Below are 69,347 nucleotides of genomic sequence, written 5' to 3'. Positions count from 1 at the left end.
GGATAGTAATCCGAGGGGCGGACCAGGGTAGGGAGATTTTTCTTTATATCCTTAATGCTGGCCCCAGGGAGGCAGCAGACTTCTCTGTGGGAAGGATCCGGTCTGCAAATGGGGCCTTCTGTTCCCCGCAAAAGAGAGTCACCCACCACAATTACCTTCCTCTTTTTTTTGTTGCTGAAGTCCTAAGGCGTGGGGGTGGCTGGCTCTGGGCAGCTCACTGTCTAAATCCTTGTCCCTATCCTCATATGCCTGGCCCTCGATTTCCAAAGCACCGTACCTATTTTGTAAGTGCAACTGGGAAGGTGAGGGGGGCTGGCAGGAGTTTTGCTTGCCCTTCCGAGGAGGAACCTGCCTCCATTCCTCATTGTCCCTTAGGTTCCTTTCTTCTGCCTGGTGACAAGCAGAAGGGAGATCATCCACATCCTGCAGAGCCTCTGCCCCACTCCTATCCCTCAGGGTACGGCTCCACCAATCTATTTCGCTTTCACTGTCTCTAATACTTCTAAGTCTATCCACCTCTTCCTTCAGTTCAACCACCTGCCTGAGCAGATGGTTTATTTGATCACACCGCACACACGCGGTGTCTCTGGCTCCATTAGGAACACATGCCAGGCTGAGGCATTCACTGCAGCCGGAGACCTGCACAGACACGTGTTTTTGAGGAAGCTCCGTCTGAGTTTCCACATTCTCATACACACGAATAGAGCTGCTTACGTTCACATATGAGTATTGCTTCATTTGGGGCTTGTTTTAAATGCATTTTTGGGGCTGAGCATTATTGCATTATTGTGGCATATCGCCACAGATATTTTGTTTAAACTAAGGAATCATTTTGCTCTACATAAAAAGTGTTGAAAAAGATAAAATGTGTGAAAGAAACCAGTGACACATATGTGATACTCGGTAGCTCAGACACTCATACCAGCTTTCTCATACAGAAAGACATGGAAGTTCCCTTTCTTAATTGATCTTTTAATCTTCAAACATTCAACTGAGCACAGTCAAGGGGATAAGCCTCAAGCCTCAAAAGTGAAGGAGAAAAACCAGAGAATTTTGAAGCACATCTTACAGCCTACAGCTTCAGACCCAGTCCTAAGATTACTTCTTGTATTTCTACTGCTCGATTCCACATAACTGGCCACATGTGGTGCATAGAATCAGGACTGCACCTTAATCAAGTTAAAGGCAGTTGCTTCCGTGAGTCCATTAATCAACATAATATTTCTAAAAACCCCCCAAAATTATCTATAAAGTGGAGTTTTTTTTCACTCACAATCATGTCAACGTGTTATGAGATAGAATTTTACTGACTCCTTTGAAAATGTCATGGTGAATGAATTTAATGCGATGTGCTGCCATTAGAATAGTGAAGTGGTTCCAAAGTGCTAATTACTATCCAAAGACAGCAAAAGATAATTCTCTTCATGGCAGAATATTACTAACTGCAGAGGGTGCATAATAGCCCCCTTCTGTTGATTACGATTCACACCTTGAGGTTTTTGTTAGTTTCTTTAGTAAAGAGATGCATAATTTAAAAATAGTTTTGTGGAAGTACAAGATGACTATTTCACAGGAGAGAAGAAACAGGTCAGATGCAGAAGCCTCAGCCTTACTCCTGTGTAACTGCTTATTGCTGGGTACCGATTTGGTTGTTCAGAGACCTGTCTGGGAGCAACAAAACCTCCTGAATCCTTTAAATGTTTGCATAATGACACACCTAAGTGTGGGCTGTATTTTTGCAAAGTGTTGCTGTTGCCCAAATTTCACTTCCGTAAGAAATACGCTATGTTGTATTAAAAATAAAAAGTACTCAGTTTGGGTTTTTTTGTTTCCACTTCAGTCTTGTCTGATAATTATTTTTATTGCTGTTTTTTGTTTGAAATTAGGGGTCAACTAAGCAGGAATGTAAATCACATACAGACGAAAGGTTAGAAGTTTTTAAAAGGTCCCTAGTTCTAAAAGAAATCAACGAAATCGTTGTTTTCCTTGAGAACGAAAAGCCTTTATACAAAGCCAATAAACATCCCCTGTTACAGTCCATGAGCACAGCCCCAAAAGACGCTTCCGTTCCTATTGCTGGCACCATCTTCTTGTCATTGGTTCAGTGACTAATCCCTCCTCCTCCTAAACACCCCTGTTCTGCTGCTCTCCCAAATACCTACTCATTTCACCATCAAAACAGGGAGGGACCTTTGTTGCTCCTGGCTTCCACAGGAACAGGCACAAGATTCATTTTGGTGTCGTACCAAGTTGCACACGCCGATCTCTTCCCAGAATTTGGCCGGCAAAGGGTTTTTTCCCAAAGCAAGGAGCTCTTTCGTTGCACTGGTGCAGAGTCTGGGAACCCGAACCAGTCAAACCCTGAACGATGCAAAACAACGAGGCATTGGGTTGGGAAATACACCTCCCTGGAAACCCCAGCACAATTTCTTTTGAATTTTGACATGTCAGGGCCTGGTACAGCTTCTTTTATTCATAAAAATGAGTTGACTGAAATTTTGGCATGCACGTGTTCCAGACGCTATGGATTTTGGTAGCTTATGGAATTGGGTGTGCTTTTCGTGAGAATTCTGCTTCAGATGGTTCTTTCCTGTCATTAGCGATTTGCACAGACCCAGCAAGGCATCTGGAGAACGCCTCATTATTTAATAAAATAACACTATGAAAAAGAATAACATTCGAGCCTAGCCCTTTTCAAGGGCTTTTCTTGGCTCCTTTTCAAGTCAGTAACAAAGTGCTCACTGAGTTCAGCGTACCAGGACAACACTCACTCAGTGAGGCAGAACGGCACTAAAAAAGTCTGTCTGTGAAACATTTGTAAAAGGAAGAGAGAGAAAAACCCATCAAAAAGTTATAAGCACTTTAAAAAAGTCAGAGTGGAAAATTTCTTAACAAAACGTTCCAATGTTTAACAAGTCTGCGTAACGAGAATAAGGACGGTCTCGCAGCCAGAGCACGAACTCGGATCTGGGAAAATCTCCGCTTTGTTCTGAGCCCCCCCAGGGCCGGCCCAAACGAGTGGAGGCGAGCGGGACCGAGCCGAGCCGAGCGACGCCGAGCCGAGCCGAGCCGAGCGGAGACGAGAGAGGCCGGGCCGAGCGAAGCCGAGCCGAGCCGAGCCCAGACGAGCGAGGCCGAGCCCAGACGAGCCGAGCCCAACGGGAGCCGGCAGCTCTCGCGAGAGCCGCTGGCGAGGCCTGGGCGTCGCCCGGGCAACGGCGGGAGGCTCAAACGCGCGGTACCGGCGAGAGCGGCCGGTGGCCGAGGGAGCCGCTCCGGGGCCGGCGAGTCTCGGCCACCCCCGCCCCTCTCCAAAGCAGCCCGGGGAGCGCCGCCAGCGGAGCGGGCACACGGAGCGTGGCGTGGCGGGTGGCCTGGCGGGGCGTCGCCACCCGGGCGGCTCCAGAGGTGAGTCCGGCCGGTGGCCGCCGCCCTCGCCGGAGGAGCTCAGCTGTGGCACCCGCCCGGCAGAAAGCCGCGTCCTCCGCGATCGGCGGGACGGAGGCGGCGACCCGGACTGAGCTCCCACGAAGACACGCAGCCGCCCAGGCCCCGGGCGAGGCAGAGCCTGTCCCCGGAGAGGGATGGCAGCAGGGACAGCAGCCGTGCCGGTGTGAGCAGGGGCACGATGGGCTCAGCCTGGTGGCAGAGCTGCAGGAGGAAGGTTGAGGAGCACCCCGGAGCCTGGGAGAGGCCTGTGGAGCCCTGCTCTGCCCTCCCTGAGACAGGAATGGGAACAGCCACCAGGGAAACCCCAAGATCGAGGGGCTCCTGTGTCCTTCCCCCCCCAGGCTGAAGGCAGTAGCTTAAAGGAAAGGACTGAATGGAGGCAAGTTCACACTGGGGGTGGCAGGGGAACCCCCTCCCTGCCCACCTCCCCTTCCCGGGTGCCTCTGCACAACAGGGATGCCTCTGCTCGGGATGTGGAAGGCCAGTCCGTGGATGATGGGCCACCTACACCAGAGGTGTTGCCGAGGTCAGAAAGGCCCACCCCGGTACGGTGACCACCCCCAGGAAGAAGAAAAGACAGGTTACGGTCACAGGCAAATCCCTCCTGAGGGGAAGAGAGGGACCAATATGCCGGACAGACCCTCCTCTCAGGGAAGTCAGCTGCCTCCCTGGGGCCTGACCTCAGGACATCACTAGGAAACTTCCCAGCCTCGTCCGGCCCTGGGACCAGTGCCTATTGCTGCTCTGCCATGGGGGTGGTGATGAAGCCACAATGCATAGTCCAAGGGCGATGGGAAGAGGCTCCAGGGCCTTCGAGCTGTTGGTAAGGGACTCCGGAGCACAGGTTATTTTTTTCCTCTCTCCCTCCCGTTGCGTGCAGCAACACTGGAAGAAACAGACGGACCCAGTCTATTAATACGTGGCTCCGTGGCTGATGTCGCCGCCACAGTTTTGTTTTTTTCACAAATGGGATGGCCTCCGTAACGCCAGGCTTGCTGGTGTCAGATGGGATTCCCCTTCCTGCAAGGGGGAAGAGGGTCTTTGCTCACGAGCTGGTGGGGCTCGTTGCCAGAGCTTTAAACTAGGCTTGAAGCAGGAGGGCGATAACATCAGGCTTGCCCGTGACAAGCTGTGGGAATGTGCCAAGGTTGGAGGGACAGAGTGCCAGCAAGGGCCCTCAGCCTCTTGCTCTGAGACGTGCTGGGCACGACACGCTTGGAGTCATATGGAGATGAGCCCAGGGGCTGCTGGTGGAATAGGAGCCACCAGGGAAACGTCAGTGAAAGCACAGGATAGTTTGGGTTGGAAGGGACCTTTGAAGGTCATCTAGTCCCACCCCCCTGCAATGAGCAGGGATGGAGCACCTGGGAAGATTTTTATTTTTTTTTATGATGAGGGTGGTGAGACCCTGGCCCAGGTTGCCCAGAGAGGTTTAAGATGGAAACGTGCCCTGGAAACTTTCCAGGTCAGTTTGGACGGGGCTGTGAGCACCCTGATCTAGTTGAAGATGTCCCAGCTCGTAATTCCATGATTAATTACTGCATGGAAGAAACATACAAAGGAAAACTGTCGGAGTGGGAGACGGACCCGGAGTAACGATGAGTCTCAATATGAGTATGGTCGTTCTCCCTTTATTCAAGTTCACACAGAGTATATAAAGACAGACAAGCGGAGCACGCGCTAGCAACAATTATACGATTGGCTTACAGTCTCTGTTCACGCGCCTAGAGCGCTCACACAATTAGTGCGGACCTCTTGTCCACGCGCAGCAGATGTTTCTCTATCTCCCGGAGGCAGTACCGCTTATCACTTACTTATCATGTAGCTACTTCTTCATACTTCTGTTTCTCAAGGACAGTTCACAGCCTCCTCCGGGCTCTCATCCCTATCAAAGACTGGGTTGCTCATTGTAATCAAGTCATGCCCTTTTTCACTCAGCCATTCCTCCACAGAAAACTGAGTTAGAATCAGCTCAGATGGATTCACACAGAGACCCGTGACGCAAGGAGTGAGGAAGAACCTCCCATTGAGTCATGATGTTCAGAGGGGGTGCCCTTGCTTTCTCTCTTGCATTTTGGGGTTTTGAAACCACCTTTAGTTCTTAAAGCAAGCAAATAAATAAACACTTCCTGTGCAATACAATTTTACGTTGCGTAACAGTTCTTTGGTTCCTTTTCCTTTCAGAATTCCTCCAGAGAAAAGGCGTGTGAGTTTAGTCCAGCATCCCTTAGCGTGGGCTGTAACCAAGTGAGTTTCTGTAAGTAAGGAATTCCTGCATCGTTCCATTCAAATTGGTCCTATTAAATTGCTTGCCTTCGCTATCCCTTGGCAGCGCTTCCACAGCCCCACCGACACTGAGGAGCTGCGCTTGTAACGGTCCCAAAGCTCTCCATCCCTCTACCCACAGCTGAGCTCAAAAATTGAAAACGTCCAGGGACTGCTCCTCCACTAAAGGTGCCGGGACTCAAAGCCTTCGTGCTGCTGCAGCTCATGGCAGCTTGGGCTGGGGCTGAGGTCCCCAGCACCATGGTGGCCCAGATGAGAAAGGTGTGGAGGGAGCGCAGTTGGTGAAATAGAGCGCTTCCCCTGGCATGCCTTTTTCTAGCCTGAGGGTCCCTGGGGCTGTGCGTTTGTGAAGTCACAGAACAGAACTCAAACCCTGACCTAACCCTGATGGGAGGGGTGGATCCTGAGGCAGAGAACTTTCTGCAAAAGAGAAGGAAGCTTCTCTGCAAGAGTTAGGGGTGCGAGAGATGCCTTGGAGGAGTCAAGAGTGGATCTCTGAGCAGAGAGTTTTTTCTTGAAAGGACAAAAAAAAAACCTCAGGTAGGTTCCTTGAAGCAGTCTAGGGCTGCTACCCAGGATTTTAGCTCCCAAAAGTACAGGTCAAAAGACTCTGGGAGATGCCCGGGAGGAGTTATCGGGTGGATCCCAGAGAACAGACAATTCCCTAAGGAGAAAAATCATCTCGGGAACCCTTCTTGGAAGACTACGAGGCCGCCACCCAGGATCTCAGATCTCTAAATTACAGGTCAAAAGACACTGGGAGATGCCCGGGAAGAGTCGGGTAGATCTGGGAGAACAGGTATTTCCTTCACAGGAGAAAAAAAGTCCTGTTCATATCTCTGGAGAATTCTGGGGCTGCTACTCGGCACCTCAGGTAACAAAAGGGAAGCCACAGAAGACTCCAGGAGATGCTTGGGAGGAGTTTCATTTGGGTCTGGAGGAAAGATCTTTACCTAAAAATAAAAAAAACTTCTGGGTATGTTCCTTGGATGAATCTGGGACTGCTACCCGGGATTTTAGGTAACAAAAAGACCTACAGGTGAAAAGACACTGGGAGATGCCTGGGAGGAGTTATCGGGTGGATCCCAGAGAAGAGACAAGTTCCTAAAGAGAGAAATCATCTCAGGTACCTTCCTTGGAGGAGTCTGAGGATGCTGTCTGGGATTTTAGGACCCAGAACTACACAAGACTCTGGGAGATTCCTGGGAGGAGTCTTGAGTGGGTCTCAGAGAACAGAGCGTTGCCTAAGAAGAGAAATCATCTCAGGTACCTTCCTTGGAGGAGTCTGGGGATGGTTCCTGGGATTTTAGGTTCCAGAACTACAGGACAGAAGACTCTGGGAGATGCCTGGGAGCAGTCGCGAGTGGATTCCAGAGAACAGACAACTCCCTAAAGCGACAAATCATGTCAGGTACCTTCCTTGGAGGAGTCTGGGGATGGTTCCTTGGATTTTAGGTCCCAAAACTACAGGACAGAAGACACTGGGAGATGCCTGGGAGAAGTCTTGGGTAGAACCTGGAAGACAGAGCTTTCCTCCAAAGAAGAAGAAATATCCTTGGGTATCTTCCTTGGAGGAGTCTGGGGCTGATACCCAGGAATTTAGGTCCCAGAATTACACAAGACTCTGGGAGATTCCTAGGAGGAGTCTCGAGTGGATCCCAGGGAACAGACAACTCCCAAAAGCGACAAGTCATCTCAGGTACCTTCCTTGGAGGAGTCTGGGGATGGTTCCTGGGATTTTAGGTCCCAGAACTACAGAAGACTCTGGGAGATGCCTGGGAGGAGTCTCGAGTGGGTCCCAGAGAACAGACCGTTGCCTAAAAAGAGAAATCATCTCAGGTACCTTCCTTGGAGGAGTCTGGGGATGGTTCCTGGGATTTTAGGTTCCAGAACTACAGGACAGAAGACACTGGGAGATGCCTGGGAGCAGTCGCGAGAGGATTCCAGAGAAAAGACCATTCCCTAAAAAGAGAAATCATCTCGGGTACCTTCCTTAGAGGAGTCTGGGGATGGTTCCTGGGATTTTAGGTGCCAAAAGTACAGGACAGAAGACACAGGGAGATGCCTGGGAGAAGTCTCGAGTAGATCCCAGAGAACAGACAACTCCCAAAAGCGACAAGTCATCTCAGGTACCTTCCTTGGAGGAGTCTGGGGCTGCTACCCGGGATTTTAGGTCCCAAAAGTACAGGTGAAAAGACTCTGGGAGATGCCTGGGAGGAGTCTCGAGTGGATCCCAGGGAACAGACAACTCCCAAAAGCGACAAGTCATCTCAGGTACCTTCCTTGGAGGAGTCTGGGGATGGTTCCTGGGATTTTAGGTCCCAGAACTACAGAAGACTCTGGGAGATACCTGGGAGGAGTCTCGAGTGGGTCCCAGAGAACAGACCGTTGCCTAAAAAGAGAAATCATCTCAGGTACCTTCCTTGGAGGAGTCTGGGGATGGTTCCTGGGATTTTAGGTTCCAGAACTACAGGACAGAAGACACTGGGAGATGCCTGGGAGCAGTCGCGAGAGGATTCCAGAGAACAGACCATTCCCTAAAAAGAGAAATCATCTCAGGTACCTTCCTTAGAGGAGTCTGGGGATGGTTCCTGGGATTTTAGGTTCCAGAACCACAGGACAGAAGACTCTGGGAGATGCCTGGGAGCAGTCGCGAGTGGATCCCAGAGAACAGACCATTCCCTAAAAAGAGATATCATCTCGGGTACCTTCCTTGGAGGAGTCTGAGGATGCTACCTGGGATTATAGATGCCAAAAGTACAGGACAGAAGACTCTGGGAGAAGTCTTGGGTAGAACCTGGAAGACAGAGCTTTCCTCCAAAGAAGAAGAAACATCCTTGGGTATCTTCCTTGGAGGAGTCTGGGGCTGATACCCAGGAATTTAGGTCCCAGAACTACACAAGACTCTGGGAGATTCCTAGGAGGAGTCTCGAGTGGATCCCAGGGAACAGACAACTCCCAAAAGCGACAAGTCATCTCAGGTACCTTCCTTGGAGGAGTCTGGGGCTGCTACCCGGGATTTTAGGTCCCAAAAGTACAGGTGAAAAGACTCTGGGAGATGCCTGGGAGGAGACTCGAGTGGGTCCCAGAGAACAGACCGTTGCCTAAAAAGAGAAATCATCTCAGGTACCTTCCTTGGAGGAGTCTGGGGCTGCTACCCGGGATTTTAGGTTCCAGAACTACAGGACAGAAGACTGGGAGATGCCTGGGAGCAGTCGCGACTGGATCCCAGAGAACAGACAACTCCCTAAAGCGACAAATCATCTCAGGTACCTTCCTTAGAGGAGTCTGGGGATGGTTCCTGGGATTTTAGGTTCCAGAACTACAGGACAGAAGACTCTGGGAAATGCCTGGGAGGAGTCTCGAGTGGGTCCCAGAGAACAGACCGTTGCCTAAAAAGAGAAATCATCTCAGGTACCTTCCTTGGAGGAGTCTGGGGATGGTTCCTGGGATTTTAGGTTCCAGAACTACAGGACAGAAGACTCTGGGAAATGCCTGGGAGGAGTCTCGAGTGGGTCCCAGAGAACAGACCGTTGCCTAAAAAGAGAAATCATCTCAGGTACCTTCCTTGGAGGAGTCTGGGGATGGTTCCTGGGATTTTAGGTTCCAGAACTACAGGACAGAAGACTCTGGGAAATGCCTGGGAGGAGTCTCGAGTGGGTCCCAGAGAACAGACTGTTGCCTAAAAAGAGAAATCATCTCAGGTACCTTGGAGGAGTCTGGGGATGCTATCTGGGATTTTAGGTCCCAAAACTACAGGACAGAAGACACTGGGAGCTGCCTGGGAGCAGTCGCGACTGGATCCCAGAGAACAGACAACTCCCTAAAGCGACAAATCATCTCAGGTACCTTCCTTGGAGGAGTCTGGGGCTGCTACCCGGGATTTTAGGTCCCAAAAGTACAGGTGAAAAGACTCTGGGAGATGCCTGGGAGGAGTCTCGAGTGGATCCCAGGGAACAGACAACTCCCAAAAGCGACAAGTCATCTCAGGTACCTTCCTTGGAGGAGTCTGGGGATGGTTCCTGGGATTTTAGGTCCCAGAACTACAGAAGACTCTGGGAGATGCCTGGGAGGAGTCTCGAGTGGGTCCCAGAGAACAGACCGTTGCCTAAAAAGAGAAATCATCTCAGGTACCTTCCTTGGAGGAGTCTGGGGATGCTACCTGGGATTTTAGGTTCCAGAACTACAGGACAGAAGACACTGGGAGATGCCTGGGAGCAGTCGCGAGAGGATTCCAGAGAACAGACCATTCCCTAAAAAGAGAAATCATCTCGGGTACCTTCCTTAGAGGAGTCTGGGGATGGTTCCTGGGATTTTAGGTGCCAAAAGTACAGGACAGAAGACTCTGGGAGATGCCTGGGAGAAGTCTCGAGTAGATCCCAGAGAACAGACAACTCCCAAAAGCGACAAGTCATCTCAGGTACCTTCCTTGGAGGAGTCTGGGGCTGCTACCCGGGATTTTAGGTCCCAAAAGTACAGGTGAAAAGACTCTGGGAGATGCCTGGGAGGAGTCTCGAGTGGATCCCAGGGAACAGACAACTCCCAAAAGCGACAAGTCATCTCAGGTACCTTCCTTGGAGGAGTCTGGGGATGGTTCCTGGGATTTTAGGTCCCAGAACTACAGAAGACTCTGGGATACCTGGGAGGAGTCTCGAGTGGGTCCCAGAGAACAGACCGTTGCCTAAAAAGAGAAATCATCTCAGGTACCTTCCTTGGAGGAGTCTGGGAATGGTTCCTGGGATTTTAGGTTCCAGAACTACAGGACAGAAGACACTGGGAGATGCCTGGGAGCAGTCGCGAGAGGATTCCAGAGAAAAGACCATTCCCTAAAAAGAGAAATCATCTCAGGTACCTTCCTTAGAGGAGTCTGGGGATGGTTCCTGGGATTTTAGGTTCCAGAACCACAGGACAGAAGACTCTGGGAGATGCCTGGGAGCAGTCGCGAGTGGATCCCAGAGAACAGACCATTCCCTAAAAAGAGATATCATCTCGGGTACCTTCCTTGGAGGAGTCTGAGGATGCTACCTGGGATTATAGATGCCAAAAGTACAGGACAGAAGACTCTGGGAGATGCCTGGGAGAAGTCTTGGGTAGAACCTGGAAGACAGAGCTTTCCTCCAAAGAAGAAGAAACATCCTTGGGTATCTTCCTTGGAGGAGTCTGGGGCTGATACCCAGGAATTTAGGTCCCAGAACTACACAAGACTCTGGGAGATTCCTAGGAGGAGTCTCGAGTGGATCCCAGGGAACAGACAACTCCCAAAAGCGACAAGTCATCTCAGGTACCTTCCTTGGAGGAGTCTGGGGCTGCTACCCGGGATTTTAGGTCCCAAAAGTACAGGTGAAAAGACTCTGGGAGATGCCTGGGAGGAGACTCGAGTGGGTCCCAGAGAACAGACCGTTGCCTAAAAAGAGAAATCATCTCAGGTACCTTCCTTGGAGGAGTCTGGGGCTGCTACCCGGGATTTTAGGTTCCAGAACTACAGGACAGAAGACTCTGGGAGATGCCTGGGAGCAGTCGCGACTGGATCCCAGAGAACAGACAACTCCCTAAAGCGACAAATCATCTCAGGTACCTTCCTTAGAGGAGTCTGGGGATGGTTCCTGGGATTTTAGGTTCCAGAACTACAGGACAGAAGACTCTGGGAAATGCCTGGGAGGAGTCTCGAGTGGGTCCCAGAGAACAGACCGTTGCCTAAAAAGAGAAATCATCTCAGGTACCTTGGAGGAGTCTGGGGATGCTGTCTGGGATTTTAGGTCCCAAAACTACAGGACAGAAGACACTGGGAGCTGCCTGGGAGCAGTCGCGACTGGATCCCAGAGAACAGACAACTCCCTAAAGCGACAAATCATCTCAGGTACCTTCCTTGGAGGAGTCTGGGGCTGCTACCCGGGATTTTAGGTCCCAAAAGTACAGGTGAAAAGACTCTGGGAGATGCCTGGGAGGAGTCTCGAGTGGATCCCAGGGAACAGACAACTCCCAAAAGCGACAAGTCATCTCAGGTACCTTCCTTGGAGGAGTCTGGGGATGGTTCCTGGGATTTTAGGTCCCAGAACTACAGAAGACTCTGGGAGATGCCTGGGAGGAGTCTCGAGTGGGTCCCAGAGAACAGACCGTTGCCTAAAAAGAGAAATCATCTCAGGTACCTTCCTTGGAGGAGTCTGGGGATGCTACCTGGGATTTTAGGTTCCAGAACTACAGGACAGAAGACACTGGGAGATGCCTGGGAGCAGTCGCGAGAGGATTCCAGAGAACAGACCATTCCCTAAAAAGAGAAATCATCTCGGGTACCTTCCTTAGAGGAGTCTGGGGATGGTTCCTGGGATTTTAGGTGCCAAAAGTACAGGACAGAAGACTCTGGGAGATGCCTGGGAGAAGTCTCGAGTAGATCCCAGAGAACAGACAACTCCCAAAAGCGACAAGTCATCTCAGGTACCTTCCTTGGAGGAGTCTGGGGCTGCTACCCGGGATTTTAGGTCCCAAAAGTACAGGTGAAAAGACTCTGGGAGATGCCTGGGAGGAGACTCGAGTGGGTCCCAGAGAACAGACCGTTGCCTAAAAAGAGAAATCATCTCAGGTACCTTCCTTGGAGGAGTCTGGGGCTGCTACCCGGGATTTTAGGTTCCAGAACTACAGGACAGAAGACTCTGGGAGATGCCTGGGAGCAGTCGCGACTGGATCCCAGAGAACAGACAACTCCCTAAAGCGACAAATCATCTCAGGTACCTTCCTTAGAGGAGTCTGGGGATGGTTCCTGGGATTTTAGGTTCCAGAACTACAGGACAGAAGACTCTGGGAAATGCCTGGGAGGAGTCTCGAGTGGGTCCCAGAGAACAGACCGTTGCCTAAAAAGAGAAATCATCTCAGGTACCTTGGAGGAGTCTGGGGATGCTGTCTGGGATTTTAGGTCCCAAAACTACAGGACAGAAGACACTGGGAGCTGCCTGGGAGCAGTCGCGACTGGATCCCAGAGAACAGACAACTCCCTAAAGCGACAAATCATCTCAGGTACCTTCCTTGGAGGAGTCTGGGGCTGCTACCCGGGATTTTAGGTCCCAAAAGTACAGGTGAAAAGACTCTGGGAGATGCCTGGGAGGAGTCTCGAGTGGATCCCAGGGAACAGACAACTCCCAAAAGCGACAAGTCATCTCAGGTACCTTCCTTGGAGGAGTCTGGGGATGGTTCCTGGGATTTTAGGTCCCAGAACTATAGAAGACTCTGGGATACCTGGGAGGAGTCTCGAGTGGGTCCCAGAGAACAGACCGTTGCCTAAAAAGAGAAATCATCTCAGGTACCTTCCTTGGAGGAGTCTGGGGATGGTTCCTGGGATTTTAGGTCCCAGAACTACAGAAGACTCTGGGATACCTGGGAGGAGTCTCGAGTGGGTCCCAGAGAACAGACCGTTGCCTAAAAAGAGAAATCATCTCAGGTACCTTCCTTGGAGGAGTCTGGGGATGGTTCCTGGGATTTTAGGTCCCAGAACTACAGGACAGAAGACACTGGGAGATGCCTGGGAGCAGTCGCGAGAGGATTCCAGAGAACAGACCATTCCCTAAAAAGAGAAATCATCTCAGGTACCTTCCTTAGACGAGTCTGGGGATGGTTCCTGGGATTTTAGGTTCCAGAACCACAGGACAGAAGACTCTGGGAGATGCCTGGGAGCAGTCGCGAGTGGATTCCAGAGAACAGACCATTCCCTAAAAAGAGATATCATCTCGGGTACCTTCCTTGGAGGAGTCTGAGGATGCTACCTGGGATTATAGATGCCAAAAGTACAGGACAGAAGACTCTGGGAGATGCCTGGGAGAAGCCTTGGGTAGAACCTGGAAGACAGAGCTTTCCTCCAAAGAAGAAGAAACATCCTTGGGTATCTTCCTTGGAGGAGTCTGGGGCCGATACCCAGAAACTTAGGTCCCAGAACTACAGAAGACTCTGGGAGATGCCTGGGAGGAGTCTCGAGTGGATCCCAGAGAACAGACAACTCCCTCAAGCGACAAATCATCTCAGGTACCTTCCTTAGAGGAGTCTGGGGATGGTTCCTGGGATTTTAGGTTCCAGAACTACAGGACAGAAGACTCTGGGAAATGCCTGGGAGGAGTCTCGAGTGGGTCCCAGAGAACAGACCGTTGCCTAAAAAGAGAAATCATCTCAGGTACCTTCCTTGGAGGAGTCTGGGGATGGTTCCTGGGATTTTAGGTTCCAGAACTACAGGACAGAAGACTCTGGGAAATGCCTGGGAGGAGTCTCAAGTGGGTCCCAGAGAACAGACAACTCCCTAAAAAGAGAAATCATCTCAGGTACCTTCCTTGGAGGAGTCTGGGGATGGTTCCTGGGATTTTAGGTTCCAGAACTAAAGGACAGAAGACACTGGGAGATGCCTGGGAGGAGTCGCGACTGGATCCCAGAGAACAGACAACTCCCTGAAGAGACAAATCATCTCAGGTACCTTCCTTGGAGGAGTCTGGGGATGCTGTCTGGGATTTCAGGTGCCAAAACTACAGGACAGAAGACTCTGGGAAATGCCTGGGAGCAGTCTCGAGTGGATCCCAGAGAACAGACCATTCCCTAAAAAGAGAAATCATCTCAGGTACCTTCCTTGGAGGAGTCTGGGGATGGTTCCTGGGATTTTAGGTTCCAGAACCACAGGACAGAAGACTCTGGGAGATGCCTGGGAGTAGTCTTGAGTGGATCCCAGAGAACAGACCATTCCCTAAAAAGAGAAATCATCTCAGGTACCTTCCTTGGAGGAGTCTGGGGATGGTTCCTGGGATTTTAGGTTCCAGAACTACAGGACAGACGACTCTGCGAGATGCCTGGGAGCAGTCTCGAGTGGATCCCAGAGAACAGACCGTTGCCTAAAAAGAGAAATCATCTCAGGTACCTTCCTTGGAGGAGTCTGGGGATGGTTCCTGGGATTTTAGATTCCAGAACTACAGGACAGAAGACACTGGGCAATGCCTGGGAGGAGTCTTGGGTAGAACCTGGAGGACAGATCTTTCCTCCAAAGAAGAAGAAACATCCTTGGGTATCTTCCTTGGAGGAGTCTGGGGCTGATACCCAGGAATTTAGGTCCCAGAACTACAGAAGACTCTGGGAGATTCCTGGGAGGACTCTCGAGTAGATCCCAGAGAACAGAGAGTTGCCTAAAAAGAGAAATCATCTCAGGTACCTTCCTTGGAGGAGTCTGGGGATGGTTCCTGGGATTTTAGGTTCCAGAACTACAGGACAGAAGACTCTGGGAGATGCCTGGGAGGAGTCTCGAATGGATTCCAGAGAACAGACCATTCCCTAAAAAGAGAAGTCATCTCAGGTACCTTCCTTGGAGAAGTCTGCGGATGGTTCCTGGGATTTTAGGTTCCAGAACTACAGAACAGACGACTCTGGGAGATGCCTGGGAGCAGTCTCGAGTGGATCCCAGAGAATAGACAACTCCCTAAAGCGACAAGTCATCTCAGATAGCTTCCTTGGAGGAGTCTAGGGCTGCTACCTGGGATTTTAGATGCCAAAAGTACAGGACAGACGACTCTGGGAGATGCCTGGGAGCAGTCTCGAGTGGATCCCAGAGAACAGACCGTTGCCTAAAAAGAGAAATCATCTCAGGTACCTTCCTTGGAGGAGTCTGGGGATGGTTCCTGGGATTTTAGGTTCCAGAACTACAGGACAGAAGACTCTGGGAGATGCCTGGGAGCAGTCGTGAGAGGATTCCAGAGAACAGACCATTCCCTAAAAAGAGGAATCATCTCAGGTACCTTCCTTGGAGGAGTCTGGGGATGGTTCCTGGGACTTCAATTCCAGAACTACAGGACAGAAAACTCTGGGAAATGCCTGGGAGGAGTCTTGGGTAGAGCCTGGAAGACAGAGCTTTCCTCCAAAGAAGAAGAAACATCCTTGGGTATCTTCCTTGGAGGAGTCTGGGGCTGATACCCAGGAATTTAGGTCCCAGAACTACACAAGACTCTGGGAGATTCCTAGGAGGAGTCTCGAGTGGATCCCAGGGAACAGACAACTCCCAAAAGCGACAAGTCATCTCAGGTACCTTCCTTGGAGGAGTCTGGGGCTGCTACCCGGGATTTTAGGTCCCAAAAGTACAGGTGAAAAGACTCTGGGAGATGCCTGGGAGGAGACTCGAGTGGGTCCCAGAGAACAGACAACTCCCTAAAAAGAGAAATCATCTCAGGTACCTTCCTTGGAGGAGTCTGGGGATGGTTCCTGGGATTTTAGGTTCCAGAACCACAGGACAGAAGACACTGGGAGATGCCTGGGAGGAGTCTCGAGTGGATCCCAGAGAACAGACAACTCCCTGAAGAGACAAATCATCTCAGGTACCTTCCTTGGAGGAGTCTGGGGATGCTGTCTGGGATTTCAGGTGCCAAAACTACAGGACAGAAGACTCTGGGAAATGCCTGGGAGCAGTCTCGAGTGGATCCCAGAGAACAGACCATTCCCTAAAAAGAGAAATCATCTCAGGTACCTTCCTTGGAGGAGTCTGGGGATGGTTCCTGGGATTTTAGGTTCCAGAACCACAGGACAGAAGACTCTGGGAGATGCCTGGGAGTAGTCTTGAGTGGATCCCAGAGAACAGACCATTCCCTAAAAAGAGAAATCATCTCAGGTACCTTCCTTGGAGGAGTCTGGGGATGGTTCCTGGGATTTTAGGTTCCAGAACTACAGAACAGAAGACACTGGGAGATGCCTGGGAGCAGTCGTGAGAGGATTCCAGAGAACAGACAACTCCCTAAAAAGAGAAATCATCTCAGGTACCTTCCTTGGAGGAGTCTGGGGATGGTTCCTGGGATTTTAGATTCCAGAACTACAGGACAGACGACTCTGCGAGATGCCTGGGAGCAGTCTCGAGTGGATCCCAGAGAACAGACCGTTGCCTAAAAAGAGAAATCATCTCAGGTACCTTCCTTGGAGGAGTCTGGGGATGGTTCCTGGGATTTTAGATTCCAGAACTACAGGACAGAAGACACTGGGCAATGCCTGGGAGGAGTCTTGGGTAGAACCTGGAGGACAGATCTTTCCTCCAAAGAAGAAGAAACATCCTTGGGTATCTTCCTTGGAGGAGTCTGGGGCTGATACCCAGGAATTTAGGTCCCAGAACTACAGAAGACTCTGGGAGATTCCTGGGAGGACTCTCGAGTAGATCCCAGAGAACAGAGAGTTGCCTAAAAAGAGAAATCATCTCAGGTACCTTCCTTGGAGGAGTCTGGGGATGGTTCCTGGGATTTTAGGTTCCAGAACTACAGGACAGAAGACTCTGGGAGATGCCTGGGAGGAGTCTCGAATGGATTCCAGAGAACAGACCATTCCCTAAAAAGAGAAGTCATCTCAGGTACCTTCCTTGGAGAAGTCTGCGGATGGTTCCTGGGATTTTAGGTTCCAGAACTACAGAACAGACGACTCTGGGAGATGCCTGGGAGCAGTCTCGAGTGGATCCCAGAGAATAGACAACTCCCTAAAGCGACAAGTCATCTCAGATAGCTTCCTTGGAGGAGTCTAGGGCTGCTACCTGGGATTTTAGATGCCAAAAGTACAGGACAGACGACTCTGGGAGATGCCTGGGAGCAGTCTCGAGTGGATCCCAGAGAACAGACCGTTGCCTAAAAAGAGAAATCATCTCAGGTACCTTCCTTGGAGGAGTCTGGGGATGGTTCCTGGGATTTTAGGTTCCAGAACTACAGGACAGAAGACTCTGGGAGATGCCTGGGAGCAGTCGTGAGAGGATTCCAGAGAACAGACCATTCCCTAAAAAGAGGAATCATCTCAGGTACCTTCCTTGGAGGAGTCTGGGGATGGTTCCTGGGACTTCAATTCCAGAACTACAGGACAGAAAACTCTGGGAAATGCCTGGGAGGAGTCTTGGGTAGAGCCTGGAAGACAGAGCTTTCCTCCAAAGAAGAAGAAACATCCTTGGGTATCTTCCTTGGAGGAGTCTGGGGCTGATACCCAGGAATTTAGGTCCCAGAACTACACAAGACTCTGGGAGATTCCTAGGAGGAGTCTCGAGTGGATCCCAGGGAACAGACAACTCCCAAAAGCGACAAGTCATCTCAGGTACCTTCCTTGGAGGAGTCTGGGGCTGCTACCCGGGATTTTAGGTCCCAAAAGTACAGGTGAAAAGACTCTGGGAGATGCCTGGGAGGAGACTCGAGTGGGTCCCAGAGAACAGACCGTTGCCTAAAAAGAGAAATCATCTCAGGTACCTTCCTTGGAGGAGTCTGGGGATGGTTCCTGGGATTTTAGGTTCCAGAACTACAGGACAGAAGACTCTGGGAGATGCCTGGGAGCAGTCGCGAGTGGATTCCAGAGAACAGACAACTCCCTAAAGCGACAAATCATCTCAGGTACCTTCCTTAGAGGAGTCTGGGGATGGTTCCTGGGATTTTAGGTTCCAGAACTACAGGACAGAAGACTCTGGGAAATGCCTGGGAGGAGTCTCGAGTGGGTCCCAGAGAACAGACCGTTGCCTAAAAAGAGAAATCATCTCAGGTACCTTCCTTGGAGTTGTCTGGGGATGGTTCCTGGGATTTTAGGTTCCAGAACTACAGGACAGAAGACACTGGGAGATTCCTGGGAGCAGTCGCGAGAGGATTCCAGAGAACAGACCATTCCCTAAATAGAGAAATCATCTCGGGTACCTTCCTTGGAGGAGTCTGAGGATGCTACCTGGGATTATAGATGCCAAAAGTACAGGACAGAAGACTCTGGGAGATGCCTCTGAGAAGCCTTGGGTAGAACCTGGAAGACAGAGCTTTCCTCCAAAGAAGAAGAAACATCCTTGGGTATCTTCCTTGGAGGAGTCTGGGGATGCTACCTGGGATTTTAGGTTCCAGAACTACACAAGACTCTGGGAGATTCCTGGGAGGAGTCTTGAGTGGATCCCAGAGAACAGACGACTCCTTAAAGCGACAAATCGTCTCAGGCACCTTCCTTAGAGGAGTCTGGGGATGGTTCCTGGGATTTTAGGTCCCAAAACTACAGGACAGAAGACTCTGGGAGATGCCTGGGAGAAGTCTTGGTTAGAACCTGGAAGACAGAGCTTTCCTCCAAAGAAGAAGAAACATCCTTGGGTATCTTCCTTGGAGGAGTCTGGGGCTGATACCCAGGAATTTAGGTCCCAGAACTACACAAGACTCTAGGACATTCCTGGGAGGAGTCTCGAGTGGATCCCAGGGAACAGAAAACTCCCAAAAGCGACAAGTCATCTCAGGTACCTTCCTTAGAGAAGTCTGGGGATGGTTCCTGGGATTTTAGGTCCCAGAACTACAGGACAGAAGACACTGGGAGATGCCTGGGAACAGTCGCAAGTGGATTCCAGAGAACAGACCATTTCCTAAAAAGAGAAATCATCTCAGGTACCTTCCTTGGAGGAGTCTGGGGATGCTACCTGGAATTTAGGTCCCAAAACTACAGGACAGAAGACACTGGGAGATGCCTGGGAGGAGTCGCGAGTGAATTCCAGAGAACAGACCATTCCCGAAAAAGAGAAATCATCTCGGGTACCTTCCTTGGAGAAGTCTGAGGCTGCTACCCATGATCTCAGGTACCTCTAGGAACGTCCCAGAAGACTCCAGGAGATGCTTGGGAGGAGTTTCATTTGGGTCCGGAGGAAAGATCTTTACCTAAAAAGAAAAAACCTTCTGAGTAACTTCCTTGGAGGAGTCTGGGGCTGATACCCAGGATCTCATGTCCCTAAAGAACAGGTCTAACGGCACTGGGAGATGCTTGGGGGGAACGTTGGGTCGATCCTAGGGCAAAGATCATTACGGAAAATTAAAAAAAAATTCTGGGTATCTTGGTTGGAGAAGTCTGGGTTTCCTACACGGAATCTCAGGTCCCTAAAGCAGTGGTCAGAAGCCTCTGGGACATGCCTGGGATGGATCTCGGAGAAGAGGACTCTCTTCCAAAGTAGGAAAAACAGACTGGGTACCTTCCCTTGAGGAGTTTGGGGCTGATGCTTGGGATCCCTAAAGGGCAGGTCAACGTACTCTAGGACTTGCCTGCGAGGAGTGTCAGGTGCATCCTTGAGCACAGATTTTTCTTGAAAAGACGGCCAGCAGCTCACACCGCTGCCTGACAGGAGGAACTGGTAGAAATGTCGGATAACAGAGACCTGGCAGAGGAAGCAACCTGTCCCACGTGTCCATGCTGGGAAGCCCCTGAGATCCCTCCAGTGGAAGGTGGTGGGTGGTGTCGCTGGAGCCAGGGCAGCCCCGGGGCGCAGGTCTTGCTCACACGCTCAGGGAACAGCCGATCGCCGGCTCTGGGGTCGGGAAGGAATTTTTTTCCCCTGGGCAGATTGGCACAGGTCCCCGGGGGGTTTTCGCCTTCCTCTGCAGCGCTGAGCATGGCCCCTTGCCAGGCTCCTCGGAGCCATTTCTGGCCAGCGACTCCCTGCTCTTACAGGACCGGGAGTCCAGCTGCGCCCTCCATCCCTCCGCCTCTCCTCCTGGCGCCAGCTTGGCAGGGGAACCTCCACACATGAGGTCACCTGGGGGTCTTCTGCCCTGCGCTAATCACGGGCTGCTCGGAAAGGCTGCAGGCACGATGCTCCATCAGATGGAAGGAGCCACCGCTTGCTGCAATAAAAGCGGAGCCTTGGCCTCCTCTGCCCGAGTCGCTGTTTGTGTCCCGTCTGTCCTGCTCGCAGCCCCGGAGCATCTCCCCCGGCCCGGGCCCGACCCTGTGCCCGGGGCCCAGGGCTGCGCCCGCACACCCTGCCCACGCCGGGGGAGCCCAGCAGCCTCTGCCCCGCCGGCAGCCTGGCTTTCCCCGGGCCTGTCCCCGCGGGCAGGGAGGGCGCGGGAGCCTGTGGCCACGGCCCGGCCCCTCTCCGCACCCCCCCTTCCCAGCGGGCAGCCCGCTGCCTGCCGCCCTGCCGGAGCCCAGCCCCAGCAGCAGCGGGCAGGGCCGTGCCCGGGGCTCCGCAGGGGCTGCGGGGAGGGGGGAAAGGAGGGGCGCACCGCTGCCCCCGGCCTGGCCGGCACCCAGCCCTTTCCCGCGGGCAGCGGCAGGCTCTGCCGTGGCCGTGCCCGGGCCCAGCCGGCAGGGCCGCTCGGCGCCGGCAGCGGCAGGAGGAGCTGCTCTCCGGGAGAGCGCTCGGGCCCGGCCCCGCACCCGGTCCCGGGGGCACCCGCCGGCTCGGCCTGGGGATGCCCGAGGGCTGCGCCTCCGCCCGCTCCCGCGGGGACCCGCTCCCCGGCCTCTTGGCCCGACGCTTCTGCCCTCGGGCCCTGCCGCTGCCCCCCGCGGCCTCCGCCGAGCCAGGCCCACTCGCCCGCTGCCCGCAGCTTGGGGCCCTGCCCGCGGCCCCCGCCTGCACCCACCGGGACCCCCGGCCCCCTCCGCGCCCAGACCTGCCCCGCCGCTCCCCGGGCCTCCTCCCGCACGGGCTGCCCGGCTCCGCAGGGCTCGCACCTCAGTGGAGCCGAGCCGAGCCGAACCTAGCCGAGCGCAGCCGAACCCACCCGAGCCGAGCCGAACCCAGCCCACCGCGCGGTTCCTCCCGCCGCGGGCGATGGCGGGCGGGAAGCGGCTCCCGGGCACCGGGCGCTGCAGCTCCTCGTCCTGCTCCACGAGGGCAGGTGCTGGGTCGGGAGGTCTCCGAGCCCGCCCTCGTGCCAGTGGCGTCCCTGGCAAGGGCCTGTGGCCCAACACCGATGTGCTGGCGACCCCGGGAGCCGGGCCGGGGTTATGTGAGGGGTCCCGGGTGGCAGGCGTGGCTGGAACGGGCAGTGCCACCTCCCAGGGACGGGTGACGGCTGGCCGAGGAGAGAAGTACCCCCTGAGAGCTCTGCCTGTCCTCTGCACCTGCCGGAGCAGGTAGGTTCCACCCAGGAGAGAACGCGGTGCTGCTCCATCCTTCCCCGGCTTCTGCACCTCTTGCCCAGCCCCAGCGTCTCCTGCTCCTTTGGGATCCTCTGGCTCTGGAGGTGCCCCTTGGTGCCCAGCCAGCTCGTCTGGGACACCCGTTCCTGGGGCAGAGCAGCTGGAACTGCCGCCTGAACCTGTCTGCAAGTGCAACCCTTGCTACTCCTTCCACTGCCTCCACCCCAAAAGGACTTTGGCTTCCCCCAGCTACAACTACAGGTGATGGCCCTATCCCTGCCCTGGCCCCATGGCCCTGTCATCCTTCTCTAGCTCTGTCCCACAATCACCACAGTGCGCATTGGTCTCCTCTGAGGATGCGCCTCAGTGGGAGGCTATCTCCCTGGGGTGCTCCAGCCTCAGGCCAGCCCATCCTGTCCCTCCCGAGGTACCGCCAGAGCTGGAAAGGGCGGTAGTGGCAGGGTGGGATAACACTCACTCTGCCTGAGATGGTCTGAGTCACTGCCAGATCTGAGTGACCTGCTGTCCCCATGAGGAGTTGCACCTGTGGATGGGTGGGACATGTCCTACAGCCATGCTGTAGGCCTACTGCCAGCCCCAGGCTTGTCAAGAAACCCCAGTGCTCAGCATCCCTGCCTAGGGCTGCTCACTGCATGTGAAATGGAGAGGACATGGGTGTCACAGCTGGTGGCTGTGTCTCCGTCCTCAAGCTCTGCAGTGCCATGGTAGGGACCTGCACAGCCCCCAGCTGTTGTGGGGAGCTGCTGGGACCTGAGGCTGCTTGTCCTGCTGCAGGGATGTGGGTACAGGACAGGGTCCCCCCCAGCCCCCTGCAGCACCCTCCCCACCCAAGGGCTGCCTGCAGAACCTGACACAGGCAGGGGGCGGATGGGGTGGGCAAGGACACGCTGTTGTGCTCCCCTGCCTTGTCTGCGGTGGCACTGCCCCCTCCTCCCCGCAGGGCAGTACTATTGCAAGAGGAGGTCACCTCTGACTGCTCCTTGTCATTGTCCAGAGAGCAGAGCCAAGCCCCAGGAAGCACAGGAGTGGCTCTGGCTGCAGCCCTAGGGCCTCTTTCCCCCGGGGGGCAGATACTGGCAGCCCCTTCCCCTGGAGGGAGAAAACCCAGGGGGTACTGCTCGGCTGCAGCCTTCCTGCGCTCAGGCAGCCAGGGATCAGGCACAGACAGGTCCTTGGTCCTTCCTGGCCAGCAAGGACACAGCTCAACCCCTCCAACTGCATGCATCCCCCCAAGGGCCACAGCCCCTGCTTCCCCCTCCCCAAAAACTACACCTGTCTTTTACAATCCATTTATTTATAGAAATTCAACATTAAAACCACACCTGGGGGCAAGCACAGACCTGTGGAGTACAGCTCCAGCCCTTGGTGTCCCCAGACCCCCATGCCAGGCAATTGGGGGCAGGACAGCCCTGTCCCTGGCACAGCTCCTGCCTTCCCTCCCAGACCTCAGGAAGGCTGCCTAGCTTCTCTAGGGTCCAGCACATGGCCAAGGGGGTCTAGGACCGCTCTCCTGTGGCCGAGAGCACAGCCCCAGTGCCCCAATCAGCATGGTGCAGGTGGGAGGAGCAGCCCATCACCTCATTGCTGGAGCTGGGGGTTGGTGCGCAGCAGCCACTCGATGGTTTCCAGCAGGTAGGGCATGTTATAATGCCGGGCAATGTTCTGGAAGATGTTGATGTTCTCCATGAAGGTCTGGGGAGAAGGAAGCAGGGAGGGAAGGAGGCTGCCCAACACCCCTGGGAACAGGGGGGTGGCCAGGAAGAGCTGGAGGGGCAGAGCACAGCAGGTCCCAGGGGACAAGCAGTTAAAGAGGAGAAACAGGGCACCACAGGGCTCCTTGCTGACCGTCTAGATGCTGCTGGCATGGGGTTGGGTGCAGGCATACCTGGGAAGAGATGGTGAGGGCGAAGTCTCCAGCACAGCTGCAGTACACAGGCATGTGTGTCTCCTTCACATCATGACACTTCTTGCACACCTGGAGGCCAAGGAATTTTAGGTGGGCCAGGAGATGAGGCCAAGCCAGGGACAGAGTGAATGTGTCCGGCCTCAGCCAGCCAGGGGGACAAGCAGAGCAGGGGACCCCTGGACTCACCAGGTCCTGCAGCATGAAGGCCATCAGCTTCTTCTGCAGGGCTTCCATCAGCGCTGTTTCGATGGCATTGGAGTCGTACTGCGCCTGGCAGTTGGAGCAGACCCAGCTGGGCAGCACTGACCCATCCTAGGGGCAAAGAAAATGGCCTTTAGGTGAGGTTGATCACTGGCAGCAAGTAGAGCCACAAAACAAAGGGGTTGAGAGACAGGATAAGTAATGTGATTGACTGGCCTCCAGCACTGCCATGCTAGGGCCTCTGGTGTCCCCAGGAAAGAGGCTGCACCTGGGAGAGGGCAGGGTCCTTGCACAGGTCCAGGTCCCTGCAGAAGTTGCAGTTCCTGCAGATGACTTCAGGGAGCACATAGGAGCGACAGGGGTCCCGAAACTGGGCTTCTTCTGAGAACTCGCCCACCTCGATGAGGCGCAGCAGGTCCCGGCGCAGTTTGTTCACCTGGTTGGTTATGTTGGCATCCAGGGAGAGGACCTACAAGAATAAAAGCCAGGTGAACCTACCAGCAGAGAAAAAGAGAGTGTCCTCACCAGGACAGCTCATATCCTCATGACCTCATATGGATGCAGGGCAAGACAAGCAGCTTGTAGAGCCCTCCTGGAGAAAAGCTGCAGCAAATCTGAGCTACAAACAAGGACCAGAATGAGTCCTGACGGCGAACCTTCAGAAAAGGGGCCTGGCCCACCCTGCTGACCTTGCAAACATATTTTATGAACTCCAGAGCTGGGTTGTTGAGTGGCAAGTAGGAGCCAGGCAGCACCGGGAACATGTCTGAGGGCTCAGTGGCATTACGAGAACCAGCCATCTTCTTCTGGATCTTCTGGGTGATGATGAAGAAGCTCTGGGTGAGCTCATTGGCCACGTAATCCTGTGAGAAGGTGATCATGCCTAGAGAGATGGAGCAGAGAGCACTTGAGCTGTATGGTGGCATATGGGGACAGCGAGGTGGGTGGCTCTCTGCCTGCAGTAGGGCTGCCCCCCCCGGCTTGGCACTCACCAGGCATGGCCCCCATCTCCCCTAGAGCCTCCTGGGACACCTGGCTGGTGCTCCTCCTCTTGATGGGAGTGCTCCCAGGGGCATTGCGCCGCAGCTCCTCCTTCATGCTGTGGTACACGGCCACAATGTAGGCTGGGGGGACATGGGCAAGGCTCCAGCTCCAACCAGCTCCACCCCACTGCAGGGTCTCTCTGGCATCGGGGAGGCACAAGGGACCTCATCCCCTCCCTGGGACAGCTCACCTGACACAATCATCAGGAAGTAGCTCTGGCAGGATGCAGCCTGGGGCAGGAACTGTGCGATGTTCCAGCTGTTCTCCAGCAGATCCTCCACGTTCAGCTCCCCTTCCTCCTCCTCTTCTTCCCCCACCGCCTCCTCTTCCTCGCTGTCCTCCTCCTCCGACACTTGTCTCTTGCTGGTAGCCTTCTGGAAGAGCCAGTGATATTGCAGCAGTTCCTTGTGCCCGGCCAACACCTCCCTGCTCAGCTCAAGCCCCAGCACCCTGGCTGCTCTGCAGGGACTGAGTGCTTCCTGTTTCTTACCTCCCCATAGTGGATGTGAGAATCCACTTTTCCCTTGATACCTCCATAATTTGCTGGATCCATCCAGAGCAGGAACTCCCAGCAGCGGGAGAAGGAGATGGTCAGAGAGTGGAAGATCTCCTTGGAGTGGATGCTGGAGAGAAGAGACTGCAGTCATCCACAGTGTTGGCATCATCTCTAGTTCAGAGCCTTCTCAGTGGGATACCGCTGGGAGGAGGTGGTGCTGGCAAGGAGATATGGGATTCCCTTCTCCCATCCCATCACTGGTGGGGACCTCAGGGGAAGCCATGCCTGAGGAGTCTTAGCTCCCTATACTTGTGTTGAAGTGCCTGTACCATGGCTGGGCTGCTCCGAGCCAGCCAGGGAATGAGGTGCTGTGCACCTCAATTTTTCCTGAAGTTCTCTTCTGGATTGAATCCTATGAGTATTCTTGGAACATAACCTATAAAGGACAGCTAAGGGACAGATCCCTGCTCCAGGCATGACAGCAAGAGAACAAGCCCCTTCAGTAGCTTTGCCAAAATAATAAAATAAAATGGAATTCAGTGCTAAGGCCCAGCAAAAGGCAAAAAAAAAAAAAAAAAAAAATCAGCATCCTCTTTCTTGCCCTCAAGCCCTGCCTCGGCTCCATCATTCGGGATCTCCAGTCCTGGCTTGGCAAGCACACTCTACCTGTTGATGATGTACTCCATGTAGCTGATGGCGTCCTCGATGCGCCGCTTCTTGGTGCACAGAATGATCCGGTTGAAGTTGGCATAAACCACTGAGGAGCCCAGACGCTTGAACTCAGCCACCAGCCTGCAGGGAGGGCACAGGAGCAGGAGTCAGCAGGCAGGAAGGCAAAGCTCGAGGAGTAAATGCAGCCCATGGAGGATGTGCTGATCCAGCAGAATCAGGAGTCAAGCATGTTGGTGATGCCAAGCAAGGGAGGTCACCATAACGGTACAGGAGTTCCAACCTACTGCCCACCTCTCTAGAGACTGTGGCAGAGAGGAGTGACTGTGGGTGCCAACAGCACTCTGGTCACCAACACCATGCCTGCACTTCCCCATTCACCAGCCTGGCATGCTCCAGGTCTCACTTACTGCAGGAAAAGCTTCTTCATCATGTTGTGGAGTGTGCGGTGCAGTGCTGGGTCGTAGAGCAGGGAGGAAGGAGAGCGGAGCCAGCGGTAGAAGTGAATGACCTGGTTGTCTGCGTAGACATTGTGATACTGTGTGATCTCCTTCACCCAGCTCACCACCATGCTCTTCAGGATCCTGCCAGGGAACAGAGACCAATATCACCCCACCAGCCATGAGCGACCCCTTTCCCCTTCCACGGAGACATGTTTTTGGAGGATTTAGAGCAGGAACTCTGCCAGAGCAGAGATGTGTGAGCCCTTGACACATGAGCCACAAGGTAAATATGTGCCTCTAGAACCTGGTGGAGCACGAAGAAAGGAGAAACAGGAAAGGGCAAAGTCTTCACCAACATCCCCATCCATCTGCTGACTGAGCCACCAGGCAGTCCAGGATCTCCCAAAGTCTGTTGGAGAAGATGCCTCCCCTGCCCTCAAGACCTGAATTTGTATTTAGAGCACCCCACAAGCCCCATTGCTGGCACAAGTCTGGGAAAGGCTAAAGTCAGGAGGGAATGAGAGGCAGGACGCCCAATGGGGCCTGCCAGGATGGAGACTGGACACTCCACCTCCTGCTGCCTCCTAGAGCCATACCTGAAAGTGTTGGAGCAGAGGGCAGTTTCATCATAGCTGGCCGGGATGTTGGCTGCTTGGTTCCCTGTCACCATGTCTTCTAGGGATGCTTGCTGAATCACGTCAAAGCTGATGCTCATGCTGGAGCCTCCTTCCATGTCGTTTATGTGGTGGGACTGCAACACTGTGTTTACAGCCAGGCTCTGGATGTCCAGCTCCAGACACACTAAAAGCAGACACAACCTCTCAGCAGGCAGGCAAGGCAAAGGACTGGCGAGGACACCCTTAACTGCCCCCCTCGGCCAGAAGTGCTTTTCACAGTTCTAAGGGTGATCTATAGGTTACCCCACCAGGTGGGGAGATGCTTTCACAGGCATGACTGTCTTCACCTGCACTTGTCTTCCAACAAGACTTAGTCCTACTAACCCTCTGGGGACCACTGTTTTTTTTCTGGAAGCTTCAGCAGAGGAATTCAGAAGAACTGACTGCCACTCAAGCTGCTTCTGCCTCTGAGGAAGACCTGTCCTAGGGTCACCAGGGACGACCAGTTGTAGGTAGTCTTTTGAGTGTTGCTGTTGGTGGCCATGATTTGAGAAAGAATCTGCATTTGGATGCCTGCACACATTGCTGGTAAGACCTCCCTGCCCCAGGACATGCCCTTTGCATGCCCCTTGCCCAGATCACTGCTGAAACGCCAAAGGTGCTGCTGACTTCTGTCAACACAGAGACTCTTTGGAGACCACATCCATCCTTCTACAGGGCTTTCAGAGCATGATCCAGGTCTGCCCCCCCTCAGCACTACAACCCTACTCCCTCCTCACCTGTGGAGTAGCAGCCAGGGTTGTTTATCTCCACAGAGGCTTTCTCATCAAACTCCATCACCAGGCGGTTGTCATCAGCCTCCTTACCCCCCAGGTCTGGGCGGGCTGTGGGTGAGAGCCACAGCAAGTGGTTGTGACGACGGAGGTGGCGTGAGAAGAATAGGTCAGAGCCGAAGGTGGAGATGTCATCGGGGAGGTTCCCAATGGGGATGTGGTAGTACCTGGGGCATAGAGAGATGAACGGTCATCGGGGTGAGCACAGCTGCAGAGAAGACAGGAACCCCTACCTGTCCCTTCAAGGGACGAGGCAGCCTCTCATGGTGCCATCAAGAGGACAGCAGCCCCAGGGGAACGCAGCCACCCCAGCCACCTGCTCATCTCAAAAGCCTGGGAGAGGCAGGTGTCCAGGCTGAGGTAGTGGCGGATCATGCGGCGGGCAGCATGGCGCTGCCAGTCCAGGACTGAGTAGCTGATGTCATCTACCAGCCGGATGGGGACCAAGGGGAACTCCTCAATGATGGGGATCTTGCTTGCCAGCTGCTTCAGGTCCCAGTTAGACTGCACAGCGACCAACGTGGGGCCTCGGCGCTCATCCTGCATGAAGAAGAAGAGGATGTGCCCTGGTGCACCACTCCAGCGAGCGCCTCTGCTCAGCAAGAAACTGGCAGTGCCAGATGCCCCATCCCCACAGCAGGTCCCCACGGTGTGGGCAGCACAGCCCAGCACTCCTGAAGCACTCTCCAGCTGAGCACAAGGGTCAGGGGAGACACTGAGGTACCCTTGCCGAGGGTACTGCCCTATGCAAACCACCCCAAGCAAGACAAAGACCTTGAGCAACACCGACTTCTACCCTTTTGGCCAGCAGATACGTGCAGGCGCTGTTGGAACTGGTGCACCAGTGCCTTCCACAGCATCCTCCTCTTCCCATGTGCCTACATGGACAAGGTCCCACAGGGACCTTCATCTCACCTTGTAGCCAAGAAGTAGCCGCTGGATGGCTCTGTAGATGGCCTTGGGGTCGGTCTCAGCACGCACTTCAAAGGTATGCTTGTCTGGCGGCAGCAGCTCTTCACCTGCCTTTTCCAGCAGTGCGCTGCGCTCCGCCGAGAAGAGGGTGGTGAGATTCGGCATCTGGTTGCTGCGTACCTGCACCCAAGGGGGATCGGGTCAGAGCAGGGGGGAGAGGGACCCCGGGCTGCCTGGTCCAGCAGGGCTCTCCCCTCTGTGCATCACAAAATGCCTTCACCAGGCCCCGCCAAAACACAGGGATGTGCAAAGTGTGGAGAAACCTCCTGCTGCTTGATCCTCATTCATATAATCATATATGTTTGGGATGGAAGGGACCTTTAAAGGTCATCCAGTCCAACCCCACTGCCATAAGCAGGGACGTCTTCAAATAGACCAGGCTGCTCAGAGCCTTGTCCAATCTGATCTTCAGTGTTTCCAGGGATGGGGCAGCCACAACTTCTCTGAGCAACCTGGGCCAGTGTTTCACTGCCCTCATCGTAATACATTTCTTCCTTATATCTAGTCTAAATCTACCCTCTTGTAGTTTCAAACTGTTACCCTCTGTCCTATTGCTACAGGGTCTACTAAAAAGTATATTCCCATCTTTCTTAAAAGCCTCCCTTAAGTATTGAAAGTCCACAATAAGGTCTCCCTGGAGCCTTCTCTTCTCCAGGCTGAACCCCCCCAACTCTCTCAGCCTGTCCTCACAGCAGAGGGGCTCCAGCCCTCCCAGCATCTCCTTGGCCTCTTCTGGCCCCGCTCCAACAGCTCCATGTCCTTCTGCTGTTGGTGGCCCCAGAGCCGGAGACAGCACTGGGGGGGGGGTCTCCCCAGAGCGGAGCAGAGGGGCAGAATTCCCCCCCTCGCCCTGCTGGCCACGCTGCTGGGGATGCAGCCCAGGGTGCAGGGGGTTTCTGGGCTGCCAGTGCACGTTGCTGGCTCACATCCAGCTTTTCATCCACCAGTACCCCCAGCCACCCAGTCTCCTAAGTCCCACCTTACCTTGTCCAGCACGAAGATGGCAGCTTTGCGCTGCGAGGGGATGAAGAGGCCCAAGAGCGCCTTGCTGCCCTGGGAGCTGTGGTAGAGGTAGATGTGGCGAATACTTCCTACGGACACAGAGCACAGAGCATCAGTAGTACCCACAGGTGCCAGGTCCTGGCTGCCCCATGAGCCCCTCTCCCAGGTGCCTCACCTGGCTCCAGGTAAGTGAACTGGGCCAGCGAGCGCATCTCCAGGTGGTCAATGTCAAAGGTTTCGGCCTCTCGCCCTGCCAGGTGCCTGACGAGCTGCCTGTTGACCATGCACACACAGCCCAGGTGGATCAGGGCACGGAGGAGGAGCGGCACCTGTAGAGATGGGGAGATAGGGTGGAACAACTTTCTGTACCAAGTTCCTCTTGGGCATTTCAGACCGAGAACAACCCAGCTTAAAAAACACAGTTAGGACATATCTGAGGTGCTTCCGACATGAGTTTGGTATTATCACCCTTGCCAGTGCTGGAGATACAGAATAGGTATCAATTCACATGTGTTCCTGTCTAGCCCCAGATCCCACCATCAAGGGCAGCAGCAGGCACTTCAGAGGATGTGTAGAGCGGTATTTGGGCAATCTTGCAGCTCTACAACTTGTGGTCTGGCCCTCCCTCGAGACACAGGCTTCACTCAAACCACCAGATAACCAGCGCAGTGGGAGATCCACTACTGATTCTCCCTGTTTTATTAACCCTGGAGCTGTGAACTCCACCACTGCAGAAGATGACTCCTGAATTACTTGCTGTGGGACCTAGTCCCAAAACAGTGTGAAGCAATAAACAGTCCTTGTCTAATCACACTTCCCTCATGCCAGTCTTGGTTTTATAGACCCCTCGTACATCCATTTTCAGATCTCTTTAGCAAGCCAAAGCATTCCCATGTCCCTAAGTCCCATCCCTGCAAGGAAATTGTTCCCTTCCTCAAATCTGCCTTGTCATTTTCCCGTGTTAGTCCCACCACATTTTTTTGGAGCCCGTGCTCAGAATTGCACTGCAGATGTTTAAACATCAAGACAGATCTTTCCTTGCCCAGGACTGTGTCCAGCTGGGTTCTCTATATCTCCGAGGACAGAAACTACACAACCCTCTGGGCAACCTGCTCGACCACCTTATATGTGGAATGGTTTGGGTTGGAAGGGACCCTAAAGACTACCCGGTCCCACCCCCTGCCCTGGGCAGGGACACCTCCCACCACACCAGGTTGCTCAAAGCCCTGTCCAATCTGGCCTTGAACCCCTCCAGGGATGGAGCAGCCCCAGCTGCTGGGCAACCTGGGTGAGGGTCTCACCACCCTCACAGCAAAGAATTTCTTCCTGAGACCTCATCTCAATCTCCCCTCTTTCAGTTTGAAGCCATTATGCCTCGTCCTATATATACATGCCCTTGTAAAACATCCCTTCCCATCTTTCCCTTTAGAGACTGGAAGGCTGCTATAAAGTGTCCCCGGAGCCTTCTCTTCTCCAGGCTGAACCCCCCCAACTCTCTCAGCCTGTCCTCACAGCAGAGGGGCTCCAGCCCTCCCAGCATCTCCGTGGCCTCTTCTGGCCCCGCTCCAACAGCTCCATGTCCTTCTGCTGTTGGTGGCCCCAGAGCTGGAGGCAGCACTGCAGGGGGGTCTCCCCAGAGCAGAGCAGAGGGGCAGAATCCCCCCCTTCGCCCTGCTGGCCACGCTGCTGGGGATGCAGCCCAGGGTGCGGGGGGTTTCTGGGCTCCAGCGCACATTGCCAACTCATATTGAGCTTCTCACCCACCACCCCCTCCAAGCCCTTCTCCTCAGGGCTGCTCTCCATCCATCCTCTGCCCAGCCTGGATTTGTGCCTGGCATCGCTGTGACCCACCTGCAGGACCTTGTACTTGGCCTGGTTCAACTCCATGAGGTTTCAACAGGCTCACCTCTCCAGCCTGCCCAGCTCCCTCTGGATGTCATCCCTTCCCTCCAATGTGTCGACCATGCCACACAGCTTGGTGTCGTCAGCAAACCTGCTGAGGGTGCACTTAATCCCACTGTCCATGTTGCCGACAAAGGTGATGCCAACAGCACCAGTCCCAGTACTGACCCCTGAAGAACACCACTTGTCACTGGTTCCCACTTGGACATCGAGCCGTTGACCACAACCCTTTGAGTGCAGCCATGCAGCCAGTTCCTTATCCACTGAGTGGTCCATCCATCAAATCCATGTCTCTTCAATTCAGACCCCCGGATGTCATGTGGGACACTGTCAAATGCTTTGTGGAAGTCCAGGTAGATGATGTCAGTTGCTCTTTCTTTATCCACCTTTATCCAACATCGTTGCAGTAGGCCACCAAATTTGTCAGGCATGACTTGCCCTTGGTGAAGCCATGTTGGTTGTCACCAATCACCTCCTTATTTTCCACATGCCTTAGCAGAGATTCCAGTAGGATCTGCTCCACAATCTTGCCAGGCACAGAGGTGAGACTGACTGGCCTGTAGTTCCCTGGGTCCTCCTTTTTCTCCTTTTTGAAAATGGGGGTTATGTTTCCCCTTTTCCAGTCAGTGGGAACTTCACCAGACTGCCATGACTTCTCAAATACAATGGAAAGCAGCTTAGCAACTTCATCCGCCAGCTCCCTCAGGATTTCATCAGGTCCCACGGACTTCTGTACCTTCAGGTTCCTTAGAAGGTACCTTCAGTTACCTTAGAAGATCAGGTTTGAGACCATCTCCTATTGTGGGTGGTTCTTCATTCTCATAGTCCCTGCCTTTGCCTTCTGTGACTTGGGCAGTGTGGTTAGAGCCCTTACCGGTGAAGACTGAGGCAAAAAAGTACCTCAGCCTTCTCCGTATCCTGGGTGACCAGGTCGCCTGTTTCCTTCCAGAGAGGACCCACATCTTCCTTAGATTTCCTTTTATCATACATATAGAAGTTTTTCTTGTTGCCCTTGATGTCCCTGGTCAGATTTAATTCTATCTGTCCTTTAGCTTGCCTAACCTGGTCCCTGGCTGCTTGGACAGTTTCTCTGTATTGCTCCCAGCCTACCTGTCCTTGCTTTCACCCTCCTTTTTGCTTTTGAGTGTGTCCAGGAGTCCCTGGTTCACCCGTGAAGCCTCCTGGCTTTTATGCCCGACTTCTTTGTTGGGATGCATTACTCCTGAGCTTGGAGGAGGTGATCCTTGAATCCCAACTTTATGAAGCTCTTCTTGCCCTTGCAGCCCCTTACATCTCAAAGCATTTTGTAACTAATGGCACCACTGCTCACACCAAGCTTGTGTGACTTCGGCAAAGACTTTTGATCCATAATAATTCTACATTGCATTAGTAGCAACTTCACTTGCCTTTATGCATTCTTTAATATATAGCTCCACTCTTACAGTGGTGCAACCTACTATGCCACTTCCATATAGGTCACGTCCTGACACTACAATGTCTTCTTGACGTCTTCTTCCCGTCAGCAGGTTTTGAACTGCTGACAAACCAGTGTCCCCATTAGAAGGGGGCATCTCTCTTTCCCGTATTCGTTTTCAGGCTTTCAGCATTAATAGCACTGGCAATTTTGACTTGATTGCTTTGTACTGAACTTCATTTACGTTATTCTTGCTCTTCCCAAACTGTCAAGTTGTATCCTATTCCTCTTTCTAAAGATTTTGTAACCTTGTTTTGAAGGACAGGGCATGCAAACCTACGTACAACTCCACACGTTGGGTTTGCCCCTATCTTTACTCTAAATACCCCTTATCTTTTCTAGTTCAAACACCAGCAGGCTGGTTCTGGTTTGGTTGAGAGGAAGATCACCCTTTCTGCTTAACTGCCTTCTTTCCCCAAAAGTTTCCTAACTCCAAATAAACCAAATCCCCTTTCACTGACATGCCTTGAACCACGCGCTGATACTCAGTGTCCCTGCCCACAGGAATGTGGGTATATTCCCCAGTACTCTGTTGTGCAGAGTTTTTGATTTTTGGTGTCTCACCAAGTTCTTGACTTTTTAAGTGTCAGGTGTCCTCCTGTGCCACTGGGTAACAAGCCACCACTCAGCAATCCTTCTGAGCGCGCACCCGGGGGAGTTACCTGCGTCTCATACACTCCCTCGATGTCCGGAGCAGAGAGGTCTGCATTGATTTCATTGATGTGCTCTTGGTACATGTCTTCAGAAACAGAGTATTCATACAGGTTGTAAACCAAATTTGAGCGGGGCAGGATCCTGTTCACCTGTCAAGGCAAGGGACACGTGTAGCAGGGCATGTCACACCATGCAGCACCACTGCCGGGAGATGGGGCACTTCCAAGGGCTGCAGGGAGCTGGGGTCTGAGCCAGCCCAGCTCCCAGTGCTCCTTTCTCCTAAGGGAATGAATGGTTTATGCTCATGCTCGTTACTAATGCCCGTAACAGAGAACCTGCTTTCTGGGCAGGCTGGGATTAGCAGAGGGACCAGGGACTAGATGAGGTACATCCGTGGACTGGGAGAGTGAGACTCTGCAAAACAGATGCTTGTAATATCTGCTTGCAGCAGAGGTGAAGTACCTTATCTCACCACAAGCAGCTGTCTCCCCTTCCAGAAGGGGCAGATCCTCACCTTCCTGTAGGCTGTTCCCTCCTCTGGCTTTGCGACACGCTGGTTGACGTAGAATACCCGGGGGATGCTCAGCCTGATGCAGTGCAGGTCGCTCCCGATCACTGCCCACAGCCTGAACAGCCCAGGCTGGCTGGTCTCAGCGATCTGCAGGACACGGGGGTACAAAGTTAGCGTTATCAGGGAGATCCAACACTAATCAGTGCTTATGTCTAAGCTGCAGAGCACCTTGTAGATCTATATCACACAGAATCACAGATTGATAGGGGTTGGAAGGGACCTCTGAAGATCATCTAGTCCAACCCCCTGCCAAAGCACATCCACCCAGAGCAGGTTGCACAGGAACGTGTCCAGGCGGGGTTTGAATGTCTCCAGAGAAGGAGACTCCACCACCTCTCTGGACAGCCTGTTCCAGGGATCTGCCACCCTCACAGGAAAGAAGTTCCTCCTCATGTTTAGATGGAACTTCCCATGTTCCAGTTTGTGTCTGTTACCTCTTGTCCTGTCACTGGGCACCACTGAGAAAAGACTGGCCCCATCCTCCTGACACCCACCCTTTAAGTATTTACAGGTGTTGATCAGATCCCCCCTCAGCCTTCTCTTCTCCAGACTAAAAAGACCCAAGTCCCTCAGCCTTTCCTTATAAAAGAGATGTTCTAGTGCCCTCATCATCTTTGTAGCCCTCTGCTGTACCCTCTCCAGCAGTTCCCTGTCCTTCTTGAACTGGGGACCCCAGAACTGGACACAGTGCTCCAGATGGGGCCTCCCCAGGGCAGAGCAGAGGGGGAGGATGACCTCCCTCCACTTGCTGGTCACACTCTTCCTGATGCACCCCAGGATGCCATTGGCCTTCTTGGCCACAAGGGCACATTGTTGGCTCATGGTCATCCTGTTGTCCACCAGGACTTTCTCCTCAGAGCTGCTCTCCAGCAGGTCAGCCCCAACCTGTCCTGGTGCAGGGGGTTATTCCTCCCCAGGTGCAGCACCCTACACTTGCCCTCGTTGAACTTCATTAGGTTTTTCTCCACCCAACTCTCCAGCCTGTCCAGGTCTCGCTGTATGGCGGCACAGCCTTCTGGTGTGTCAGCCACCCCTCCCAGTTTAGTGTCATCAGCAATCTCACTGAGGGTACACTCTGTCCCCTCATCCAGGTTGTTGATGAATATATTGAACAGGACTGGACCCAGTGGGGAACACCACTTGTTATGGACGTTCATGTGGACTCTGTGCCACTAATCACGACCTTCTGAGCTCTGTCTTTCAGCCAGTTTTCAATCCATCCCACTGTCCATTCATCTAACCCACACTTCCTAAACTTACCTATGAGGATGGCCAGTTAATGGCCACAAAAAAAGCAGAGCGCTTAAAGAGTCATCTTTAAGAATTCGCATGTCCTCCTACTGTCCCAAGGCACCATGGAGAAAACTGTCTGGCTAAGGCTGGCCAACTAAGTCAAGCTTGACCCTTGATGAGAGCCAAATCGCTCTGACATCCCATCTCAAGCTTGTGCTTGCACAAGGGCTGCCTGCAGCTCTGAAGGCCTTTCTGGAAGATGAAGTGGGTGACAAGGGGCTAGGCTCAAATGGCCATGTGTAAAGGGGATTTGTGAAACCCCCTGGATGGAACCACCCTACCTCTGCATTTGTACGTTGGCTGCTTCCAGGCATCACTGGAAGTCTGTGTCCATCACAGGCACACTGTGCCCAGTGCTGAGCTCCCCAGTACAGGAGAGACACAGACATACTGGAGTGAGTCCAGCAAAGGGCCACAAGGATGAAGAGGGGACTGGAGCATTTTTCATGTGAGGAAAGGCTGTGAGAGCTGGGACTGTCCAGCCTGGAGCAGAGGAAGCTCAGGAGGATCAGGAAGTGCGAAAATGACAGAGCCTGGCTCTTCCCAGTGGTGCCCAGTGGCAGAACCAGAGGCCATGGGCACAAACCAGAACACAGGAGGTTCCCTCTGCACATCAGGAAAGAAACACTTCTTCCCTGTGAGAGTGACTGAGGACTGGCACAGGGTGCCCAAGGAAGTTGTGGAGTCTCCCACCTTAGACATACTCAAAAGCCATTTGGACACTGCGCTGGGCAACTGGCTCTGGGTGGCCCTTCTTGAGCAGGGTGTTGGACCAGACAGACCCCAGAGCTGCCTCCAACAGCAGCCGGTGTTTTTGTGGTTCTGTGACTGCTGCACCATGCTGCCCAAGGGCTGAACTGGACCTGCCCCACTGGCAGATCTATACGCATGTCCTAGATTCACCATCAAGAATGACCACATGGGCTTCTGTTTCCCTACAGATGTGTGTGAGCATCAGGCTTCACAGCCCCACCTGGCCTCCCCAGGGTTAACACTAGGGTGGCATTGGGGTCAGCAGTCCCTGAACTTCAACATTTGACGACAGTGTAAATTCCAGGCTTACGCCCCAGGCTGCCCACTGCGGCACGTTCCCTCCCCAGTACCTGCACAATCTGCCAGGGCAAGTCCAGGATGCTGCGTGCTGTCCTGCGCAGGTAGCTGCTCAGCCCTTTGGAGAGAGCATCGCGGACCACTCCTCCACCTGCTGTCACCCTGCCATCTTCCAGACGCCGCCTCTTCTGCCGCTCCCGCCGCTGCCGAGCCTGCAGCTCCCACTTCTTCTGGTGGTAGCGCAGCCAGACCAGCCGCTCTTCCTGAGTAGGGAGACAGTGCGCATGAGTCGAGCCAGAAACCAGCACAGGCTTCCCACCCCCGCAACACTGCTCCATACAGCTGAGCCCTCCATCCCCCAGCCCCACATCACGTTCCTGCCCCAGCTGTGAAGCCACCACCACACCCTTTTCCCGATCAGTGGTTTTATTTCTCCATCTCCTGGTTATGTGTCTCCTTGTAGCCCTGAACCATGGGTGTGCAGAGGGTCTCAGTAGACCCACAGCCTGTTCCTGGCAGCATCCAAAGCTGCTTGGGTGGACGAGCACGGCCCCAGGGCATCTTCTGCCCAGTCTGCTTCACCTACCTTGGTGGTGCCCAGGGGCGGAGGTGGACCCAGGATCTCTCGCCAGGACTGGGATAGCTCCAGGTCCTGGGACATCTGCTGGCTTTCCTCTGCTGCAGGGACTCGCTTCCGCTTATTTGCAATGGGAACCAGTGGCTGAAGGGTCTTGGCAGACCCAAAGTCCTCTATGTCACCAATCTGTGAGTTTGGTGTCCCCTCTGGGGGCTGGTTGGCGAGGACCTGAGGGCACAAGGACAGCAGGAAGACATGGGTTGCAGAAGAAGAGCCCCACCAGCACAACCAGCACCTCTCCGTCACCCTTTTTACCTGTCTCTTGCCTTCTGAAATGAAGAGCTCATTGATTTTTTTCTGTTTGTACACATCGTTCTTTTCCAGGAGTTTCTTGTGGAGCCAGTCTGGGTGCCGGACCCGTGGCACTGGGTTCTTTACCTGGAGAGCATCTCCAATTCACATCGAGTTCCCCCAACTACAGTCCTCCTCCTGCCCCACCACTGCCCCGTACCTGCTGCAGGGCTGCAGGAATGGTGATGATTTTCTGGATGGTGCTGCCCAATCTCTCGATGTAGTAGTCCCAGTCCAAGATCTGTGAAGAGGGCAGAGCAGCATGTAGCAAAGAAAGCTGAGCAAAAGGCCATGAGAAGCAATCAAGCATCTCCCCGGGACCTCCGCCCCCAGCACCCGGCTTTGTGAGCACAAGTATCCACTGGCCAGGTCACATCCCTGAAGGGACGAGCCCTTGTCCTGAAGCAGGGATGCTCCACTTACCGCACGGATGTTGAAGTCCTGCAGCGAGGGGCTCTTCAGCCATTTTCGGAGGTAGTGTTTGCGCACACTGGGCTCCGCTTGGAAGATGGCGAGAGGGATGGCCCTGGGGAAGGTAGGGAAGCACTCATTACCCACCCAGAGCAAGGTCCTGGCATCACACAACCCCTCTTCCAGCCTGCAGAAACCCTCCAGGCTTCTCCTCCCACTCCTGTGAGGCCACCATGCAGCAGTTGTACGGCATTACCCACTGCTAGTCTTGCTTCTGGTCCAAACCAGCAGACAGGTGATCACTTGGCCACACCACACCAGCTCACTCACCTCCGCTACCCTGCCCTTCCACTGTTGGTTGACCCCACACTGCCAAAAGTCCTGGCCCCTCAAGATGGGGTTACCTCTCAGTGACTGGAGACCCTTCTGGTTTCTTGGAAATGATGAACCGGCAGCTCAGCCCTGCATCCTTTACCATCTGGTCCCCCAGGAACTCTGCCAGGCGCTTGGCAGTGCTGATGGAGGTGGACTTCTGCTCCCCATAGTCCTCCAGCTTGCGCGACATGGACCGGTTCTCTGAGATCAGCTCAAACAGCTCCGAATCAGGCATGTTGGCAGCCTGAAAGGTAGGAAAAAACCCCAAAGCTAGAAAGAACCTAATGACCAAACCTTGCTGCTGTAAGATACAGGGAGCACCTACACCCATTTGGTGTGGCTCTCTATGGGGAGGCTGGGAATTGCTCCCTGCTGCAGCTGCCAACATGACGTATTGAAAAAAGGGAGTGTGGGTTTGAGGTTGTGTTGGTTTATGCCATGGCTGGGCTGTGGCAGCGCTGCTTTGTAATGCTCACACAAAGTAGTTGGGCTCACCAAGAATTTGTTGTACAAGGTCATTGCAAAATGGAAGGTTCTCACCCCCCACTTTCTTGCATTTTCTCTGCTCTCCCCAGTTACTGTATAGCCAATGCCTCTGTTCCTCCTAAAACATTCTGCAGGCAAGCGGCTCTGTCATTTTTTGTGTCAGCAAATGCCCTTAGCCAAAGTCCTTGGTGAATGAGGGCCACCACAGCAGCTCCATGAAGGAAATGACTGGAGAAGGGCACCACTCACCCAGAGTTGCAGCTGAATGAACAGCCCTTGCACTAAAAGACACTAAAAATAGCAGCCTTAGAGAATGAAAGCAGCAAAAATAAGATGTAACTATCAGAGGCACAGTGGACCACCTACTCGGTGCAAGTGAAGTCCACCCTCCTCACAGTGCCTGATCAGCTCTGATACTTCGGCTCCACCTCGGGAGCACAGAGGTGCTGATCTGTGCTTACCTTGCTGTAGAGCACATCCAGCCAGTAATCAGCCACCTTGGCCACAGAAGCATAGACCTCCTCCAGGGTACTGCCTTTCAGAAAGGCTTCAAATACAGAAGACTGGAATATCTTCACCAGCTGCAGCTCTCCCCGGCGCTTCACCTCAAATCCCTTCAGCTCAGCCAGGGACCCATCCTCGTTGAATACTGCATACCTAGGAGACACAGCGTGGGCAAAAATGGGCCTGCGCCAAGGAACACATCCTCCAGGATCCCACTGGTGTCCCTCCTGTCAGGGCGCTCCTCCCTGTGCCACCACACCACCATCCAACGGTTCAACAGAGCCATAGTGCTCGGCATTAGGATGATCTCGGAATACCTACACCTGCTCTACCAACTGTCTCAACTTGGTCTGAAAAAGCATGTCAGCTCATGTCCTGGCTCCTCCATAGCGACTGGGAGAATAATCTTAATTGCACACAAGTAAAGGGCAGGAGGTGAAAGCCTGGGTGGGAAAATGGAGGAAGATATTAGGTTTATTATTAGAGGTTTAGAGAGAAGAAGAAAACTTTGCCAGCTCCGATGCTGGCAAAGGGGTTCAGAAAAAAGAGGATGTAGTCATGACACAACTATAGGAACACTCCTTCCTCTCTTCTTTTCTCTTGCTTTTTTTTTTTGCATTTCACAGCCCTGTCAATTATTTCTGTGTTTCAAGAGAAACCCTAGAGGAATATCAGCTAAGAGAAGAGGGGGGATACTCAAACCTACATCACTTTGCCAGCCCTTCTTCCACCTGACCATGTTCCTGTGGGCACAAACTTCTCTTCCTCCACCAGCGATGATGCCCGCTAGCCACCTCCAGGCTGCTTTGGTCGGAAAGCGACCAAGAAATAAATGCATTTGCTAATATCCCCAAACTACAAGAAACCAAGAGGGCCTGAGATGAGAGTCCTGTGAGCAGAACCTGCTCGGTGCTTGGCATCATCTCGACTCCTGTGGTAGGAGATGCTTGCAGAAAGGCACTGACAGGAGACGGTGATGCTGGAGCTTGTCCAATGGGGCATTAAGCACAAAGCACAGAGCTGTAAGGACAGAGGGTGCTGGAGGGCAGTGACAGCATTTCTTGGAGCCAGACCCAGATCTGTGGGTCCTCCTAGCTAGTGGTTGCTACTGCTCTAGCTCGCGTTCCTGTTAAGGAGGCTGCAGAGGAATCAGTGAAGTTTGAGTACAACTATCCTATAATGTGACAGTAATGGCAGGACCTGTTCCTTCTTCCAGATGGAGAAGGAAGGGGAAACATCTAGGAGAAGCATTACTGGAGGTCTGTGAACTCCTGAGAGATGGGAAGGCAGGAACTGGTGAGTTTAAACAGATTAGGTTGAATATGATTTGGTATGATAAGTCCTCAGAAGGAAAGGAAAAGCTCTCCACACCTCACAGCCTAACAAGGAGATCGTATCTGGTCACCCACTTGGAGAAATGTTGTTTTGCTGTTATCTTCCAAAACGTACTGCCATAGTATGACACTGGAGGCAAGTGCATAGCTGGATTCAAAGATAATCTGGTGTAAGGAACCATTTAAAGCCAGTGAATCAAGCATGCTACCAGCTCCAGGGGCAAGGACCAATGTGCCCCACATGCATGAAGGGAAAGAGGCCCTCAGTCTGTTACCCGAGGGAAATGATAATATTTCAAGCTTTGAAATCTCACCTTTTCTTCAGCTTCTTGCCTTCCTCTTTGGAAGCTGGGAGGATCATGGCCAGGTATGGTCCATCCACTTCAAAAAAGATGCTGTTCTCCGAGCGTGTGACGTAGGTGAGAGAGGCTGGATCCTGCAGTTCCTGGTACTGATCATTCGTGAAGCCTTCCTACGGGCAAAGCCCCAGGAGAACAGCTTCACTCAACAGCTGGGCTGGTTACACCAGGAGGTGCCCCTCAGGCACACCCTGCCTAAAGGGATCACTGAGCACCCTCTCTGAAAGCTACAGCACAATTTAGGGCTCAAAAACCAAAACATCTGACCTGCCTGTTGAGAAGAAAAATGATTTGGACCCTAAGATTATATTCTTTTGTCTTACAGAAGCTGGAGCAAGCAGAGGATGGGTTTGGACCTTGCTCTAGCCTGGAGTCCCAGCCTGTACAGGTGACCAGGCACCAACCCTGGACTCTTACACACCACCCTCTCTGCTACAGGGATATCTGAGCCTCTCCCTCTGCTCAGATGCTCTCTAGGGCAGAGAGAAGCTGTGCAGGAAGCAATCAGCCCCAGCATCCCACTCGCTACGTGGGAAGCAGAGATGGAAGAGAGGTCCTCCTCCCTTGTCAGTCCTCCACCTCCTTTTTCCCAGGCTGAAGAGCTGGCCTGGATGGGTGTAAGACTCACCTTCACCAGGATGTTCAGCATGGCACCTGGGTAGGAGATTGTCACCTTTGGCTTCTTGGCATTGGTTGACTTGATGACAAAGTTCTCCGGGAAGCTGTTGGGGAGGACACACCAAATCCCATCGGTATCCAGTTCCAGAGGTCTCCTGAGGAAGGAAAGATGGTCACTGTCAGGAGGAGCATGGACAATAGGTAAGGCTCAGTTCTGTGTCCCCCATAAAGGCAGAGGCAGCCTGCTGCATCCATTCTCTGGTCCCTTCTGCAAAGCAAACCCTCTTAATACAAGAGAATAACCACAGCAGTGCCAGAGATCTGAATCTCCAACATTCACTCCAGAAAGCTCAGGTGTTTAACATGCTCCCACATCTGTCCCAGATGCAAATGGACCTTTCTTCCCCAGGTCAGCACATACTCACCCAATCTGCTCGATCAGCTCCCTGGCCTGGGTGATGATATTTGCTCCCGTGAAGCAGACGATGCCAGCCATTTCCATGGAGTACCAGCGAGCTCTGCGAGCAGAGGTGTCAAAGAGAAGAGCATGAAATGCTCCCTCCCAAACCCAGCTACGGAAAGGGCAGGAGGACCTCCAGAGGAAGAAGGTCAAAAAACACATCAACACTGTCCCTCCGTAGATTGCTCTCCTTGCCCTAGCTACGATGCGTCAGAAAAGCCGGAAACCCACTAACAGACAAGATTTCCATCACTTATGCCCAACATTTAATGTCTGGCAAGAGTCTCCAGGATGAGAAATCATTGGCAGAAGCAAGAGGAGAGCGTTACCGGCTTCACCCTGGTGCTTCAAGAAGCAGGTGAAGCAAGTGACAGCCTCCATAGGACAGTCCTGGTTTCCAGGGGTCCTCTCTGGAGGATCCCAGTGTCGCCCTGGGGGGAGACTCACCCTTTCCGCATGACATAGCCATAGAAAGAGTTGAGGATGCACTTGTGGGCCAGCTGCAGGGAATCATACAAGATTTCCATGTTCTTACAGCGCTTCACTTCAGAGGCATCTCCTGTCTCCACTGCTGCTGACAGTTTCTTCTTCCACACCTGCAAGCCACAGGTACAGTCAGGACAATCCTGCACATCACTACCAGTAACCAACTGGCTCCCCCTCAGTCCCAGTATAGCACTGCAATAGCGTTACAATAGCATTGCCAGAAACCAGTAGCATCAGCTAAACAGTCCTTCTCCTTTTGCAGCAGAGGAATTGGCCAGAGGCACTTTGCCCCACGGTAGGAGGGACCTGCAGCACCCACCTCTGACAATCAGAATTCAACCAGCACCGGCAGTGCTGCCCGCCTGCATCAGCTGTGCTGCACCTCACGTGCGCAGCCAAGAACCGAGTACACTTCCTGCAGCAAATCGATAGCAATCGATGATCAGAGGGCTGGAGCACCTCCCCTATGGAGACAGGCTGAGAGAGCTGGGGTTGTTCAGCCTGGAGAAGAGAAGGCTCCGGGGAGACCTCATAGCAGCCTTCCAATATCTGAAGCGAGCCCACAGGAGAGCTGGAGAGGGACCCTTTGTCAGGGAGTGTAGTGCCAGGACAAGGGGTAACGGTTTTAAATTGGAAGAGGGGAGATTTAGATTAGATATTAGGAGGAAATTCTTTACTGTGAGGGAGGTGAGGCACTGGAACAGGTTGCCCAGGGAAGTTGTGGATGCCCCATCCCTGGAAGTGTTTAAGGCCAGGCTGGATGGGGCTTTGAGCAACCTGGGCTGGTGGGAGGTGTCCCTGCCCATGGCAGGGGGGTTGGAACTCGATGATCTTTAAGGTCCCTTTCAACTCTAACCATTCTATGATTCTATGATTCTATAGTGTCTGGCTACGCAGAAGAAATGCCTGTGCAGAAAAACCCTCTGGGCCAGCTCTGTGACTCACAGCAAAAAAGGCACCAGGGAGTAACCACAAAGCACAGTCCCACAGCCTCACCATTGCCTTCAACACCCTTCAAGAATAACACACCCTGGTCTCCTCTAGCACGAACCTCAAACAGCAGAGAGCTAGAACATCCTCCTGGACTCAACCATGGGTTAACCCAAGGTCTAGACCTTGCTTCTCAGCTTGTCTCTTTTCTCCAGGTAGAATGCCCCAGACTGAACCCAGCAGATCAGATATACCAGAACAGAGACCAGCTGAGGATTTGCTAAACCCAGTGAAAACTGAAGATGCAGCTTTGTTTCCAACTGCACCACAGAGGCAGTAAATGCTGTGGCAGCAGCCGCTGAAGATTCGACAGTGAGAAGCCACAGCTCTCAGGAGCTCCACATCCTTCTTGAATACAAAGGCTGAATGGAGCAATCCTTTAGGGGGTCAAGTTTTCAGTGAGGGAAGAGAGGCCCCAGCCTCGGCAAGGCAAGTTAAATCAGAAGTTGAGCTCTGTACCTTGTGCAGCCCCTTGAACTCGTAGCGGCGGTCCCTGAAAGCTCGCACTGTGTCCACATAGAAAGAGTTCTCTCGCTGGCAGATGGTGGTGACTCGTTCCTCCACCTTGGTGACGTGGATCTTCTTGTATGCCTTGCGGCAGTAATCTAGTCAAGGGAAGAAGCACAGGGAACTTCTCAGGGATGGGTGCCCCACTACAGACGGAGGGATGGGCACAGTATGGACAGGGAGACATCTGAATATCACGCATGGGTGAGTGGGGAGACAGTCCTAGTGCAAAGGGAGGGGAAAGAAGATATCAGCACGGAGAGAAGCAGCCCCTTGTTATGGAGATGTAGGGGCAGGTAGGAGAAATGAACTCATTGTGATGCATGTATGGCCTGTCCACAAACCCAGGCTCTGCCCCCAGGCAGCTGGATGATTCTGCTGAACAGTATCACGGCTGTGTGATGGGATGTTATGCTTCCCTTTCAGAATGATCAGAGTTGGAAGGAACCTTCTGAGATCATCTAGTCCAACCCCCCTGCCAAAGCAGCGTCACCCAGAGAAGGTGGGTTTGGAACCTCTCTGGACAGCCTCTTCCAATGCTCTGGCATCCTCAAAGGAAAGCAGTTTTGCTCACGTTGAGATGGAATTTCCTGTGTTCATTGGCCCTTGTCCTGTCACTGGGCACCACTGAGAAAAGTCTGGTCCCACCCTCTTGCCACCCACCCTTTAGCTATTGCTCAGCATTGATGAGATCCCCTCTCAGCCTTCTCTTCTCCAGCTGAACAGCCCCAGGTCTCTCAGCCTTTCCTCATAAGAGGGATGCTCCATTCCCTTGATCACCTCCGTAGTCTCTGCTGGACTCTCTCCAGCAGTTGCCTGTCCTTCTGGAACTGGGGAGCCCAGCACCAGACCCAGTGCTCCAGATGGGGCCTCCCCAGGGCAGAGCAGAGGGGGAGGATGACCTCCCTCCACCTGCTGGCCACACTCTTCTTGATGCACTCCAGGAGACCATTGGCCTTCCTGGCCACAAGGGCACATTGCTGGCTCATGGGCAACTTGTTGTCCACCAGGACTCCCAGGTCCCTCTCTGCAGAGCTGCTTTCCAGCAGGTCAACCCCTAATTAGCAGCCTTCCAAAAAACGGAGCCATTCATATTTCAGCTCAAATCTATGGCTCTTAACAGACAAAAGGAGAAATGCTGACACAGGCACTGGTGCCTGGTCCCTCTTTGGAAGCACATAGGAGCCTGCTGGGATCCTGGAGAAGGTCCACCAAAGAATGGTCTGAGACGAGACCCAGTCTGAACTAACCCCACAGCTGTAAAAGGTGATTAATGGTGAGTATCACTCATGGTCTAGGTTGCAAAACACCACTCCAGATTGTGATGTTGATTTATTACTTTTTTTTACCTGCCAGCCGCTTTTTCTCATACTTGGCCTGTTCTTCCCGGGAGAGTTCATGGAAGGCACGGGGGGGTCCCTCGGGGGACAAGGGAGGGAACTTCTCCGACTCCAGCTGCTGCTGGATGCGGTGATACTCACTGCGGCTGGCTGGCACTGCGGAGGAGGACGGCTATCAGTTTCCCAGGAGAGAAGCAAGAATTTGTCTCCATCTCTCTGGGTTGGACTGCACAGTCCTCACTGTACTTACTGAACTCTCCTCGCCACTGCCAAGTCATGCGGCGCTGACAGTTGGCACCTGGCTTGTTGAAGTCACAGGCAGCACACGTGGCCTCATCCACCATAGCTGAGGGCTGAATGCAAGTAAGAGACACAGTGGTGTTAGAGGGGACAGTCCTTCAAATGACAACTCATGCCAGAATAGGCGCTGGGTGGCAGAAGAGCACAGGTGTGAACATCAGAGATGGCACTCAGTGAGTTCTCCTTTCCAGAGCCTTTTGGGAGCACAAAGCCCACAAAAACAATAGCTGTTTTTTGGGAACAGTCCTAGCTAAAGTTGTAGCTCAGCCTCTGTGGACCTGGCATCCATGGCAGCTTGACTGAATTTCACACCCAACCCTACCTGATCCCCCTGCCCATAGCAGAAAGTTCTGCCCTTGCTGTCAAGGGGTTCCAATCAGAGGGACCACTCAGGTCATCTGAAAGAGACAGGAGAGACAAGGTTGATGTTACCCACCTGCAACCTGTTGGTCAGAATGATGTTGGGGTACATGGCGCCCACATCTAGATGGTAGATAAGGGGACACTCAATTCTGTTCGGAACATCCTTCAGGGAATTCAGTTTGACCTTGATTTCATCACAAACCTGTGGCAAGTCAAAAAGAAGTGAAATTCAGACAGGAGGGAATTAATGAGTGAAATACTTCTTGAATGTGGTCTTTTACTCCTGGATCAGGACACCTGCCACTGACTCTGGGGAAGGATTTAAAGGACCAAAGGAGCAGCATCAGGGGGTCCATGTCCATCGGTACTTTAGATTTTGGTTTGGACCTCTAAGGTAGGCTTTATCTGTAGGGGTATGTGGAAGTGAGAGCAGCTACTTCCCAAAGGTTATGTGACCAAGGACCTTTTCAGTACAAATGAGTTAATGGAGACAAAAGCAAAGTCCCCAGTCACTAACTGATGATGTCCTCCAAGAAACCTCAGACTTGGCTTTGGATGTGGGTGACCTGCACTTTGTAGCTTATAAGAAGGAGGGAACAAGAGGAACATGAGTAATTGGGGTATCTGAGGGGTCTGTCTTCTCACTAAATCCCTTTCCAGCTCTCTCAGAGCTTTGCTCCTGGTTGAACCTGCAAAGGGGAAAGCAGGAGCCACATCCCTCAGCCAGGCCAGAGGCCCCAGATCCCTGGGCTGGGCTCCAGCAGCTGGGCAGAAGGGTCCTGGTTGGGGCTGATAGAGGTGGTGGCTGATTATAACATCCCTCAACACCATCTGCTCTGCAGGTGCCCATTGATGGACTTCTTGGTCTTTCTCCATAGAGCACAAAATGAAGCTAAACAGGCACTTTAAAGCTGCAGCCCCAGCCTGCCAGCTCAGCCCTCCCTGCCAAGCCCCAGCCATGCCACGGGCAACGCACCTCCTGGAAGTTGGTGACCTGATCCAACGGCAAACCCTCCTCCTCCTCGATGGCGTGCCGCAGCGTCTTCTCCACGTGCTGCACCAGGAAGTCAAAGGCAGCAGGATTCTGCAGGGGCATGGGGACAGCACTGAGGCCACGGGCAGCCGTCCCCGGCTGCAGGCTGGGGCTGCCCTGCTGCCCTGTCCCTGCCTGACCCGGGGAGCTCTAAGCACAGCCCTGCAGCATGGGGCAGCGTATTGAGGCACAGGCAGGGTCTAGAGTACTGACGAGGTCAAAAAAATAAAAATAATGCAATGAAAGAAAGAGACAAGAGCAGCCGAAGAGCAGCCGGTTGCATCTGTGGTTGGTAGTGCAGCACCTCTCGTGGCCACATGCTGGCTGGTGCAAGGTCCAGAGATTGAGACTTAGCCCAGATCCTTTTATACGCCCAGTGTGTGCTCCCCCATGATCATTCACCAGATGATATTCACCAAAACGTTCTGCACTAAGTGCAATGCATTGCACAGCAGAGGGCAAAGCCAACTCTGAAGCCTGAAGCCAACAGGCGTGAAGCAGGGCAAGGGGGGAGGTGATGGAGATGTGAACCAGAAACAGGTGAAAGATGCCCAGGAAAGGTTCAGAAGAACCTTAGTTTGGGTGGTAGAAGGACAGAGGGAGGACAGGATCCCCAAGGGGATAGAGGCATATCTTCCAAGAACCACTGGCTCAAAACCAAACTCAAAACCCCACTTCACCAATCTCCCTTGCTGTCAAGAAGGTCTGGCTTGCGTCCAGTATGTGACACATATCATAGAACACCAGGCTGGAAGAGGCCTCAAGGATTATCTGCCTTTCTTGGCAAAAGGTCTAGACAAGATGGCCCAGCACCCTGTCCAGCTGAATCTTAAAAGCATCCAATGATGGGGAATCCACCACTTCCATGGGGAGATTATTCCAATGGCTGGTTGTTCTCACTGTGAAAAATTTTCCTCCTGTGTCCAATTGGATTCTCTCCTGGAGTAACTTGTACCCATCACCCCTTGTCTTTTCCACATGACTCCTTGTAAAAAGGCAGTCTCCATCTTCTTTGTAGCCACCCTTTAAATACCGGAACATGGTGATAAGGTCTCCCCTAAGCCTTCTGTTGACACTTGCTCTTCCAGTGAAGCACAGATGGCCACTTGGAGGCCTCCTCCCATCCCTTCCCAGTCAAGCACCGTGCAGCTGGGTCTCCTAAAGTATGACAGGTACTGCCCAAGCCCAGCAGAGACAGAGGAGATGCCACTAGCAGAGGGTTATTCCCCACCACCACACTCCCCGAGGATAGGGGCTGGCTGCGTGGTCTCTTACCATTTTGAAGCGGCAAGGGATGTCACTGCGGAAGACCCCAGATTCCAGCGCTTCCACGTGGCCTCCCACGTACGTCTCCGAGTCCAGCACATGGCCATCTTCTGTAAGTTTGTTGAACTCCTGCTCCTGCTTGTTGGGGAAGATGATGTTGGCGTGATAGGCCTGAACCATCAGCAGCGCCTCGCACAGTGTCCCAGATCCTTTTCTTAACACCTGCAGGAGAGACATCAAAGCTGGTTTTAAACTCAAAAATAGTAAATTTAGGTTAGATATAAGGAAGAAATTCTGTACTATGAGGGTGGTAAGACACTGGAAAAGGTTGCCCAGATATTTTGTGGATGCCCCATCTCTGAAGGTGTTCAAGGTCAGGTTGGATGCAGCTTTGAGCAACCTGGTCTAGTATCCCTACCCTTGGCAGGGGGTGGTTGGGCTAGATGATCTTTGCAGCTTCTTTTCAACCCAAATCATTCTGTGTACCAGTGCTGGTGGCACAGCCACAATAGCGAGCTGGATGGCATCAGCTGGTGACACTCATGGAACCAGGCAGTGGGCAGTGCTGCAGCCCACAGCAAGGATGATGTGAGCAAGTGAGAAACCAACACCAATTCCTTCGTGTTGGCCAGAAGGAAAGCAAGCTATAGACAGTGCAAAGACCTCCGGACCTCTGCTGCCATCATCTTCTGACACTACTCTATTGCCAAGCACCTTTGTAAGTGAAACCAGGTAGGGGCAGAGGGACATTTCCTTCATGCTCAGCACAGACAGCTTCCTAACCATCCTCCCTACAGCTCACAACAGCCATCAGGAGACCCGGCTTTGCATGACCATGACCACAAGTAACCTCGGCTGAGCATGGAGCATCAGCCACTTTCTTGCTCCAGCCCTATACTGCCAGCCCTCAGGTCTCTTGTTCTGCAGTAGCTCTCATAACACCCCAGGGCTGTGGAAAGGAGTAGCCTCCAAATCCACCCTCCCTCCCTGACAGATGGGAAAGCGCCCGGGCAGTGGCACTCAGGTCCGTGGCCAGAGTGTCCCTGCAGCATGGGAGACGTGGCTCTTCGCCCAGCAAAGAAATCATCCTTTCAGGAGCGCACCCACCTCATCAGGCTCCATGGGAATGATGGTGCACAAGGCGAAAATGAAAGGATGCACGTACTTCATATACATGTAATAGGTAGCAACTGCGTCGGACACTGAATAAGTGGCCAGGGTCTGTCAAGGAAGGGTGAGAGACAAATTAATCCCAATTACATGTGACAGAGCAGCTCAATGACAATCTTTTATTGATTCCTGCTGGGCACGCTCGTATCGACAGGAAGAAGAGAAAGGTGTATTTCTCCGTATCCTAGGTTGTAAAGAATAACCCGTGAGCTTCCGAAGACATCCTGCTCTAGCTCTAATTGCACAGCAATACATCAGCTTTGAATGAGAAGAAATGGGGGGGATGAGCTCATGGCACAGATGTCGCCCCGTCTGACAACCAAGAGGCTGCTCCAGGGCTTCAGCAGAAATCTCCTGCCTGCAGCACCTGGACGCTAAGCCTATTTCTTGTCCTTCCAGCAAATCATGGGTCTTCGTGGTGTTTCTCATCTAGGTGGTGCCTGCCACCTCACGTTGATATAAGTATATACAGAAAATACACAGTGCAATGCCAGTGCTAGAACCACTTCAAAGAAATCCTGTTCTTTCTCCCCACAAGCTCAAGTGCTTCTAAGGCATAGGCCATTTGGGGAGACAGATTGAGTTAATTTCTCAAAACCCACTGCATTGAGCAAAAATATTTTGTAACACTTTAAGCTAAAGATTCAGTCATAGTTCAGCTGCTCTAGGCTTGGTTTCCGATTGCTCAGAGGAGATACAGTACAGGGAGGGGATACCTGAGGCTCCTCCGTAGCCATACGGCACATCTCTTCAGGGTCCAGCTCCACTGGATCGTAACCCAGTTTTGCTTTAGCTGCTGCTTTCAGGTTGTGACTTCCCACTGGGAGGTAACTGTCTCTCTTCACCCACCTGGACAAAAATCATGAAAATATCATGATTGTGCAGAGAAACCAGCCCTGCCTTCTAAAAAGGGGCTCAGGCTTGCAAACAGGACCTCGATTGCAAGGGAGACCTCTCAATGAGGACAGCCAAGAGCTGAGCATCCAAGCACAGTGGAGTAGGAGGCTGCCCAGCTTTAGATATCTTGCATCTCTACCAGTGCACTTAAATCCCAACCAGGACATACCCAGCTATCCATACCACCACCACCGCTCAGAATTAACACCTCCCAACTTCCTCAGTGGCTTTAAGATAAACATTTAACCACTGGAGGAGACACCATCAGGACTTCAAGGACTCTCCAAAGTCCAGACGCTGCTCCAGTAGAGGAAACCCACACAAAAACCCCAACTTCTCTCTGGTGGACAGTGGTCCCTTCCCCACTCCGATGGCCTGATCTTAGCCCACCTGTTCTCCACTCTCCAAATCAGACCTCAGACACCTGAGGATAGCCACCAGCAGGCTGCAGGGAGAGAGGCAGTTCCAAAGTCCCAATAGCCCTTCACGAGGAAGGCTTGGTAGCTTCTGCAGTACGCAGAGTGCCAAGGGGAAGCAGCACAGTTGAACAAATGGGCTAACACACCAGCCTAGGGAGGTGCGAGACACAAAAGCTTCCAACAGTCAGAAGAAGAACAGTATTCAAATACAACTGTAGGTATTTTATATAAATTCAAGAGATAACGATGCAGTTATATGGTAGAGGGGCAGCATTTGGTACCTTAGACAGTCCATGTGGATGCACTGGGATGCTTTGTACTCTCCCTGGCTGTCCTTCTGAAACCCAATTTCCTGGTACATATCAATTCCATGAGCTGCTGCTCTTGCTTCCACAAAGGGCCTGGGGAAAGAGGCAACGAGAAGAGAGGGAACAGAACATTTCCTTTCATCTCCAACAACAGTTTCACAACTGCTTTGTTACAAACTACCTAAAGAATTTTTCTTGCAACTTATCTGTGGTATCTGGCTATGGGGAAAACTTCGTGCAGGACAGAATTGCAGCATGACCCAAGAGGTGAAGGTGCTTGCTTACATCCTGCACCAGGAGGTGGGAGCATGTGGTCCCTCTCCCCTTGCTTCCTGAAGGCTTGCCTACACCCCTCTCCCTGATACCTTCCAGGTCTCTTTCAACCCTCTCCCTGCTCTCCCAAGACTGCACTAACCCATACACCAACGTTGCGCCACTGACAAGGCTTTAAAGCAGCTCAGCCAAGCAGATGGGAGCCTACAGAAGCTCACGCTTCCACGCCAGTGACCACAGGACTTTGTGAGGTGCTCAAACCATCCAGCCAGTCAGCATGGATCACACGCTATCACCACAGTGTGAGCCATGGAAGGGTGTTGAGGCTGATACCTGACCCTGCCCCGCAGCTCAGGTGACACCTTGCCAGCTTGGTTTTCATTCCTGATCTTACCAGTCAAAGAAGTCTCCATTGTACGTGACGATGATGGTGGGTTTGGTCTCCTGGACGTGCTCAAACCACCTTTGGATTAAATGAGCCTAGGATGAAACAGAAGAGATACATACATATATATATATATATATGTATAGTAACTTTATCTCCCCCACAGAGAGGTGGTGGACACCATACCGTTTACTCCACCCTTCCCCTCTCCTCCCCACCTAGCCCAAACCTGACGTCTCTTACCCTCATTACCAAGAAATGAAATCATGACCAGCCCTGCCAGACCCACCGCGCTCTCCAGCAGGGCAGCCTACCAAGCTATTAGCTCTCTTTGGCAAACAAGAGCCTCAGGCAGGTACCTGCCCACAGGTTCTGCTGGACAGAACTGACTTACTTCATCTGGTTCATTAAAGACACAAAATGGACCCTCATACTCCGGCTTGGGAGTAAACTCAAAGTCTTCGATATCCTCAGAGACGATCTCCCTGTTTGTGATGAGGTAGCCCTAGGAAGGTGACAAGGAGTCAGTTAGGAGGACTTGGCTTGCAGGCAACCTGAAAATGCTGTCCAAACAACGGGACATTTTCCTCTGGAAAGCCAAAGCTTCTGTCAAGGGGGAACAACTGTTTGGGAGCCATCTGTTGAACCATCATTGGCCATCAGCTAACGAGGTCATAGGGAGAAAACATGGGACAGCAGAGTTGTCCCAGTGCTCTGCAGGTTACTACTCCTCCCTCACAGGAGCACCAGGAACCCGAGTACCATGAAACTAAATATTTTATGCATCATTCAGACTTTAGCGTTATTTCCGCAGCCACACACGAAGCAGCCAGCAGCAAAGAAAGTCTGGAGTGAGCTGGGTTGGAGGAGAAATGCTGTGATGCTCCCCAGCTTCACTGCTGGAGCATGGACGAAAGTACTCTGCTGTCCCTTACCTGCCCATCAATCATGTAGGAGATCATCATGATCTGGTCTGTCTCTGCATCAGGAAACTTCAAAGGGAGTTTAGTAGTTTCAATGTCAAAGGCAAGAACGACAGGATCCTGAGCAGGACCAAATCCATTAGAAAATAGTCTAAAGCTGACTTGAAGTTAAAGAGCGATTCCCATTGAGCCCAGCAAGCAAACCAGACCCTCCCCCAGCAATCATTTTACTGCTTTATCAACCCCATCATCACTACCCAAGCCCAGAAACAAAGCTTTCCCCCTGCACACCACGGCATGACAGCGGCAGTGCATCTGAAACCAGCCCCTTCATGGGGGCACGCCAGCCGTGTACCCCAACAGACCCACGCCTGCCTGACCCATGCTCACCGGTCGCTCCACCAGGTCATCTCGGCGGGTGATTTCGGGGGGGTAGGTGCTGCCCCGGTACCGCACGTTGTACCAGTGAGCCTGTGGAGAGGAGAGCATGCAGGGCCTTACGGCAGGGCCAGCTCCTTGCATCACTTCTGTTGGGCTGCTGGGGACAGAGCTGCGCGAGTTACACGCAGCCCAGAAGAAAGGCTCAAACTGTAGCCATGCATCATTCATTTAACTATTCTGCATTTCATTACCAAGGAGAAGGCCCAGCAGTTCGGGACTAAGCTTTACACATGAACTCATTGTCATGATGAACCTTTGCAAAGGTCCTGGAGAGACACCGGTTCCACCCTGCCTGCACTTCAGGAGTATGGCAGCAGGAAAGTGAAGGTCTTCCAGCTTCCCTATTCCTTACTCACCACGTGGATCTTCAGGTCAATGGAGAGGCGAACATGGTAGGGTACGTCGTACTCCCGCATATCCACAATGTTTTCCATCTGGTTGGCAACCTTTCTGGAGGCCCCTTCCTCATCCATGCTCAGGACACCTCCGCTCAGAGCGCTGCAGGGGCAGAGCCACGCAGCCCTTACCCGAGCGCCGGGTACACCCACACCTCTACCGGCTCGGCCGCAAGGCACAGCCACCGGCACCGGTGACACCTGGCAGCAGGAGTCAGGGACAGGAGAGGAGAGAAGGGGAAACACTTCCCTGCCACACAGCCACCCTCTGCTCGCGGAGGCATCCCCGGGACGGACAGCAGGCACGGTCCCATCGCTCCCGTCTAAATTCCCCTTTTCTCATGTTTGCGAGCTGTGTCTGCCCAGAAGTGCGGGTAGACAAAACCCACACCTGCCTGTACAATGATTGGTTCTTACGGCATTGGATTTCTAAGTACGGTAACAAGTCTAAGGACAACGAGGCAACCTGGGAAGCACTTTGAACTGGGACACTACACCTTCCAGGTGAGCAGGGAGCGCTCATCTTTATTCTTTCTCAAGTTTCAACTGAAGTCAGACTTCACAGCCAGGAAACCAGAGAGTGGGGCCAGTTTTTCATGTGTATATGCTGGTTGACTTCAAAAATAAAGTTTGGTTTGTTTTTTTTTTTTTCCTGCCTGCAACTGTTTCCAATCTTGTAAACAAGTGCCTGACTTTTTATTCATAGAAAATATTTGTTGAGTTTTTTTCCCCTTTAGTCACAGTAGTAGTAAGGTTGTCCAGTGCCTCCCAGTACCCTTTCTCAGAAAATAGGGAATGTATTTGACTGGCAGGCAAGAGGTACCATCACAAAACGTCACATCCCAGGGGCTTGGGGGCCTCTCACTGTGCAGCACTGAGCTGAAGAACAACCTTGGAGATGGGTGACAGAGAGACATAGCCAGGGTCAGATCCCAGGCAGGACAACCCCTCTCTGAGGACAGCTGAGAAACAACCAAGGGAGTGTAAGTACGAAGATGAGGGAACTGACTGGCTGCCCGGAGAGGAGCTCCCACCTTGACAGCATGGCTGTGTAGACATCGCTCGCCTGGTCTCGCTCTCTGTTTTTCCTCACAGCAGGAGAGATCTCCTTCCGCACTTTCACCAAGTCATCCACTGTGTTGAAAGACAGTTTGATGTAGTTCCTCTTCAGGCCCACCAAGTGATTTGGCTACAAAGCAGGGAGACAACACCAGCTCAGGGGGGATGAGTCCTGAGAGATGGCCACCGTAAGAGGGAGGGGAAGGCAGACTAGACTGGTGCAGGTGGAAGGACCGGCCAAAAAAGAGGTGCCAATGGGTGGGAAAGTCAAGCACCGACAAGAGACTCTGGTGGGCACATCAGTGCAAGAGCTGCACTGGTTCACAGCAAGGGCTCAGCCAGCCCTGCTGCCCGCACAGGGAGGACCACGAGTGGGATTCACCCGGGGAAAGGGAGGAACAGCTGGTCAAGCATGAGCTGCATCCCTCTCCCAAGTACCCTCTCCTTCTCCGATCATTCTGTAATTCCTGCAGTTAAGCCTCTTGAATACACTGTGAAAGAGCTGGAGAGGAATGTAAATACTACCGATAAGCAATTAGCCATAACTAACCCATTTCTCAGAGGCACCACAAGCAGCACTAGCAGACCAAAGCCAAATGTGCTTTCCCTTCCCTACCTTGTCCCTTCCTATTTCACTAGGTCCAAAAAAAAAAAAACGCTACTCAAGAGCACAGAGGGCAGAGGAAAACCAACCAGATCCAGGTCTTCTTTGGGGACAGTTTCCAGCTTTGCAATCTTCCCTTGGAACTTCTTGGAGAGGAAGGAGGACACTTCTCGCTCGCAGCCCTGCCAAGAGACCCTGGGGCTGAGCAGTGTGGCTCTGTCTCTCAGGACAAGACCATCCCGAAGAAGGATGAAGGTCTCGAACACCCCAGGGACCCGCTGCACCCCCCTGGAGACCTCAGTCCTCCCAGGGTCCTCTCCTCACCTTCTGGGTGGCAATGTAGAAGTAAGGCTTGTAGGGCAGGGCTACCTAAGAGAGAGCAGACGAATGATGGCAGCAGGTCCCTTCGTGGGACCCTGCGCCCCACCTGGACCCCTGGGGACCCACCTTGAAGCGGCTCCCATCCTCCTGGATGAAGTAGTAGTCCACAGCGCTCACCGACCGCCGATCCTCGTCCAGCACCTCCGTCTGTCCACAGGCACCGTGGACTCGGTGGGGTCTCTCCACGAGACTCCTCCGGGCCTATCGGGGCCCCTCCATGGGGCACCACCCCGACCCCTACCGGGTGCCTCCCCGTGGGACACCGCCCCCTCCCCCGGGCCTCACCGGGGGCGTCCCCGTGGGACGCTTTTCCCCGGGCCCCAGCGTTTGGCTGCTCGCCCCCCGCCCCGCCGCTCCGTACCGGGTGCATGTTGATGAGCCAGCCCGTCCGCTCGCCGGGCTCCGCCGGCCGCTCGAAGCCGAACAGTGCGTCCAGCCGGTCCGTGCGCTGCGATCGCTCCAGGCGCTTGAGAGCGGACAGCGCGGGGCCATCGTCCCTGCCAGACGCCGCGCCGTCAGCCCCCGCCGCCGGCTCCCGGGGCCCGCCGCCCCGCCGCCCCCACCGCGACCCCTCGGGGTCTCCACCGCTGCCACCCCGCAGCCCCATCCCCGCCCGCCGCCGCCGCGGGAGGAATTTCCCGCGCTGCGCCCGGTTCCCGCGAGACGGAAGCCCCCTCGCCCCGCCTTTCCAGCGAGAGAACCAATCAGAGAGCGGCCCCGCCTCCACCGCGGGCACCTCCCACCAATGCCTGGCGGAGCGCCCCGCCCCGCCCCGCCCCGCCCCGCCGCCGGAACCGGGGCTGCCCGTTGGGGGCCCGGCCGGCGGCCCGGCGGCGGGGGGCTCGGGCAGGGGGGCCGTTCACGGCCGCGAAACTGAATGGCCGCGGTGAGCTGAGGCGCGACGGAGGATTACTCCCACAGCCCGAGAAGCGGAGGAGCGGCCCCGCACCGCCTGTGCGTGCGCGCGGGGACGTAACGGCCTGGCCGCCCCCCGCCGGGACCCCCCCCGCCCGGCTGCGGGAGCCCAGGGACTCGGGTCCCCCCGCCCAGGCCGGGGGACGTCGCTGCCGCTTTGCCCCTCGCGGGTTCAACCGGCGGCGAAGCCGCACACGGGGACGCACGGCCGGCCGCCGGCGAGGCGCTGCCGTCACCGGCACCCGCGCGGGGGGGGCCGCCTCGCGCCCCAGCACCGCCCGCCCCTCCTCCGGGGTGGCGCAGGGGGGAGGTCACTGCAGGCGCGCCCCCGGGGTTCACAAGCACACGCACCCTCGTGCGCGCCCCGAGCGCTGGCACGGCCCCTCCGTCCCCCCCGGCACCCCTGCCGGGCCCCCAGCCCCCGGGCCCACCCCACGGGCCCTCGGTCACCAGCCGCTCCAGCCCGGTGCACGCACAGACACGCTCCTCAGCCACCCGGGGGGTGTCACACGGAGCCCCTCATTTGCCTCACGCCGCTCCCCCCCGGTAGCTAGTTTTGGGGACGTCGCTCCCACCCCGTGGCTGGAGGTTAAAGTAGGTGACGCCAAATCCCTTGACGCCCACGCAGGTCTCACCAGCAGCTGGCACTCGGGCCTCGCAGCCCCCACTCACGCAGCAGAGAGTGAGATGAGGCAGAGGAACAGTTAAGAAAAGATTTAATAGGAAAATATAAAGAGACAGGACAGACTGCAGTGACCCAGCACAGGACTCGGCCAAACTGGTCCCAGTTTACACTTGAGTGGCCCCTTTTACATTCCTTTCCGCCTCCCCTGCTTTTTTTCCTCCTCGTTCCCCTTCACGTTATCCCTGGCTGCACTGAAGGTCCTGGACCCTTACCAGAGCAGAGACAGACTCTAACAGCGTGTTCCAGCAGCAGCGTGTTCTCCGGGTGTTTAAGAGAAGGGATAAATATAAAGCAATACTTAAGGCAGCAGTCTCATTTCCACCCCACAAAGCCACAGAGCACTCGGTGGGGACCATTTCACTCAACACTCCCTGGAAGCTCCTTTGAGCTTCCAGAAGTTGCTGTCTCCACTCAGGCAAGTCTGAATTTCAGTTGAGCTTGACCCCCAAAGAACTATTTTTAGATACTGGACACCAGAGCAGATTGCTCCTGCCCTGACTGGCTTGTTCAACAGCAGGAGGATGCCACCAGTGAAGGCATCCGCATGATCCAGAAAGGAAGTGACTTTATGGATGTGAAGAATGTGACTTAAAAACAATCTGCTGGCTTTCTTTCGAACGTAAAGCAGCCGCTATTGAGGGGGACTTTCCCTGAAGATTCATGAACCTGTACCTCTTGTCTTGCTGTTTTTCATGGCTTCTTCGGGGGGGCTCCTTCACCCACTGCTGCCGAGATCAGGATGCTTGTTTGCTCCTTCAGTGCATTTTGGTCATTTGGGTAACCTAGGCTGGAGTTTGACATTGATATGGGTTCCCATCAACATCTGTGGCTTACGCATGAGAACAAGCCTTCTCGGACAGCTCTGCCTGGTAAAGCAACTCCCCTCTTCCAGCCCTGAGAAGTGCCCATGGACACTGAGGATGGGGAGGCTAAGCTTGAGGTATCCGTTTTGCTGGGAGCTCCTCTGCCCCAACAGCTTCCTGAAGCTTCTGGAGCAGCAGAGGCCCCGTCTCAGGAAGGCAGAGAGGGCTGAGATATTGGCACTGGATTAAGAACCAAGGTTTCTTGTCCCAGCAGCTTCCCAACAGTGGCAACCAAGTCAGCCCAGCAAGGCAGGCCTGAGACTGGGTGGTTCAGAAGGCTTATTGCTGCTTTGCACCATGGATTTTTGCATTGCGTTCAGGCACTGGTAAACCCCATTGCCCTTCTGTTGCTCCCGTAAGCTGAGTAATGGGAGCACACACAGTCTGCTTTCCCAGGCCTAGCTGAGCTCCAGGTCCTCCATGAGGTATGGATCTTGCCTGCAGAGGATCTGATAGAACTGCTCCTGGGCCTCCAGCCCTTTCTTCTCAACTAGCTTCAGCAAAGCTCGGTTCCTCTTTAGACTCGTATCTTGACGTTGCACCTCCTCTTCTTCATCGCTGTTGATGACGTTTGCATCCCGTAAGTACATCAGAATGGTGGAGAGCTGCCCCATCCTGGAGCAAAGCATGGTTTTGTTCTCCTTCATGAAGGCTGCACCTAGCAGACACAAAGCCCATGTTACTGTGCTGCATCCGGCCAGGCAGCCTCAGGTGAGTGCCATGCTGCAGTATGTGGCATCCTAAGCCAGTGGACACCATGGCTGCGTGCTCTGTCCCACAGCCATGTGTCTCCATCCCTCCACCAAAAAGGATGGGCCCCTGTCGCACCAGCAGTGGGAGCACTGGAGGCAGGGCAAAGAAGGGGACAGGAAAGTAAAGCCAGAGCTGCAGGAGGTGAGGTCGGTGGCAGCCCCCATCAGCTGCTGCCTACTGTCCCCTCTGGGATTCCTACAGTGTCTGGGCGTGAAGCTGCCGTCCTGCCCCCCGCCCTGCAAGGTGAGGAGCTTCTAACCCAGAGCACAGGTCACTCAAAGCTCTGAAATCTCGGAGGATTGCAAGTGGTTTGTAAAGAAACAGAGCCTGGAGAGGCAGCCGATGCCAGCGGGGCGCTGGGCAAGCCACAGGTCAGTGCAGTGGGCAGCGCTGCCCGGCCTCTCCTCCCAAGCCTCCACCCAGTCCTCCTACGTGAGGCTGAAGTGTGCACCCAGATGGGCATCTCCTTGTAGGATCACAGGATGGTTTGGGTTGGAAGGAACCTTTAAAGATCATCCAGTCCCACCTGCTGCCCTGGGCAGGGACACCTCCCACCAGACCAGGTTGCTCAAAGCCCCGTCCAACCTGGCCTTGAACCCCTCCAGGGATGGGGCAGCCACAGCTTCTCTGGGCAACCTGGGCCAGGCTCTCACCACCCTCAGAGTGAAAAATTTCTTCCTTATGTCCAGTCTAAACCTGCCCTCTTTCAGTTGAAAACTGTTGCCCCTGGACTTGTCCTTACTTTTGTCTGACACTCCACTCTCCTGGTACTCCTGGGCAGGTTGTAGGTCAATGTGGTGATTCCACATGCATGGCAAGGAAAAAGAATAAGGCTGAAATGTCCAAATTTGTGTCTATCCAAGCCAGGGCTATCTGCCTCAACCTGTGGCTTAGGTGCCTGGGTGTCCTCTTGTATCTGGCCTTTCATTAGCAAGATGAGATGCAAGAGGTAATCATGAAGTGTTGTGGCCCTGGAGAAATTAGGCTGTGATAATACATTCAAAACCACCAGGCAGCACAATGTTGTTGCGGTATTTGAAGCAAGTGGAAAGCAAAAAGCCCCTTGGTCAGAAACTCCTGGAGCTGCTGTAAAGGTGGCCCTGCTGTCCCCTCTGCCAACACGTGGTCACAGGCTCCTCCCCAGAGACATCCCTCCCATGGAAAACGTTCCTGTTTGGCACAGGGGCTGTCAGCCCCCATGGGATGCAGCAGCTGTACCGCTTACTAGAACTCCAATGAAATATTATTTACGGACCATGAACTTTTCTAGCTGCAGCTCATTCTCTGCAACGACAGCACGTCTGTCCCCAAAAAAGGCAAACCAGTTAGGAGGGTGACCTGCACTATGCCACTTTATCCACCAGTGTGGCACAGAGCGTGCTGCCAGCAATGTGGGAATGAAAGCTCGAGGTTGCAGCTTTCCAGGCTTTTTCCAGTCTAGAAACTAACATAAGGATGGGAAGAGAGGCTGATACCTGCTTTAAAACAGAGGCTAGTGAGTTCCAAAGACATAGATTCAGACTCTAGGGATGCAGCTCTGAAATACTGTACTGACCTGTCCTGGAGACACGGGCAGGAAGGTTAGTATCACCTGAAAGAGAAAGGAGAGATATCACTGGAGGTGCCATCACCAAAATGATGGTGCCTAACCTTCCACGAGATCTTCCTGAGGTACCTAATCCTCCACGAAGCCGTTAGTGGCTCCTGCCCATCTGTGAGCTCAATACAAGGTCCTGGGCTCTGCATGGTTGCAGGTGTTACTTTTAGGAGGTGCCAGATTAGACTAGCAGAGAAGGGGTCGCAAGGCCATACCCCACGCCCGCGAGATGCTGCTGCCCGCAGCTCCTCTGCCAAGCTTTCTCACAGGGGACCCCATGGGTAAATGCTGCTATGTGACGTTAGTGGCACGTGCGGTGGCTGCTGAGCCGGCCCGGCAGCAGCTGGGCAGAGAGGTGTGGAGATGAGGAACCTGCTGTTCTGGAGCTGGGTGCGCCTCTGTCCTCACAAACGTGAGCCTTGGCACGCACCATCGCTAACCCTGCTCCATCACCCACTGTCCTGACTGAAGTTCTGCATGGGACTCAAGTCAGTACAGCCAGGCCTAAAGCAGAATAGTCTTAAGCAACGGTCTCTTGATGCCACAAGAGAGCAGTCCCCACCACCCAGCAGTCTTGCTGTGTGCCACCTTCCTGATGCCACCGTGAGCAAAGACCTGTGGTGAAGGCAGGCTCTGGTCCACCTGGCCTTGCCCTGATCCTGTGTGCTCTGGGTGTTGTTTCACACATTGGTGTCGCACCAGCAGATCTGGAAGAGCAGTGCTGGCTGGAACATGTAGTTTTTTAAGATGTTGATTTTCACTAAAATTTTGGAATTCTCCTTACCTCCTCCGCATCGCACAGTGGTTGCACTAGCACGTCTGTGGGCGTTAACGGACTTTTAAAACTAAGTAAGATTTCCATGCAAACAGTAGCCAGGAGAACAGAGAGACACCAATAGTGGTGTCATGCCCTCTTAAACCCCAGCATCTGAAACTCCACATTAAATCTGAAGCTCTGGTCTACTGACATTGGAGTGTCCTTTCAGGTTCCTATTCTTCAGTGGCCAATTGCTGCATACGCAGGGTTTGCTTTCCCTGCAAATGGATGCATGGATGACTGTGACCACAAAACGTGTGAGATCTGCTTGGGAGATGCACCTCTGCTTTTGCTAAGGTGAATGAGCCCCTAGATGGACCTGCTGTTCCTACCTGATCTCAGTGATGCCCTCCAGACCTCAATGCCATCGCGTGTGTCTGTCATAAGGAGCCCAATTTCCTTTGCCATGTTCTTGATGTAGATCTCGACAAAGAGCTGCTGTTCCTTTGGACTCTTGTAGTAAAAGGGCAACTGCGTCTGTAAAGGTAAGAAGGAAGTTGAGTCTCTCTCACCGTGGGGAGCTGCAGCGAATTCCCATATGTCGTTCTGTGTTTCCTGGCTGTACCAGCAAGAGGAAAGACAAGGGAAGATGCACATGCCAGGGCCCTGCTGCACTGCCAGTATCACAAATTTTGGTTGGAAGGGACCTCTGGAGTGTCTTATCTCACCTACCTCTCAAAGATGGACCAATGTCAAGTCTAGATCTGCTTTGCTGGGGCTTTGTCTAGCTGGGTACTGAAAACCCCAGTTTTCAGCAGAGATTCACCATCTTCTAACCTTCTCTGATTGCCTGCATCTCCACTGAGCGATAAAATTTTTCCTAACATTTGGTCTGAACTTCTCAGTTTGCAGCTTATGGCTTTTACCGCTTTTACCTGACACTGCCGAGAGCTTGGCTCTGTCATCTTTACAACCGCTCTTCTAGGCAGAGGGCCCAGTTAGTGCCTGGTCATTCCAGGAGGTGGGAAAACCAAACCCTTCCTTGTGATTCACAGGTTTAAGACTATCTCTCAATTCAGCTGAAGGCCCTGGCTGTTGGGGCCACGTTCAGCTCAGTAGCAGGGTTGTAGCTGGAAGGGGAGACGATGAATAAGCTGGAGGGGAGGGATGCCAATCTGGAAAGGCTGGAGAACTTAGCTGGCAGGAAGCTCATGCAATTCGGCAAAGGCAAATGTAGAGTCCTACGTCTGGGATGGAATAGTTGCACACCGGACGAGAGCCTGGGCACTGGGTGGACACAGAAATCAGCTTCACAGGGAAGGACTCGGGAGTCCTGATGGGTGTGCAAGTTGAACAGGAGTCAGCAGTGTGTCCGGACACCAAAGCTGGCCACATCCCAGGCTGTATTAGCAAGACCACAGCCAAAAAAGTGAGGTCAGGGATGCCTTCCCTCTGTTCAGCACTTGTGAAGTCCCATTTGGGCACACTGGGTCCAGTTGGGGGCTTCCCAGTACAAGAAAGACGTGGACATCCTGGACCTCCAAGTTTCAGACTGGAGTGTACGATGTGCAAACAGAGGCAGAGGAAGAGAAGGTCACAGAGAAAACTAATCACTGTTTTTAACTACGTGAAGGAGGACTAAAGAGAAGATGGAGCATCTCCTGGAGATGCACATTAATGAGATGAGAGGCAACAGGCACAGGCTGCAGCAATGAAAATTCTGACTAGATAACAGGGGGAAAAATCACAACAAGGGTGTTACAACACTGGACTAGAGACCCAGAGAGGCTGTGATGTCTCCATCCTTGGAGATATTCAACCTTGGCCAGATATGGCCCTGAGCACTTTGATCTAACTTTAAAACTCACATGGTTTGAGCAAGGGATTGGACCAGAGACCTCCTGAGGTCCCACCTGACCTAAGCTTCTCTGATTCCCTTTTCATAGATTATGGTGCAGCACAGACCCATGAAAGGAGATTCTGACAACCAGCCATGAACGTGCCATTAGACTGTCATCAGCTGGTCTCAGGATGTCACAAACTCCTGTATAAAACACATAATCACAAAGACTAAATGGGCAAATCTGATGCCACTGGGCTTGGTGCTCAAAACCAGAAATTCTCCAACAGATTTTCAATAGAGAAAGACGTCATGTCACATCATAGAATCATAGAATGGTTAGAGTTGGAAGGGACCTTAAAGATCATCGAGTTCCAACCCCCCTGCCATGGGCAGGGACACCTCCCACCAGCCCAGGTTGCTCAAAGCCCCATCCAGCCTGGCCTTAAACACTTCCAGGGATGGGGCATCCACAACTTCCCTGGGCAAGGGAAGTGCTTCACCACCCTCACAGGAAAGAATTTCCTCCTAATATCTAATCTAAATCTCCCCTCTTCCAGTTTAAAACCATTACCCCTTGTCCTGGCACTACATTTCCTGACAGAGTCCCTCTCCAGCTCTCCTGTGGGCTCCCTTCAGATATTGGAAGGCTGCTATGAGGTCTCCCCGGAGCCTTCTCTTCTCCAGGCTGAGCAACCCCAGCTCTCTCAGCCTGTCTCCATAGGGGAGGTGATCCATCCCTCTGATCATCTTCGTGGTGCTCTGCTGGACCCATTCCAACAGGTCCATGTCCTTCCTGTGTTGAGGACCCAAAGCTGGACACGGTATTCCAGGTGGGGTCTCACGAGCGCAGAGTAGAGGGGTAGAATCACCTCCTGCGACCTGCTGGCCACACTTCTCTTGATGCAGCCCAGGATGCGGTTGGCTTTCTGGGCTGCCAGTGCACATTGCTGGCTCATGTTGAGCTTCTCATCCATGAGCGCTCCCAAGTCCTTCTCCTCAGGGCTGCTCTCCAGCCATTCTCCGCTCCACACACTCCAGCTGATCGTTGACATAGAGGGGAACACCCCCACCCCGTCTGCCCAGCCTGTCCTTCCTGAAGAGTCTGTAACCCTCCATTCCAACACTCCAGTCATAAGAGCCATCCCATCACGTCTCGTCTCGGTAATGCCAATGAGATCGTAGCCCTGGAGGCGTGTGTACTTCTCTAACTCCTCTTGCTTGTTCCCCATGCTGCGTGCGTTTGTGTAAAGGCACTTCAGCTGGGCGCCCAGTGGGGCTGACTTACTGGCTGGAATGGCTCCATTTCCTTCGTGTTGCTCTATAGGTGGCGCTCCTTTGTGGTGTTTTATCTGTGTTTCCCGGATTCCTTTTGCCTCAGGAGCCTCAAGGACAGATCTGATGTTATCACCCCCCTCCCCCTTCACATCTAATTTAAAGACTTGTCAATCAACCCCACAATCTCTTGGGCCAGAGTAGTCTTTCCCCTTTGAGAGAGGCATCTTCCATTTCCTGTCAACGAGCCCGGTGGCACGGAAAGAAAGCTTCTCTCCCGTCCTACTCCTAAACTGAAGGAAAGTCACTGCAGGGGAGATGAAGATTAAGGACTTGGGACCACACCTGAGTCAACACCTCTGAAATTCCTTTATATGCAGCTATCCAACAAGTCCCACATTATGATTTCTGCCATGAGGAAAAGCAGACGCACTCCCTTTGGGGCTTTGGGGTGGGCTCTGTGCTCTTCCAGGGACGTGTATCAAGAACTACCTTTGCCCCCTGTAACCAGTACAGCTCTCTGCACCTCTGGCTCTGAGACCTAGTAAGACACATTCTGGTAGCAGGATATAGCTGAAGACAGAGACTTCTTATATTTCCTATTTCGCTCCAAAAACAAAAAAAAAAAAAAAGAAAAAGGGAACAATCCCACTTACTTGAGGTGTTATCCGTGCGGGTTTTGTAGTGGTCACCTGGTACTTGCAGCCAAGGAACAGAGGTCTGAATGGAGGAGGCTTGGGAATAAACTTTGAATTCCATTGCATTTCTTGGTTTTCAATGGCCTGTAAACATCAAGCATTGTTTTTGAGAGAGGAAAAAAACTGAAGAGCTGTGAACTGCAGGTAGTCCTCAGAAAGTCAAGAAGAGGAGACCAACCCAGTCAGAAGAGACCGCAGAGGTGTCCTGCAGGCAGCGCTGCGCTTCAGGGGGCACAGGCAGCTCCCGCTCGGCACAAGCAGGAACCTGCCACGTGCAGGCAGGAACCAAGGCAGGGTAACACACTGTCCCTCTGAGAAAGAGGGTAAGGGCTTGCACACCATGGGAGAACGGCTGGTGTGCAGCCACCTACTGCTGCGCCCGGCAGTGGCCAGCAAGTCCTACATCTGCTCCCTGCTGCAGAGCATCCTGTGCCATGGCTCCGCTCCTGCTAGGACATACCGTCCCAGCTGAAAACATGATTCCTGCAGGCATCTGGGAAAGAGGAGAGCGGGGGGGATGTGGCGGGAGGTGGGGCCACAGGACCATGTGTGAATCAGAGGCTGGTGGCAGAAGAACTGGGAGGCATCTCTGCTTATCAAATCCAGTCCTTGCTACTGCAGCCACCCCAGACGTCATCCTCTTTTAACCCGGTCAAGCTCTCTCCATCTTACCTGCTTCACAGAATTATCATCTGGGATCAGGTAGAAGCGAAAAGTATTTGCAGCATTGAGCTGCTGGAAGATCAACACCGATGAGTGCATAGGGAGTGAATTTAAGGCTGAACGTAACCTCCTCCAAAGCACCCCAAGCAGTGAGAAGCTGGGATTCTCCAGGACAGCAGAGAAAGCAATCAGTCTGGTCGGTCTCTCCAGAGTCATCTCCCCAGATTTAAAATGGGCAATGGAGCACAGGCTGGTATTTACATCTTCTGCAAGAGACAGCAAAGGCAACAAGGTTCTGTTTAGTCTTCCTGGCACCCTCAGGCTGCCTCCTTCTCTTTACGGCTTCAGCAGCAGGAAGGAGACGTGCCCACACACGATGACACATTCTGCTTTAGGTCCCATGTATGCCCCAAGCTTTTGGAGTTCAGCAGGGAGTTGCAGGCCTTTGGCAGTCCTCCTGTGGGCTCAGAAAACTGCAAATCTGGAGATGGCAGCTCAGGACCGTGAAAATTGTCAGACCGCACCCACGCAGCATCCTGTGTACAAGCGCCACACCACCACGTACCGGGGAAGCAGAGGGTTGCTGTGTGACGAGTCACTCTGGCGATCACCAGGGCAGCCTGAACATCCCGAGGCGACATCCCTAGGGGTGATTGGGTCAGAGAGCTCTGCTGATGTCCCGTCACCCGGATTATTTCTGGAGCACGCTTTGCTATTAACCTGACAGACTAATATAATTACAGCATGTTGCTTAGCACAGCTAAGTGTCAGTGAAGAGTGCATAGAACCACTTCTCAGCCGGCACGACTCTGCTTGCCGGGTCCCAGGTGGGAGATGGAGCCATGCAACAAGAAATTCCTTTCACAGTGTGCTCTCTTTCGTAAGAAGACATGGATTTGCCAGGAAGAGTCCCTTGCCCAGCACACCCAGTGCCTGTGTCAGGGCATCCCAGAACGGGGGACTGGGACTCCTCTGCATGCTCTGCAGCCCAGCTGCAGGTGCTGATGCTCTTTCTCCGCTCATTAACAGTGGCTCATTAAGCGCACTGTGGGGCAGAGGACTCAGATCGAAGCCTTGCGGCTATTCATGTTGCCTGGGTGAAAATGGACAATTTTATTCCACTGATTCTTCTGCCCAGGCCAGCTCTGACCTATCGCATCCCACCTGGGGGTGGTCCAGCCTGTGAGTGGGTGCAGCCATGGCTCCTGTCCTGGTGGGGCAGAGCAGGGACAGCCGTTGCCATCCATAGGTGCAGAGAGCTGAGAAACTCTGAGGGGGAGCCCGACAGCTGCTGTGCAGCTGGGCTGGGGTAGTGCCCAGGGGTCATCACGGCAGCTGGGAGGAGAGGGTGGGTGAGGAGGGGCTGGTGGTGCGGAGCTGGAGCTGGGGAAGGGACCACTGAGAAGGCTTGACAGAATGTGAGAGAAGGATGAAGGATGCCAAAACAAAGCAGGGGAATACAAGGGAGTACACAGAACCTTGGAGGGAAGGGAGAATTTGGCTCTGTCTGGAGAGAGGTCTCCAAGGAGCCAGAGATATCCCCAGTGGGGCACAGGCTGAGGGATGGCAGCTCGGGAGACCCAGGTCCCTGAGGCTGCTGTACCTGCCAGGCAGATGAAGTGGGGGAGATGCACCGCCTGCACAACCCCCGGCTGCACCTCGATGTGGAAGAGGGGTCCGGCGGGCACCCATGCTTCCCAGTCAGCCTCACTCAGGTGCCTGGTCCAGGTGTCGTATCTGTAGGTGATGGTCACTGCCGACTTCACCTTGAAGCTGAGGCCTGTGAGGGAGCACCGGAAGACGCCTGCACGCGGGAGGTCAGCTCTGTGGGTGGGAGGGACGACAGGCTCATGCCACCTGGGACGGAGCTTTTGGGAGGTGCTCCCGCTTCACCCAACAGCTCTTACCGGTACACCAGGCGCTTTGCCAGAACGTCCCAGTGTGTAATCGGAATCACTTTTGGAAGATCCTGCAACACAAGTGTGGCCAGTTTGGGACCAAACGGGACATTGCGTAATGGGTGCTGCTTGCAGAAGGAGTGCTGGGATTTACAGTGGAGCATGATGCAGCTTGGTGTGGGAGCTTGGAGCCTCGTGAGCAGCAGCAGGGGATCAGCAGCTGCTGCCTGATGCCCAGAAAGGCACCACTCTCATCAGTGAAGAGGCCAGAAAAGTCATTGACTGGCAACTTCTCTGCCCTGGGAACCAAAGCAAGCACTGGCCACATCTGAGGCTCACAACCCTTTCAGTGTGGATCCCTGTAGTGGTCCCCAAGAGAAAACCCGCATGCAGGTACTGCAAGGAGGACAGAACACTTAGCCCCACTTGGGTAGATGCCACTGGGGTGGGGAAGGCATTGGTTAGTTCACGCATCCCCTGTGCATCAGTATGAAAGATAATGGGTGGACATGGAGAGCAGCTCCCAGAGCTCCAACTACATGTTTCACTCACTGATTTTTAGGATGAATTTTGCAAATGGGAATTCCAGATAGGAAAGTTTCTGTTTCCTGAGAGAGAAAATGTTGTTGGCTGCTGACTTTCTTATGAGTAAAGCCTGGGCTGTTCCCTCTCAGCCACGGTGTATCAGCAGAGAGGACAGTGCCCACAGGCAGACGGAATGTTTAGCAGCGAGAGTAAATTTGGGATGTTGAGCAAGTGGAATTTGTCTTCCCATGAACTTAAAAACAGAGCAGCCCGTGCTGAGTTAGCATAGCAGAAGGGACTGGACTCTTCTGGCAGGTGAAGAACTGCTGTGAATAACAGGTTTTGAAGGCACACCCAACCCCCCAGGTGACAGCCAGGGTCAGTCCCAGCCTCCGGGCTGTGCCATTTCCTTTCGGTGCGACAGTGCCCTGCCAGGACCGGCAAAAGCCCTCACCTTCCACATGCAGCGCCAGCAGTTTCCCTCTGGTATTTGATAGTCATCTAATTGTTTGGATTCATAGGTCATCTGCAGAGGAGAACATAGGGAAAAGCACTCGCAAGCTGTATTTCTCCCCTCCAGCCGTGCCTGCCTGCTGGAGGCAGGAGGAGCAACATCTCCAGCGTGAGGTGTAGTGTTGGCCCTGCTCCCCGCTCCTGCAGGGAGGAAACGGGACCTGCGCCCGCCTGGCCTGCTGGCAGGGTGAGGCCCCTCTCCTGGGAGCTCCTGCCACCCCACCTGGTGCCACGGTGGCGATGGGCAGTGCTGGACCCCCCATCCCAGCTGTGAGCCCGCGTGCTGCGGCCGTGCCTTCCTCCCCAGCCCCACGGTGCTCCTCACTCAGGCACCCCAGCCTCAGGCATTGTGTCCTGCAAGACCTCACCTCTGCGCTCACCGAGGCCTCGTCTGGCAGAGATGTGCTATGGGGTTCCTCCCATATCCTTCGGGGTAAGTCTGTGACTGGAAAAGCTGGAAGACATTGTCATTTTTGCCTCTTGTTTGGGAGAAGAAGTCATCCTCAAGCAGCCTTCACCCAACCTTCCCCATCCCACCAGCTGCACTGGGCCCCTTGTGTGCCACTGCACACTCCCACTTCCACCACAACTTCTACATCCTCCTCCACGAACCGTGGAAGGGACATGCTCATCAT

The 69,347-nt window shown here is 53.5% G+C and overlaps 2 protein-coding genes across 2 annotated transcripts; both read right to left on the bottom strand.

Annotated features, from left to right (window-relative positions):
- Positions 1 to 23,166: 23,166 nt before the first annotated feature.
- On the bottom strand, positions 23,167 to 56,337 carry POLE (DNA polymerase epsilon, catalytic subunit). The gene is made up of 48 exons (XM_074159867.1): positions 56,092 to 56,337; positions 55,797 to 55,877; positions 55,674 to 55,718; positions 55,439 to 55,531; positions 54,721 to 54,875; positions 53,648 to 53,789; positions 53,241 to 53,321; positions 52,863 to 52,970; positions 52,322 to 52,432; positions 51,937 to 52,022; positions 51,243 to 51,362; positions 50,362 to 50,494; positions 49,583 to 49,696; positions 48,485 to 48,697; positions 47,153 to 47,260; positions 46,250 to 46,378; positions 45,764 to 45,866; positions 45,523 to 45,669; positions 44,126 to 44,271; positions 42,638 to 42,786; positions 42,156 to 42,248; positions 41,741 to 41,885; positions 41,068 to 41,225; positions 39,377 to 39,572; positions 38,459 to 38,673; positions 38,067 to 38,169; positions 37,804 to 37,884; positions 37,608 to 37,730; positions 37,302 to 37,520; positions 36,769 to 36,978; positions 34,316 to 34,459; positions 33,810 to 33,950; positions 29,947 to 30,100; positions 29,754 to 29,860; positions 28,713 to 28,889; positions 28,114 to 28,337; positions 27,744 to 27,964; positions 26,944 to 27,148; positions 26,315 to 26,488; positions 25,902 to 26,027; positions 25,230 to 25,362; positions 24,930 to 25,113; positions 24,688 to 24,819; positions 24,385 to 24,578; positions 23,964 to 24,164; positions 23,681 to 23,806; positions 23,474 to 23,563; positions 23,167 to 23,280 (listed from the first exon to the last, which is right to left on the bottom strand). The coding sequence occupies exons 1-48, from the start codon at positions 56,335 to 56,337 to the stop codon at positions 23,167 to 23,169; spliced, it is 6,900 nt and encodes a 2,299-aa protein (XP_074015968.1).
- A 1,007-nt stretch (positions 56,338 to 57,344) lies between these two features.
- On the bottom strand, positions 57,345 to 67,594 carry LOC141472390 (caspase recruitment domain-containing protein 8-like). The gene is made up of 6 exons (XM_074159412.1): positions 67,380 to 67,594; positions 65,786 to 66,042; positions 65,072 to 65,197; positions 61,693 to 61,837; positions 60,502 to 60,537; positions 57,345 to 58,851 (listed from the first exon to the last, which is right to left on the bottom strand). Exons 2-6 carry the CDS (start codon positions 65,990 to 65,992, stop codon positions 58,592 to 58,594), a joined length of 774 nt encoding a protein of 257 aa, XP_074015513.1. The 5' UTR covers positions 65,993 to 66,042; positions 67,380 to 67,594; the 3' UTR covers positions 57,345 to 58,591.
- Positions 67,595 to 69,347: the final 1,753 nt, after the last annotated feature.

This window comes from Numenius arquata, chromosome 16 (assembly GCF_964106895.1).
Source record: "Numenius arquata chromosome 16, bNumArq3.hap1.1, whole genome shotgun sequence".
NCBI classification, from domain to species: domain Eukaryota; kingdom Metazoa; phylum Chordata; class Aves; order Charadriiformes; family Scolopacidae; genus Numenius; species Numenius arquata.
Note: the sequence above shows the minus strand (reverse complement) of the source record. Positions and strands in the feature narration are given on the sequence as shown.

Excerpts from the sequence above, each read along its gene's own strand:
- POLE (XM_074159867.1), bottom strand. The coding sequence starts at position 56,337 with ATGGGGCTGCGGGGTGGCAGCGGTGGAGACCCCGAGGGGTCGCGGTGG. Across the intron at positions 46,379-47,152 it reads AGGTCACCAACTTCCAGGAG|GTTTGTGATGAAATCAAGGT; the intron begins GTGCGTTGCCCG and ends GACTTGCCACAG. Across the intron at positions 28,890-29,753 it reads CCATCTTCGTGCTGGACAAG|GTACGCAGCAACCAGATGCC; the intron begins GTAAGGTGGGAC and ends CCTTGGGTGCAG.
- LOC141472390 (XM_074159412.1), bottom strand. The coding sequence starts at position 65,992 with ATGACTCTGGAGAGACCGACCAGACTGATTGCTTTCTCTGCTGTCCTG. Across the intron at positions 61,838-65,071 it reads CCGCACGGATAACACCTCAA|ACGCAGTTGCCCTTTTACTA; the intron begins GTAAGTGGGATT and ends TTACCTTTACAG. Across the intron at positions 60,538-61,692 it reads GAGGGCATCACTGAGATCAG|GTGATACTAACCTTCCTGCC; the intron begins GTAGGAACAGCA and ends TTTCTCTTTCAG.